A 72,089-nucleotide genomic window follows, 5' to 3' on the forward strand; every position below is an offset into this window, starting at 1 on the left:
AAGCAAACAAAAAGTGATACATATATAATGTGAAAGCCCAAAATGATGACCACAGGACTATCTTTGCAGTTGAGTGCTTGGAGTGCCTTCCAATGAGCACAGAGACTACATCTGAATGGCAGTCAATGAGGGTATGATCTCCTGTTTGGTTACAGAGTAGTTAGCCCTAAAATCATCTGAAGTGACAACATAATTTCACTTGTAATGTACACATAAATGAAGGTGAAATTATTTCTTCTTTTGTTTTGCTTTTCTGCTTTGAATCCATGGTGGTCCAATAGTTATTCAATAGTCACTATTGAAAAATGAATCACAGCAGATGTATAGTTCATCTTTGATGAGCTTTGTTATATTTCTTAACCACCTAATCCATGCTTTGACTTTTACACATGCCTGTTTCATATTTATGACCCACATATACCAGATTTCCCACTTGCATATGTACCACCCCCATTCCTTCCCTGTCAATGTTTTCATCTGCAGGCATGTCATCAGACAGTATGTTTTAGAATATAAAGACAGGTATGTTATGCCAGTGCAGCACTAAAGTTAAGCTACAGATAATCTATCTAGCCATGCTGTCAGTTTGACAACCCAAGATTTCACTCATTGGTCCCCTCTCTCTGCTTGAAAGTGAGGTAACCAGTGAAATCACCTGGTGTGGTTTTTGGTTGGAATGAAAACCTGCATAGTAGAGTGTAATGCATATTGGTCAATGATTTGGCTTAGAGGGAGCATTTAATTAGAGAAGACCAGTGGGCCCAGGACAGAACCCTGAGGAACACCATGGATGAGGGAAGACGATGTAGACCCTCCAGTGCAAACAAGCTTACATTACCAGAGACAGCAACAGCTAGCAGACCATAAATATCTCTGACAAGTGCAGAGTTTGTATTACGTTTAGGCCAAACCCCTGATTAAATAAGGTAGTCTGAGGCCATGTAGTGTTTAGGCTGGCAGGCCACAGTTCAGTCCATTGTGAATGCTGGGAGTTTTGTGACGCCAATGCAAAGGCTTTGTCAGAAATTAATGTTCTTCCCCATCCCTAGATGAGTCAGATTCACTAAATGCCAACTGACAGCCTGAGCCCAAAGTCAGCCAGCTGATCTTCGAGAATTCCTCAACGCTTGACATTTTACCAATGCAGTGTGTTTTACTCTGGCTCTCATTTCTGATGCTGCCTCAGACTCTTGTCTCTGCCCCTGCCGACCTTCAGAGCCTGTTGGAGGCTGCCTTCACAGTTTGAAATCCACCTGCTCCATCAATAACACACACACACAGACACACACACACACTGCAAAAATATCCATCAAAGTAAGTCTTTTTATCTGTTGAGCTACATAATCATACTTTTCTGAGCCACAAAATCTGCCACTTGAGTGAAATAATTCCACTTCAAGAACATTCTTCAGCGAGGTGTCATTTTTCTTGTAATAGTGCAGTATTCTGCCTTTGTTTCAATGCATTTTTACCATATGACTTGCTAAGATGGCCATTTTTTGCAGTGCAAATACATATCAACGTGCACATACACACACACAAATACACACACACACACACACACACACACACGCACATACACGTCACACATGCACTCATGACCAAATTGATACATGCACAGCCAGCTCACACACCCACCCACCAACACACAGTCAGGCATGTTGGACTATGTCTGTGGTTCCTGTATAAGGAGTGTGCTGGAGTAACAGGCCTGCCTATAGACAGAATGTTGACATCAAAGGCCTGCTGTGCTGGGAAACAGGATCGCTACAAGAATGTCAGGATGACACACTGATTCAGGAATACAACACTGAAAATGAAAAACTGATGGGGTGAAAAAACATCAAAGTTTTCCTCTCAAAAGCTCTTCAGCTTCGGTCCAAACAGATAATCAACATGTTGACCTCATTCAAGGCTCTCTACAGTGAGCAAGAATAGTCCTAAACCACTGGGCTGGACTCAAGTGATATGGGTTTTTGAGGGCTAATACTAACGGTTTTGGAATGAAATTACAGATGGCTGATATTTAGTGATAATACTATGTGTCTTTTATTTGACAATTTTAATGGCGAAAATCCCAGATATTTGAATCAGTTGTCATTAAATGTATTATCAGCTAAACTGCATCATATCCATCATATCAGAAGTGGACAGCACAGACTGGACCAGACCTGATCTTTAATAAAAGAACAGTACTGGCCACATTAGTCTAACCTTAACTCATGTTTTCCTCACACACATTAGTGCTGCACCCCACACTGCCCTCTTAGCCCTCGCCCTACCCACTAACCCTCAATTTTGCACGTTCCTGTGAACCGTTGTTATGACGAGGGCAGCCCATATTATGAGCGAGCCAAGCTGAGTGAGGGCTAGCGGCTGCTCAGCCCTCTGACTGAGCCCTCGAAAGGCAGCCAATTAAGGTGCAGACTAAAAAGCCAGTGTTTACCCAGAGGGCATTGTGAGAGGATCGCACGCCAATCATAACAATCACCAGAGAACACAGATGACGTCCAAATGTGAGAGCTTTGTTTTATTGCTGCTGTGCTCGACTTTACAATGTAGAGACGTACTACATTTGTGTGGATCTGGGTATCCTGTCATAGCAACTGACATGCTGAATTATAACCGTATTTTTCCTTTTTAGGTGTTTGACTATTGCTTGTATTGTAGAACTTTTGTTTTATCTTATTTAAAAACATTTTATTCATTTTTTAAAAAATTCTATAATTTATTTTCCATTTCCTTATTTTACTTTATCAATCCTTAGCATTTTCCTATTTCCTTTTCCACTATTTATTATTACTGTTGTTGTTGTTGTTGTGTTGTTGTTGTTTAATTGATTTAGAGAAAACAAAGGCAAAGGCTCTGAATCCCCCTTCATTTTCCAAACTCAGTTAATTTCTCGGTGGTTCCAGATGGTTGGCCTCCCTGCAGAGGCTGCTGGAGAAATGTGATCAGTGTAGCCTGGGCTGTCTGTCCAGTCACACCACCCGTACAGCTCCTCCCTTACTAAACTAACGCATCAATAAAGTCAACATTAAGAGCACTAATGAGTTTCAGTGAGTTTGTCCAAGTCTATCAGTCCACCACGGGACACTGGTATCTATAATGCAAACAGGACAGACAGCCAGAAAGACGCCAGTATACATAATGAAACAGTTAAACCAGCCAAAGCTGCCACGGTCCAACCAGTTTGCTCACTGGCACCGGCTCCTCTCCTGAGAGCAGAGATAGCCTTTTATCCTCTCTGCATTATTTAATCGCCTCCACCTTTCAAATGGGAGTCAGCCCGTTGGTTTGCTGCATAATTACAGGAGCTGAGGTAATCTCTTACTGGTGATGGTGTATAGATTCTTCAGGAACACACAGTGTTTCTCATGATATAACATTAATGTAGATTGGAACCACAGGTTTCTGGCTGAGTAGGCTGGAACTCTTGATTATGAGTGCATGAAAGAACATTAGGGCCACAAAAAAGAGTTCAGAGATTAATCTCAGAATTCTATGACAAAAGCTTGAATTCTGAGATTAAAGTCAGAATTCTAAGAATAAAAATAAAGTAACAATCTCAAAACTTGGTAGCGCACACACATACGCACACGCGTGTGTATGTGTGTGTGTGTGTGTGTGTGTGTGTGTGTGTGTTTGAGTGTGTGGGCCTAGTCCTCTTCTGCATGAATGTCATGGCCATAAATGAATAAAAAAAACTCATTTCCATTTATATTTTTTTCATTGTGATGTCCACTCGAGTTCCCTCTTTGTCACTCAGGTTTGCCAGTTGCTCTAAAACGCTGTGGTTGTTTGGATTCAGCCACTGAGGTTTGCAGATTATTTCAGTCCCCATGCAGAGTAGTTCTGCCTTCCATGTTTGGACAGAGCTAAAACTTCTTTGACTACTTGATCCACCAAGAGGAAGATAATATTCTAAAGGTTACCTGACAGTTATTACCAGTTATGTGTTTAAAACTGTATTTAGACTATTTTAGGTTACAGACAACAATGTGAACAATTGTTATATTATCAAAAAAGACTGCCTAAACCAAATATCCTAAAAGAGTCAAAAATGTAACAGCCTTTAATACCTTGTGTTTCCAGCAAGTTATTTCATCATTACATTCACCCGTAATCAATAAATTATTATTCATAAATTTTGAAGCAATTGATTATTGTAAAACTTTATTACATTTGACCCATTTAAAAGGACATTTGGCAAGATTTTGACAATTTATTACATTATCTGACAATTACTGCATTCCTCTAACATGTTAATGAGATATCCAACAAGTAACAAGTATTCTGATTACTCTGAGGAGTGATTCATGTTTGACATTAACTATTGTGGATTGCAGTTTCCTTTTTGGTAAAAAGATTACTGCAGTCCCGTTTGATATAACCCAAGCTCCTCAACCTTGTAAGGAAGAAATATGTAGCTTGTGAAAAAATAATGAAGCCAACCAGTGGGTTAGCCAAAAGGAAAACAAAAGACACAAACACTGAAGTGATTAAAAATGTATGATTTCATTATAAATCAGCAGCCAGGGCACATAAAACATCAAGAAACACTGGTATTGGCAGTAACAGACTGTCCTCCAGCCAAAAACGACCCCATAGGTCAGGGGTGTCCAACCAAAAACTCCACCAGGTGACTTCACTGATCACCTCACCTTGTATCAGAAAGGAGGAACTAATCAGTGAAATCACCTGGTGGAGGTCTTGGTTGGAATGAAAACGTGCAGCCTCTTGGCCCTCCATGGCACATGACTGGACACCCCTGCCATAGGTCATGTGTACAACATATACCTACGCTTTAAAATGAAGCGACCTCTAGTGGTCCTGTACAGAACAACACTGTGGTGTAGTGATGAGGGAGCAACAGATTTTGGGTAAAGAGGCCTGACCTTTTCCTAACCTTAACCATTTTACAAACCATTCCCTCACCTTTACAGTGACCTTTTCCTAACCTTAACCAGGTGTTTTTAGTGCCTAGCGAGCTCAGGGTCATATCAAAGGGTAGGAACAACAACCTATGTGGTGGTATGATATGGAGGACATGTTGTAACAGTTTGACCTGAAGGAGGAGGAGGATCCTCTGACAGTAGAATATTTCAGTAACAAGGTCACCTTAAAACTCCAAACCCTCACGACCAATATCTAATGAATCTGAGAAATGGTCATCAATTATTAACTAAAATTGATAAGACATCAGTGAAAATAGGTTTGTGTGTGTGTGTGTGTGTGTGTGTGTGTGTGTGTGTAAGTATTTGAGTGCGTGGGTCATATTTTGGCAGTAGTCCTCGTCCATCCTCTCGATGGTGAAGGTCAAAGAAAAGCAGAGATGTTATGGAGGGTGAGATAAGTGTGTGTGTGTGTGTGTGTGTGTGTCAGTGTTGAAGGGCAGGAAGAATGGTTCCCGTGCAGGCTCCAAAGCCAACCCTGTATCCAGCTCCTTCACAGTAACCTGCACAGATGGGGAGAGGCAAGACATCACTGCGTTATTATGATTATAAATATTACAATGATATTCATAGTAATGAATAACTCCCATTACGGTAACTGAGTAAATCTACTTCCACCCAATGACATTCTTTTTTTGTTGTTTTTTGTTTGATAGTAACTCATTTTTAATTTGAATACATTTTAAATTGTCCACTTTTTCGTTTTACTGAATTTAATTTATTACAGCAGTGATTTCACTTCTGGTTTAAGTATTAGGTCATGGTTCTGGCATATTGTCCTGTTGGTCAACTTAATAGATGAGAATGTGATGAGACTCATACCTCTGCCAGCACTATGCAAGTACATTTTACCTATTTGTTGAGAGTCACTTGATCTTTACAAGTGTGATGAGCGGTGTTGATATTTTACAGTGAGTCCCTGTCAAGAAATTATACAGAAAAACCTACTGGACAGCATCAGTATTTTTATATTTTGTGATGTAAAATTGGTTATATTTTCTTTGAAACCACAGGACCTGAAACAACATACATGTGACAGAACAAATATTGCATTATTCAGCGTCATATTCAGTGTCATGTATATGTATATACATAACACTGTCGACTGCAGACAGAAAGCAGCTCTGCAGGACGGCCCTCTGCCATCCAGAAAGAAAGGACGTCGATTTTTGAAAGTGTTATAAAAAGTATGTTAGCAAAAGTATGTGAAAATGCATTCAAAGTACATTTAAAAGTACAGGTGATTAAAACAGGCTCTGCAAATTAGTTTCTACCATTATTGGAATTTCAATTTTTTCTTATATTGAAGCTCAGCTTTGATCAAAAGAGCACTGCTCAGAGATTTTAGAGATCAAAAATCCCAATCCCAATACACATGAAAAATTAAATAAAATACAAGGTCAAAGGAGTCAATATTTGTAAAAAATGCCAATATGTCTATAGAATGGGGGTAAAAGTATAAATTGGGTGGAGTGTGTTTGTGTGTGTATGTGTGTGTGTGTGTATGTGTGTGTGTGTGTGTGTGTGTGTGTGTGTGTGTTTCTTGTAGTGTTCAAGTAGAAAAATTCAATTTTTGAGGGGAAGACAGTGAAACAGTGAGCGAGAACAGCCAGATAAAACCAAAGCAGTGGGATGAATGAATTATTAATATTACACTGTACTGAGACAGAGGCCTCTGATGCTGCCGCTGGCTGTGTGCTCAGCTTGTGCAGCAGCTTTGACTGCAACAAGTTGGGAAACCTGAGGGTCTGCAAAGGCGGCTGACGTGACAGAGCTTGAACTAGCTGATTTGCTGTTTATTTGCTGACTCCACCAGCTTTCAACAACTTGCCATAGGGTTAGTGTTTGGACACAACGTAAAAAAATCGAATGCCAACTTTTTTTCATGTACTGGGTAAAACCCAACACTGACCTTTGTCTAGCCAACTGTTATTTCTGATAGCACCAAATCCAGCTCACTTGAAGTTAGTAAGGGAGTTCCACATGGAGCTATTTTAGGGCCTTTATTATTCACTTTGGCTGGGTTGTACCAACAAGGATTAATTTTTTAAATCAAGGACAAGATACTTTAAACTCCAATTTAAACTACGATCTGGTTTTAACTTTAAACTTACACTTTTGAACAGGTTTGAGCCAGTTGCTGCATTTTTGAGCAAAATGATCATGTTGTCCATTATCCCCACTGATCCATTATCAGAGGCTGCCAGTTTCCAGTTTAAAACAATGCTGCTGTCCTCATATGGCACCTTATTGTCTCCTATATAATTTGGACATACTGTTCCATTTATTCAATCAAACATAATTCATTTAACTTGATTATTAAACTTAATTTATTATTTAAGTTAAGTTTAAACCACTAAACTTGTATTACTAAACTAGCCTTAGATGTTGCAGCAGAGCCAATTTTAAATCTGGATTTACTGATTTTAAACCTTGCTCTGCTAAACTCTGATTAGAACTAAGATTAAAATTATACATAAAAAGAATTACATGACATTATCTGCCCGTTGCTGCTCTTTAAAGTTCATTTAGATGCAGATCATAATAATTTGTATGCCTCCAGATTCACATTTCAACAAGCCATCTCCAATGTACAATCTGCTTTTGACACTTTCCAGGTGTCACTCATTGATCACATTGTCTTAACCGTGAAAAACCAAAATGCCTTTTATTTTCAAGATTCCAAGGATATGATCCTTAAGGTGTTGGGATTTTCACATTTCAGAGTTGATTAATTGAGAAGATTGATAAACACTGATCCAAGCACATAAGAAATGTGCCTCATCTTAATCAGCAACTGGCCATTTTCATCAGTGCAAAGTAAAAAAAAAAAAAAAAAAAAAATCATTGAGAGACTCTTTTTAGCCCAGTTTTAGTGCTCCATGTTGCCCCCTGGAAGTGGCCTGACATATTCTTGTAGGTGGAATACTTCCCTATGTACACTATCTCTGATTATAGTTTGATGACCATTTCACAAAGCTACAGTAAACATGCAGCCGCCCATGAATAATGCAATCTCCCTCTGGACAGTTTAGTAATATCTAATACACATTAAATGTAATGTAACAAATATGCAAATATTGCGATGGAGATGCCTCTGTGGGGCTTGTTAGTATCATTTTGAAAATACCAGCCCACTGACATGATGTGCATCAATCCCCAAACTTTCCTCAAAATCCATCCTCAGTGTCTTGAGATATCAAGCGTGTCCTGAAAGACAACAGTGCTGAGGATGATGAGTGGAATCTAACCTGTGATGGAGACGTCATCTCCGTCCTTCAGGAAGGTTCTGGTTTCTCCTGCGCCCAGATCGATGCTCTTAGATCCCCTCCATGACAGCTCCAGCATGGAGCCGAAACTCTCTGGGTCCTTGAAACACACAGTGGAGTTATACATACAGTACACACAGACAGGTTATCCACATGGAAATATATTGTACATATCAAAACACATGGCTCAGCAGTGAGCCAGCTGGCCTAAATGACAGACAGGGAGACAAACATTCTCTCTCTCATATATTACAGTATACATCCCCCTCCACACACACATATGCCTGCAAAAAATATCACGTCATGACATCATGGGATTTCTGTGTTCTGTGTTCAGAGCTCTGTTTACGAGCTGGTGTGCCAGCAGATGGGGGGGGGGGTTCGAGCTGAGACTATTTACATATTCATAGATCTGCACATTTTTAATGAGGGCAAGATTTAGAGTTACATTTAAGCGGTTTTAAGGGACTAAGGGGTGTTTTTTCATGGACAAAACTTCTAAATATGTAATATTGTGTAATAGAGATAATTTTTTAGGGACTTAATAAATGAATGGAGTCGAACTTTAAGATTTTGTATTATGGTAAAATGGTGAATTCCAAAAGCCACTTTAACTATACTTGTGAGGATGCTTTATTGATTACATTCTGTCTGCAGCTGTCTTTCACCTTCACTCTCTATAGCACATCCTTATCCTTAACCCTTACATGAACATGATTTCAAAATCTAATCCTTCCTTTAACCTTAAAACCAAATATAGATATGAGGACTGGCAAAAGGAGGATTTTTAAAAATCTGCTATGCCTGTGAGTATGGTAATAAAAGAACACACAAACACACTCACAGGTCCACTGATGGTACCCGAGGCCAGCAGGTCTCCTGGTCTCACGTTGCAGCCATTGACTGTGTGATGGGCAAGCTGCTGCTTCATAGTCCAGTACATGTACTGAGGACAGATGCATACATGGAGATTGAAAGAGAGAGAGAGAGAGAGAGAGAGAGAGAGAGAGAGAGAGAGAGACTCTGTCAACAAAGTATCGGTTCTCCACTGCTATCGACTGTATATGTGCCCATCAGGGAAGCTGCAGACAGAGACTGCATCCCTGCAGTCTAAAGACCACTGCAGGCCTTCTCTGCTAGAGTTAGCCTGATAAACTGTTTTTACATATGCATCTTGCCTCATGCAGGTTTAAAAATTATACCATGAAAATGGAGAAAAGCTCACTGAAAGAGTGCTTGAAATCCTCGATTTTCACCTAGCAGTTTGCTGAGGACCAATCATCGCATATGCCTAACATAGACTTAAAGTCCTTTACCTCAGTTGAATGAAATAAAAAATGAATGACAAACTGAATGATATCACTTTATAGATGGCCAAGCAGTTACAGAGACCATCCTTCAACCAGATAACCTGGATTTAACCCTCACCCTGCTTAAGTGTCCATGAGCAAGACAATAAATCCCTACCGACTCCAGAGCTTGTTGGTATTGTGCTAACCCTCTGCTCTCTGTGCAGCAGCGCAAAAGACAAGGGACTATGGGCCTCATTTTCTTTTTATTAAAATTTAATGACCAGAGACGCTGGCTCAATCGGTATCGCGTGGATTCTGCTTTAAGCATCACAACATTATCATATCATTTACTATAAACCAGTGGTTCTCAACTGGTGAACTGTGGTCCAACAGTGGACCGCAGGCACGTAGGCCCACTTCATCAGAAAGGGCACAAAAACAAACAGAACAAAACAATAAAAATAAAAATAAATGCAGATCACCAGCACTGCATTTTTATTGTGAGCTTCAATTCCCCCAAGCCCTGATCCTCAGCTAAGATTAAACAAATAATAAAATATCTGTTTATAGGAGAGTTTGAATATTATGTTTTTACCTTAGTCTAGCTTTGGACCGTGACTTTAGGACTTGGCCAGATGTGGAGCCCACGGCAACACCAGCTGAGAACCACCGCTACAGACAGAGAGGTGTCTATGGCTCAGTATAGCAGGCTCTTACCTTGAAATTAGACTTGCATATGGTTGCTGCCTCTGCCATGCCTTCCCCTTAAGACAAATCACAGAGCACAAGTCACTTATGTTGGAACAGAAAATTCTTTACAACATACAGCAGCGAGTAGTCAGTAGTTGGTTATGTAGTAGTAAATTGAAAGATGAGCAAACTACGGCTTCCAGTCATCTGATCATCATAAACAGGGCCGGGGGATATTAATATTATATGGACTTGCATGTAACTTGCATCAGTGATGTACGACTTTTGATGATGTATGCTCTGAATTTGGGTCACAGAGACTGATGTCAGCTTAAACAGGAGGACAGCCGAGTTTGGGTGGCTTTACTCTCCACTACATCCCTGCTTACAACACTGTATGTATCTGTGTGTGAGTGCTCCATGAAAACATAATGGAGTGGTGTGTGTGGGAGGCATGGCAACCACTCTGCTTAAAGTGTAGGTAGAAAGTATAGGCGGTAAAATATTAAGCAACAGAATGAGAGGCAGAGAGGGAGAGAGAGAGATTAGATGGAGCTCTCAGACATAAAAAGCATTTAATGGTAACTCATTACCATGAACGGCCTCAGGGCTTTCACTATCAAGCACGGTGTATATGTGTATGCGTGTGTGTGTGCACGCGCGTGCGTGTGTGTGCATGTGTGTGTGTGTGTGTGGGTGGGTGTCTGTGTGTGAGGAAGCATGTTTAACTACAAAACGACATAGAGAAACCATTACAATTTATTTGATTATAGTCGCCTCATGTGCAGCTACTATAAATATGTACAGTACCTTTTAGCGACACGAACAGATTAATGTTGAAGGTGTAAGCATCGTCGTGCCGCAAGTAGGGGAGGGGCTCAGGCTCCTGCGGCGAGAGCAGGACAAGAGGAATAACAGGAATAAAATGAACAAAAATCATTAACTCTCAGATGCAGCAATACCATTTTTTCACTGCCTATATAAAGCTTCCATCTGTATGGGATTCTGAAGGCTGGCACCGCAACCAGTTCCAGTATTTCATGTTGAAATTCAATATCTTTAAATTTGACATTTAACATGCAAATTGGAAAAATATTGACATCGACATTTTTCAGTATTTCTCCAATCATTTTATTCTTGCCAGAGTAGAATAGTTTCTGAAACAGCGTTTAAACCAGCGTGTTGCACTGAAACTCTCAAATAAAGTCCAGGATGATATTTGCTGGCCTTTTAGTGTCATAATTAATCAATGACAAAATAAAGAGAAACATCCAATCTTGGATACTTTTATACTGCAATATACAGAGCCAGAAAAAATAGTAAAAATGAGTCAAAAGTGACAAGACAATGAGACAATGAAAAAAAAAAAAAACATTACCATAAACTATATTTATATATAAAATAATATTATATTATATTTTTATATAATATTTAATATAATTTTATGCTTATATTCAAAATGATATTATAAGACAAATTGCCAGTGGATTACCCCCAACAAATAGTAAAAGAAAAAGAAAAAAAAAATCACCAAAAACTTCCCCCCAAAATTGAAAAATTGAGGCTGAAATAAAAGTTTTAAGGGTAAAATACAAGGGTCCCTGCCTTGGGCCCCCAAATGCCTATGGAAAGCACTGGCTAGGTATAACTTTCCACTTCTGCTCACCCTGCCTCTCCCAGAATAACCTTAGACATCCCCATGGGCTTGTTTCTTTCAGTGCATGGAGGTAGAATTAACAATACATAGTGAAACTGACTGCACAGTAACAGCAAGAGTGAGGGGTTTTTCCATCTGAGAAAAGGTTGCAACCCTGAGTCCAAGCACAACATGTCTTGTGGCTCCATTGCACTGTGGTCTTAGAAGTAGGTATCTCTGCCTCTGCAATGACGGATTTCTCCCTGTATGATTGTTGATGTTGGTGAAAAATGCTGAGTCTAGCAAGAAGTGCTCAGGGACTGACCGCAAAACCTAATGGTTACGGTTTTGATGGTTTTAAGAATGGATTTTTAAAAAAAATAAATTATCAGTTCACTTTTTTATGTGAACTGATAATATGTCATGACATATTTTCAAAAAATATGTCATGACATTTTGATCCACACAAGCATCCACCAACATATCAAAGTCTACAGGGAGAGAAAGGCGAATAATGATCACTGACTGCTGCGAAAGAAGACGTTCTAATACAGTCCTTTGGCCATCGGGGGGCAGTGCTGGGCACTTGCTAAACAGAGGCGAATGTAAGGCGTCTATTGTCTGTGAGGCTAACTGATAGAGAATGATCACTGCATTTGATTCCAGATATTTACCAGTAACTGGACTGTTATCATCATTGTTCCACTGCCCTATTTGTAATGAGGACATAAATATAAGCTGATGTGAAATTCATAGTTGAAATATGATATCAGTTTCAGAAGATGTCCACTAGCACTGAAGCTACATGCTGGTGACTGGTTGCATAACCAAATAGAAAAAAAAAAAAATCTTTTTTTTTTCTTAAATGGTTCCAGATGTTATTCATCTAAGCACACAGAAATATGAATCTTCTTACCTAGCCTCTGGCATGATAACTAAATAAGTAAATAAATAAATAAATAAATAAATAATATAGATTTGAGAGCTGATTTCCTAGAATAGTCCCACTGAGGGCTCCTCATTTTACTCTGTTTATCCCAGTTTTAGTGCTCTACGTTGCCCCCTGGAGGTTGAAATACATATTCTTGTAGGTGGATTAAGTACCCATGGGCTATCTCTAAATCTATCTTATCATTTGTTTATTTATTTATTCATTTATTCACCTTACCACAGAAGTCATTCCAGTGTGGTGTGCGAGGATTTTAACAGAACAGCTTCAGGGGTGTCAATCTGTAAAACCTGACATGCAGCCTGCCTCACTCTGCATACACGAGCTGCTGACACTAAAACAGTTGCATTAAATGCTGTTTCATGGGCTTTGTCCACCCTGTGTATAACACTGACAGACTTGTAACATATTGATTTTTTGGTATGGAATCATGGAATCACATGGCACAAAAAGATCAGTTTCCACTCTCCCAAATATCAGAGGCTTAACTGTGAACCTTGTACTGACCTGGACGATGTTGGGCTCAACAAAAGGCAGCAGGGCCTCCATGGGCACGACCCAGGGTGAGATGGTTGTCCCAAAGTTTTTCCCCAGGAAAGGACCCAGAGGAACGTATTCCCAAGCCTGGATGTCCCGTGCTGCAAGTAAACACAAATATGATGTAAACAAAGCAACAATGGCATGATAATTACCAATATTAGTAAAACTCTCTCTGGATAAACACCAGACTTGCTTGTCAGCAGTGGGACTCCATTTGGACACATAAGACCACCATTCTATGTAAGGGCAAAATAAGGACAATGTAACATACCTCTACATTACGCTACATACCTCTACCTTATATGCCAAATGATAACTTTAATAGGTTTAATAAAAAAAAAAAAATAAATAAAAAAAAAACTGGCATGGGTTAAATATTGGACCTGAGTAAGAATTTGCACACTTTCAAAAATATGCACAAACACACACATATGAGGAACAGATAAGGACTATCTCATGGATAACTGGATTAAGATGGGTAATTCTCGTCTGGGTTTTAATTGAAAATATTCTATCTGGGGTTCAAATCATATGCGCTACAGTCAGCCGACGCTCTCGTTTCTACTCTCACTGTTCTCACAGTCTGATAACCACTCTGCTGCCACTGCAAAATCTCCTTGCATCTGCATTTCTCTGAAATGTCATTTGTCAGTCCAAAGGACTAACCCATCTGTCAGCCAAAGTGACTTCTGGTCAATGAGCCATCCAGGCAGCGTCTGCGCTGTGATGGACCGGCCGGGACTTCTGTAATAGTCACAATAACGCTATTGAAGTAATCATTTTATTTTAATAATACCAAAATTATGAAAGCTTTTAGATTGCTTTTCTAATTACTTAGAGAGAGGTAGATTTCTCCAAGGAAAAATGGTTGAACATATTAAGAAAATAACAGAAAATCCAAGATGTCGCAGTGCTGGGTACCCTGTTTGACTGACAGGTGATTGTTGTGCTTACCAGTCTGAGTGGATTTTGCCAATAAATTCAAATTCTGACTCAGAACTCCCCAACTCACTCTAAGACTGAGATCACTCAGATCACCTGAGAGTGGATTTGACAGCAGTGTGATAAACGCAGCCTTGAAATACACATCTCTCTACAAAACCTCTCTCCCCGTGCGGTCTTTCTCATTCCCTTCCACTGTGAAACTAATGAAGCAACGGTGAGATTATGCTCTACTATAAGTGTCTTAATCACACTCTATCAGTCTCTTCCTGCATCCCAACACACAGAGATGGCTCATTGGCCAAACCATTCCCTCACCCACTGGGAGAATCCAAGAATTGCTTCTCAATTAAAACGGTGTCATGAGAGGAAGGCAGAGTTGCGGAGGAAGAACGGGGCCATCTGAGTCAGTGCACAGTTCTGTGTTAGAAACTGCGGAGAGGAAACCTAGGGAAAGTGTGGTCGGCTAAGCGAATGACGAATGGCTTCAGCAGTCAAGCACAAAATGAAAGCAATGTCACTTCTTTCTCCCAAGCTGCATATTCAGCATTATCACACTGCGCTGTGCTGAATATATTGAGGCCTACTGCACAGAAGCATCTGTGCACTATTACGATGGGTGCGCCTTAAAATAAACAGGTCTTGTCTGGAGAGCGGTCAAAAAAGGGGAAAGACGACTCATGCATTTCTCTTAAGTAATGCTGTACTTCAAAGAACACGACCTCAGTTGGAAGGTATATCTTACATTTACTTTAATGCCATGTATTAAGCCAGAGTTACCTCTTTTTTTATTTTTTGCACAAGAGGACACTATTCTGCATTCGCCGATCAAGGCCATAGTCTCAAATCAGAATTTCCGTTACGTTTGAACAAGTGAACATTTCAAGTTACTGCCATCACTTCATAAAAAAACACTCAGGTAAACAGGAGGGCACTTGCTCTGCGTCTGTGACTCTCCTGTGTGTATTCTGCACGGAGCTCCAGCCACATAAGCTGTATCAGTGCTCTCATGTGGCCTAGTCCTTTATGAGAATGGCACTGTGCTCCTATTCTTCCTCACACCTCCCTCTGCCAAGGGCCATAAAAAAGTAATAGCCGCTGCTACGCTTCAAAGAAGGCCATTGCAGGATCTGGCAAAGGAAGAATAAAAAGGAAAAAAAAAAAGAAAAAAGAAAATAAAGGCCAGTTGCTGTGCTGAAATGCCACTTGCTTTACACCCTAAAAGTCTCCCTAAATCACAAGCAGTCCGGCTCTGGCGTGGCATGAGAGGTGCAGGCAGTTTAGCAGATTAGAGATTGCTTCAATATTTAACCAAGCAACAGGAAGGCAGGGCTGGGAACGGCATTCCAGCAGCAGGCAACACAACAGGCTGAAGCCAGCAGGGCTGCAAGGGACGAACTGGATGTATTCTCTACTGTGACTGAAAACAAACTTGACTGTAGCAAAGATGAAAACATATTGAGACTGAATGCACATAATGCACATACTTTTGATACAACTTACACAAAATGTACAGGTGTTTTAAATAATTTGATTTTGTATTTTTCTTTTTTTTTTTTTTTTCAATTTCCTGCCATTTAATTATTTTCTTGAGAATTTGGGCAACTGCAGCTGGCTCAATTTCCCTCGGGGATCAAATAAGTATTTCTGATTCTGATTCTGATTCTGATGGACATTACTTTACTATGAAATACTGAAATTGAAATGCTGAGTAATTTGATGGTAATTTCATAGAAATTAAAATGGCTGTGCAAAAAAATACACAAGAAATCTATAACTCAAGTAAATCTCTTTTTTAACATCAAAATCAACAAAGAGAATATTACCAATGCAAAATGGAAACAGTAGCTACTACCAAATAATTTCAAAGAGGAACCAGAGAATAACCACTTTGATATGGAGGGGGGAACACATGGACACGCAGATATTTGATATTTTAAAAGGCAGATATTGGTAGTGTGCAGTATGGCATATTGAACTGTCCTGTGTAACATATACTCTCAGTCTATTTTGAATGAGCCATGCTTTTCTTTTACTCAAACTGTTTTGTGTCCCCGTCATTTTTACTTCTACTTCAGAAAAATCTCAGCCAAAGTAAGAGCCCTTCAGCTGCACGTTGCTGTAGTTTGCTGCTCCCTGCACTCCTGCGGCTCAGTCGCCCCTCTCTGCTCCCTGGCCGTGAGCCAGCGCTGCTCTCAGACATCAACACGTCCAACCTTCAGGTCAGTCCACATCTGACCTCATATTACACTCATCGTTCTCCATTTGTACACACACTGATGATGAATCACACAGGTGGCTCTCAAAATGCAGCTGTGCAGGGCCCTCATTTGAGAGGAAGAAACTCACAAATTCATGATAAACTCTGAAAATCTAAGATTATTTATGAGAGTATGAGAAAGATAGATAAGAAAAAGTATCTTCTGAGTTTTTTTCTTGTAAATTTGTGACGTTATAATCACTGAATTTTCTATTTTTTTTTCTCATGAAAAAAACTGGCCCTGCTACTCTGTTGTACATTTGCAGCAAAAAAAGACTTTCATTCTGGTTGTCTGCTACATGAACAGTCAGCACTGCTCCTTCCACAAGGGGAGAATAAACTCTCCAAGGGGGCGGGTGGGGTTAGAGGAGTGACACAGCCCCCTGGTGTGGGACAGCGAGCCAGCCAGCCAGCCAGCCAGCCAGCCAGCCAGCTGATACAAGGTGTTGTATTAAAAATCTGATTTGCTTGAGACAGTATTGAACTGATTAGTTAGTTATTGTACTGCACCGGTTGTCTATGGGAAGCTCTTCTCCTAACATAACAAAACATCTGGATCAGATTTCACACAAGAATACATGGATATGATCAGCTTGGTATTATGATTATGGCTTATGAGAAGGAATGGGAAGCCCCAAGAAGCCCTAAGATTCACTGCAAGAGCGATGCTTCAGATCCAAACAAAGCTATAGCATGTAGCGAAGAGCCGGCTGTCCTGTTCAAGACAACATGGAAAGAAATTTCTTACACAAAAACACAAGTTTCAAACTGGCATTCTTGGATTTATGTCTTGTCTAAAACTGTTTCAGAAGCTCTTCCATTCTGAGATAAATATCATTTTAGGGAAACTTTGAATACTTGGATATTTTGGATGAGATGGATAAAATCAAATATCATGATATTTCTGACCAAACACCCCGATATCAATATGTGACAATAATGTAGGAATGATAACTGGTGCTTTCATAAGATATCTATAATCAAGACATTAGTGATAAACAGTCACTAGTAATGTGAATAAGATGGCCAAGCAGGTATTGGTAAATTATAGGACAGCCACACCAGTTTAATAATTTCATATAATAATAGCTACATCCCTTTGCTGTAATGCAGCCTTTAAAACCAGGAAAAGACAGCACTTATTACCACCGCATCAAAGCATTAGACAAGCCAGGGTTCGATGGGGCAAGAAAAGAGAGGGTATATTAGAGAGAGCAAGAGAGTGACAGCAGCATGCACGCCCTGGAGATTTCCCAGTTGAATAAATAATACATATTCCCAGTCATGTTCTGATGGGAAGCTTACTCTGCCATTTAATCTGAGGCCAGCTTCCATATGACTAAAGATGAAGTGGCTGCATCAGCATCTATAATGCAGAGCCAAATTAAGGAACAAGTGCACTTCTAAGTGAAGAGTCACTGCTAATTAATCGTGTTGGTATGGCAGGCAGACCGTCAGCTTTCATCTAATAACTAGTTTAAAACCATGCTCACATCATTTTGTGAAATAAGCATGAATTCTGAAGAGCAGACTGTGTTGGGGACACAAATGAGAGGGTTAAAATAAAAAATATTAACATAATAATAATAAAATGATAATAAAATAAAAAATATATATATAAAGGGTTAAAATGGTTCCAAGATTAAAACAAACAACAATGACAAAAAAAATAATAATAATAATAATAATAATAATAACTTTGCCTAATATTAGGGTTGAGGTTTCTTGACTTGATGGATTTCCTGTGCTGACTCATTTCCTAAATTCATGATGCAAAAAAAAAAGTCATTTTTTCTTGGTCAGAAGTTTGTATTTACAGAAAATATGATATCATGTTTGCATGGTTTACTTGCAGTTGGCTTGTTAATATAACAAATCTAACAGCAAAAAAAAAAAAAAAAAATGTTCAAGTTTGAGGCGATGGATAATTGGCTATTGGATGTTGGCAGGTCCGTGTGTTATTGTGTTGAACGGATGTGTTTGACTGCTCAGCTGTCAGAGTGTGTGTTTGCCCTCTGGCTGTGTGTACTGGACACCAGTGCTCCAGGCAAACTGAAGCTAAGTCAAACTCTGCAGTGAAGCAAGTGATGAAATTTTGATTGCCATGTCGGCAAAAGCGAGGAAAATAAGGCCAAGCCTGAGAATAACCACAATTCGGAGTAAGATTTTGGTGATGGCTTAAGATGAAATCCAGGTTTTATCCAATGTCTCTGATTTGTCTCCTCCCCTGGTATGGAAAAGTATTTAAAATCATATGTTCAGACTGATGTTTAGTGTTGCTTGTTTGCTATTATTTAACCAGTCAACAGATTTCAGAGAAGCTTTGAAACAAGCTGAAGCAGGAAGTGAAGTGAAGGGCAGAGGAGGAGCTTGTAGAAATTTACAAAGCTCAGGCCAGGAACTAACGATAGACTGGCTGTAAATTGTATGGTGGAAAGAAGACCCACAGTGACAACTCTGAACATTGTCATTTTACTGGAAGAAAATGTATGTGATATTGCTTAATGTAGCTTTAATGTAGCTTTAACATTTTGTGCTCATTACTCAAACCTTTGTGAGGCTATGCATCAAAATCTATATTTTGCAAACACATACAACAAGGATGATATTTGTGTGATGGTGCTTTGAGTCAAGGCCCTTACCACTCCAGTCATTCATGAGCACCATGCCAAAGATGTGTTCATGGGCTCTCTCTATGGGGATTGGCTCTCCTAAGCGATTCCCTCCTCCGACAAAGAAGGCCTGATAACAAGTAGAGAGGCAACAGATTAAATATGATACCAAAAAATATTGCTATATTGCTGCACATATACATGTGGTATCCCTGAGAAGGACAACTCAGTGCTGGGATCTATCTTCCTCAGTCATTCCAACATCTGTTTAGACATTAGACATGAAGTCAAAGTGGTGAAGAGATCAAGTAAACTCTAATCACCATTTCCAGCTCAATGTCCAACTGCTTTGACGGTCCGAACACTGGAGGGTTGGCTAAGAGAAAAGAAAAGCACATGGTTATCCGTTTAAGAGGTTAAACTGCTGGCTGGTCACAACTTGTCCCAGCAACAATGTGACAAATTGTTATTTTAACTTGGGCACAATGCAGTCAAACAGTAAGTTACTTTTGTTTTCACTGCCTCTCATTGTAAAACTGAAGGTGAATTATCCAATTACTGTTTCCTGCCACTATTCTTGATTTGTTTTCATCAAACTTAATCAACAGCCACATACACTAAGAGGCTTAATTAACTAAGCGAATGCAGGGCAAACATGATTTTTTTTTTTTTTTTTTTTTTAATTCTAGTATAGTATAATGTGTTTTGGGGAGTGTTTTTTTTTTCCTGCCATTGTTTAATGTGAGCCCTTCTTCCATCTAGTTGTCTCTACTTTGATAACAAATGGTAGAAAAGTTGACTTTCTCTGGACACTGCCACGATATTTGACTGATCATTCACAGGGTGGGACACTGACTTATCCTTGTTTTTAAAGGTAAGGAAGAAAGCCAGTTTGGAGGGTGCAGCCTCAGTGGAAACAAAACTCTGCCAGACAATGAGCAAAGTAATAACATGACCTTTGAAATGAATAAAAAGAAATGAGTAATGAGCAAATTTGCTGAGCAATACAGAGCTCTAATAAATAGTGTTATTTAAACAGGTGAGTGTTCTTACTTGGGTCAGGCCTCATCTGTCCTGAGGGCCGGCGGATGGGAGTCCCAGAAACCACAACTGATGATGCTCTGCCGTGGTACCCGACCGGAAGCCTCAACCTGCACAAGTCCACCACAACGTCAACACCATAAGGATCACAGTGGGAAGACGCATATTTAGTTTGGACGTGGACCGCTGTGCTCAGAACGGCCGATGCATTAACCTTGTATAAAATGATGGGGTCGCACTAGTGAGAGCATACACTCAGTGGCCACCTTATTAGCTCCACCTGCACAATCTAATCCAGTCCAACTGTTTTGCCATAAAGTTTCCTCTCCTGCTGCCTATAATGATCGGCTTGTGTTGTTGTCATAGTAATAGAGGTGTTCATTCACTTCTATGTTTGGCATTGAGCTCATAGTTAGTGCTGCTGTTGGACTGGACTGCATTTTACTGACAGCTGTTTCTACTATTCTGTCCCCCTTATGTATATAAATAGGGAGGACAAAAACTTAGAAACACCTCTCAATATAATGCAGTCCAGTACAAGACCTCTGCAAACTACAACCTTAATAATAAACATAGAATTAAACTGACACATTCTCTACAATGTCCACATTTGTTTGTTTGTTTTACTAATTTTCAGGTCATTTTCTGCTGATTTTCTTGTAAAGATTTGCAGTTTTTTGGGGAATGCTTGGGTCATTTCTGGCTAATTTGCTCATCACCTTTTTCACCATGTTTCTGAAAGTGAATTTGCTCAGATTTCAAAGGGCTAAATGCTTAAGAAAGGCATCTGGATGCAGCCTTCCCCAAGCATTTAAGAAGAATTCAGCATCACTGATCTGACATCTAAATATAAAAAATTAATAACTTTAAATGTAGTTTTCTAGTTACTCATGTTTTGTTGCTAATTTTCTGTTTCACCCTTTATTTCTTTCTTTCTTGCATTTTTTTCATTAATGTTCAGATACTTTATTGCTGATTTTCCCATTGCCTTTTTTCCTGTGTTTTTGAAAGAAATCAAGTGAATTTGATCTGTTAATTGAGCCTTCAAGAAATGTATTGGTTGTATAGGTCCTATATTTGGGAGGGCAATTTGCCTAGTGGGCCTGATGGCTCTGGGAGAAAGATGCGGATAATTCAAATGAGTTTGTTGATGATATGGGTTAAGAGATGCTTCATTAATGCTGGTTCAAGCAGCTGACCAAATAGACCAGTATCTGTCGTACATGAAGTGTTTGTGGGCCATTCAGTTCAGGTGCTCTATATGCATTTTCAAGTGATGATCTGCAACATTTTCCTAGAAATAAATGTCCATTCTCTTGCAAAGGCATGGAAAAAGACACCTTGCCAGTCATCTTTATAACCAATCCGGATTGTCAGTCTCTGAGAGACAAAGACAAGATAGAGATGCACTGGCAGTCTTTGCATTCCTCCCAGGAGAGCCAGAGAATAAATGAAGGCTGGCTGTAATGTATGACTGAGGCATGCTGCAGGGATGCTCCAAGAGCCATGCTGCAGTGTTTAAATGCAGACTAATGCACTGAGGCCCAAATCAATTAGAGAAACCTTGTAGTGTCCCTACACCAATCACTGCTCCCCGAAAGCCTTGAACAATTTGTTCCAGCCTGCCTCTCAATATCAATCTGAACAAAGGGAATAAATAAAGGCTTTTCAACAAGCCCTTTAGGTCACTGACTGTTAATTCTATAGGAAATGCTCCTGTATGTTTGTGTGGTAGTGTACCAGTTGGGCATCAGGGCATTCTCCTTCCCCCTGAACATGATGCCGACATTGGTGGCATGATCTCTGGAGGAGTAGAAGTCAGTGTAATCCCCTGTGGAAAAACAGATAGGATAGTTGATAGGAGACACAGACTACTTTGCTGGATGATTCACTCAAAGTAACAACTTGATTTCCTGTGCCATGCCTTTGTCTTACTGAAGCCACTCAGAATAAAACCAAAATAATGTCATGTAAATGTAATGCATATATTGTCAGACAGTGCCCCCTTGTGCTGAACCACCCAAAATCCATTTCCTCTGTTGCAGCTGACTCGCCACACAGTGTCATGAAACAAAAGCCACATTAACCTAGCTTTCCATAATGTCAAAGGTCAGATACAGCAGGTCTTGAGATGCCGCATCGACAGAATTAAATGCATTATTCAAAAAGTGTGGCGTGACATCAGCTGCGGAGGTGTCCCGTTTTCGCTGACTGATGCTGGAAGAGGAATTTAACACAGGAGGAGCTCACCGATTTCTGCAGGAAGATACATAGTGGCTGTGCTCTGATGGACAAACGCCCTGCAGACACAAACAGAGAGAAACAAACTTTGGAAATCAAAGCTCTCTCTCAAGAAAATGACTAGACATAGACAAGCCTTTTGGAGATCCTAAATACAAGAATTTGACCACTATGACTTTTTGAAAGCTGATAACAACACTTTTTTTATGCAGATGGCAATTTTTTCATACCAACAATATATATATATATATATATATATATATATATATATATATTACATATATTATATTTGTCCATTTACTTTCTTTCTTTCACCGTAAAGGACTTGGAATGGACTTGAACCCAGACCACCATGGCCCTAGCCCAGCACCATGTGGTAGTCAGAATTCAAAAAGTATTCACTCTTAAGCTCACAATTTCATTTTTGTTAGCATAGAAAAAACCTCTGAGGCAGATTAAACCATGGAAGACTGAAACTCCCCACTGAAAGCCAGGATCATAATCACAATAATAATGAAACACATTCACGCATACCTTTTTTTGTAATGCCATCAAAATAGAACACCAGTGTAGTAATAAATACGTGATCAATCAAAGTGCATCGACACAGATCAACACAGACATGGATGGCAATAATAAACATGCAATATCAGACTTATACCGTATGTCAGTGTAATTAAGACACCAAATGTAGACTGACCTGGTCCGGAGGCTGACATCGTCTCTCAGAGTGCCCTCACTGGCTGACAGCAGGACCTGCAGGGTCCTCCTGGCTTCCCTCCAGGCCTCATAACCCAAACCCATGAATGCATTGAGCGTGGGCTGGCAGGAAGGCAAGCAGAGCATGTCAGTCCACGCTCTAAATTGATTCATGTAGCACACCATTTCTCTTGTGGATCAATACAGCTAATATGTGTGTGTGTCTATGTCCATCCATTGAGTAGTTTACTCTGTACACCGGTTCTGAGAAGTCTCTAATGTGGAGGCAGGCTGGAGGGAATTTTTATGTTTCTTGTCTTGGCTGTCTGCTTCTTTCTATTGTTATAATTTGCTTCAGTTTCACCTGCTTTTGTTTTTTTTTTTTAAGACCATTGTGAACTGCTGTGTTTTGAAAAGTGTAGCACAAGTAAACGTCAATAATAATAATAATAATAATAATAATAATAATAATAATAATAATAATAATACTCATGTTGGTGAGCATTCACCCTGCTCAACTGTCATTGAGTAAGACACTGCATAAACCCACTGGAAGCTGGCTTAACATACCAAGAAGTACAGAGCACTAACACACTTGTCAATAATAATAAAGCTCTGATTATTCTTTTCTATGAACTTGCCCTATATGAATTGCTGTGAGGCTCTGAGCTTTGGATATGAGGGGAGAGAGAAAAGGAGACAATAAAACACATGACTCTCAGGCTAGTAACTCTCTTTTGTATATTACATCTATATCTATCTATCTATCTATCTATCTATTGAAAGAAAATGCATTCAACCACATCAAGCTCAAGGTAAAACTATCCCCCCAGCTATTACCCTGATTGAGTATTATTCAGTAAGCACACTTTATTGGTTACTAAATGTGAAATTTGTATTATTGCACTTTTAAAGGGTTCATTCCTCATGTATTATTAGTTTGGCACTATTTACTGATGTGGTCACCTTAACATTTTGGATTCACCTCCTCTATCTCTTCTGTTTTATAAATGATTAACATGGTAACACAGCACAGAGAGGATTATGCCATTACCTGGTCAAAGACATGCTGATATTTGGACAGGATGGGTCCTCTGAACAAAGGCTTCATCACACTAAGGTCCAATATCTGATCTCCAATTGCAACCCCAATGCGATGTCTGGGCTGAGGAAGTAAAAAACATACTTTAACATCACTTGAGCCAGTCCACAAAGCCATTTAGCCTCCATCCATTGAGTCGCTTAGTCCATAGAGGCTAATTATTTCCAATTCTTGTTTCTGTCAGTGTTGAGCTGTGTCAAGCTAGCCAGGGTTAACCAAAATAACTGCAAGTAAGGCAATTTTGTATTTCATAAAAGCATAAATTTGTTGCTTAAAAGCACAAAAAATTAAATGTCTTCCAGTGTCCTGCGGAAAAAAAAAAAAAAATCATGTATAATCATGTGAGTGATATTAGTCTAACCAACTGACTATAGTGTTACACTACACATAGTTCACATATGAGTAATATGTTGAACCTCTACTTGCTCCATAGCTACCAGACCCTGCAACCCCTTTCCTTCTTGATTACGTTATCAATAAGGCTTTTACTTTTAAAGTGACCGGAAGTGTTGTATTTGTAGCCTGGCTAACTTGACACTGATCTGCTGCTGAGTTCCATTCAACAGTGTGTGGTAAGTGTTTGGAAACATTTCCTCCTTTATATAAGAACAGTGTACTTACGTTATCTGGTGTAGAGAACACTCCATAAGGCAGGTTGTGGAAGGAGAAATCAGACTTGGCATCTACTTTTATGAAGGACATCTTCCAGTTTGCAGTGGTATTCCGGTCTGTTCTACTGAGTGAATGAGTAGGGGCAGAGTAAGCTCTTCCAGATGTTAAAAATGCAGCCTTTGGACAGGCCCACCTCCTTCGGCAGGGCCAATCACACACTGACTTTAACATCCACCCTAACCCAGACTTCTGGAGATAATGCAAACCAGCTTGTACCATGACTAAGCAAACTTGTTCTCTTTAGGACTGAGGAACCCTTTCGATTCCGATTGAGAAAAAAATATTTCAAAAAAAAAAAGAAAAAAGAAAAAGCTGAGCTGCAGCCCCTACATTTATTTGCCACTGTCCAAATAACATATCGTCAGCCATCAGTCATTGCTCCAGCTTGTCCCTATAAATTTAGCAGATATTAGCAGGTTTGGGCATTCTGATGGCAAATGACCGCCTGCAGTGTTCAGTCAGATGACGCCCCCTGCCCTGCCCCTTCTCTTTGCTAGTTCCTGTAGCCATTATTATCATTACATAATCCTCAGATCCCCTTCACTTTTGGTCCAGAATCTTACAATGCACAAACTTGTCACAACTGTAAATAAGAGATTTTTTTTTTTTTTTTTTAATTTTAATTCAGAGCAAAGTCAAAACAGTGAATAAACAAACATAAATACAGTGGGATAAAATCCTGGTCATTCTTTTGTGCACTCATAAATGAACTATATTCTCATACATAAACTCACAATCAGCAACAATGTGCATACAAGCTATTCTTAGTCACTCATGGTAGACGTAGACATACACACAGTTCTCTATGGAAGATCACACATATTAAATGACTTAATTATACAAAACAGTGAGGAAGCAAACAAGCACATGTATAACAGATGCTGTTTTCTTATTGATGGTATAAAAACAAAGGCTACATACCATACAGTACAAATTATTCAGGAAATATTGCTGATGGGTCAACATGCATGGTGTTTTAACATCATGAAAGAAAATCACAGCCCTTCAAGTAGCCCCAACTTACTTTTTTAAAAAACTTTTTTTATTAATAGGGCTTGATTATTTTTTTTTTCATCTATTGCATAATCCAGAAACCAAAACATTCAGAGTTAAAAACAAGAAGGTGACTGAAAGCAATTAAGATACAATTAAATTTGGAAAAAAAAAAAAAAAAAGTGTCCAGAGATGAGTTTTTGAGTGGCATGCATGATTTAATGATGAGAAAGTAGACAGGTGGGTTGGCCTACGGGACACCAACTAATCAGAAAGAGACTGGAAACACAAACATGGTTGAGTTTAAGTTGTAGGCTTCTGGTAAGATCCACTGTGAATGTTCTTAGATCTTCTGGATCTTCTCTCCAACAATGACGGGATTCTCTTTCCTGATCTTCTCTGCAGCGTCAGCTTTGTAGTCGAAGGAACAATTGTGAGTGTCAGAGTAACGGTGCATGCTGCAGAACACATTGCCACATCTGCAATCAAAGCCTGCAACATAAAAAACAAGTGTTCAAATACTCTTCAGTTAGGTTCAGAGCCATGGCACCTGCATGTCTTCATCTCATAGTGTGGTTGGACAAAGGACCCGTTCATGTAAATTTACCCATAATATTATAAATGTAAGTGTTACAGAAATTTGAGAAACTCTCGATCTGGCTGTCACCAGAATCAAACCATTTGACACTCAGTTTACTTCCTGATATAACTGCATCAAATATAGACAGATTTTAATGACTTATCTGACTAACTGACAGTGTACATGACTGATGAGGTGCCCCATAGTTCACCAAAATGTTCAACTATGGATTATTGATGGCTGTCAAAGCTTTGATGCTAAGTATTTGTTTGCCAGTGATTAAAGTAGTGGTTTGCACTGGGCAACACAATTACACTCACTCTCCTATAATCTTTGTCTTCATCTGGAATAATATTTAACAAAATATTTAATAAAAAAAAAAATTATGTGGGTGTGGCCCAATCAGTGTGAGTTAAGTAAATCCTTTGCAAAATTATGCGACTTTTGATGCGCCCCCTTTTGACTGACTAGCCTGAACAGCTGATCAGGTCTTCTGTGGTCCAAACCTGCTTTAAGTGTTGTGATGATGTGTGAATCCAGTCAGAGGCTATGAGCCTTATTGTGATAGGCCACACCCACTACCACTCCCCCGTGTGACCAAGGGCTGTGAAGGGTGAAGGCCTTCTTCCTTGGTCCATGACCAGCACTCCCACCCAATTGGATGGAAATCCAAGCATCCGGATGTTATACGACTGTGACAGACGCACAGCGATTCATAGTCCCTGAACTTCAATTTCATCAGGTGGGTGATGAGGACAGACTTTTCCTGAATGAACTGTTGCACTGGATCCATATATGCTTTATGTGAAAGGCTGGGTTTTGTATTTGTGTGAACTATATTGTACCTGTGAGGCCAATCTTCTTGCGGCAGGTGAAGCAGCGATTTTTCTTGGTTTTGGGTTTCTCCGTGATCTCAGTGGATGTCTGGGCCGAGTCTTCAGACACTGCTGCTGAGGGTAGACCACCACATTGACAATTTACTACTCACATCAGGAACAGACAAAGGGAATCACTGTTTGAAGGCAACCACTAGAGGACAGTGACACAATGACTTTCCTTTCTGACATCAAAACATTAGCAGAACTCTTGAGTCTTTATTGGTCAGGGTGCCAGTAACTCACCTCCATTTGCACCTATATTTTCAACTGTGTTATCCCGCTTCCTCTTGCCATTATTGGAGCACTTTTCCAGAGAGATGCCCTTCCTCAGCTCTGTCCTCTGGATGGCAGAAACTGTCCCTGAGCTACCTGATGCTGAACTCTGACCTTCCTGCCCACTGCCTACTGCTGCTGCTCTGAATGAACCTAGGATCCATGAGAACAGAGTCCAAGCTCATTCAGTCAAAAGATGTCACTGAAATTCACTCAGTTTTTTTGCCCTCTTCCTTGAAGGTATACAAACCACAGGCATGGGAAAACCCACTCTATACCTTGATTTTTTTTCCAAATCAAGTTGTGCGTCAGAAACAGACCATTCCATATCCATGTCCACCATAGGACTGGAGAAACACTGCACTATACCCTGACCAAACAAACCTGACAAAGTATATTTTAGCCTCGCATGTACAGCATTATGGCCTTGCATTTTAGGATTTGCATGCTTGGTCCGAGTATCACTTCATTCTGAAATGTTATCTTGGCACTATAAGGGCAGCTCAGACTGCTAGGTTGCAGAGAACAGGTTTTGTGAAGCAGGGTGATTGGTGGATTTGAACATGAATTTTTCCATTTCTGAAGTGTTCCACATTGATTTTAGCAGTACTTTTAGCTCTGCATTGCATCTTTAGGCCATTCAGGCTAAGACAGCCCCTGCCATTAGACTGTGGTAATAAGGGAATGTTAAGTATCTGTAGTAATTACCATACAAATAGCATATTGTGGTCATCACTGCTGCTGACTGGGCAGCAGAGCCATCACCACAAATTACCCATTTTAATTTGTCTTAGAATTAATGTCTTTTTGGTTTAATCTGATTTCTCTCAAGGGATTATGCAACATGTTGCCTCCTTTGACTACCATTCAATCAGCAGCAGCTTAATGTGAAAAAACAGGAAGTGACACAAAGTATGACAATGTGTGATTGGGACAGTAATGGCAACAGAGAGAGTTTCCTTTCAACACCAACAACAACAAATGTGACGGTTAGATTGATATATGGAACCAATACTGTCCTTTTACTAAAAATGGAGGTTCCTCTCTGACCACAGCTAGTGAATATGCTTTTGTTGTTTTTAACTCAAATGTGTGACAAGAGAATTCATTCCAGTGTGGTGTGGGAGGATTTTACTCAGCAGCTTTAGAGGTGTCAGATGGAAAAGCCTCACATGAAACCTGCTTCACCCTGCCTTAAGGGGCTGAATACTTCTGTTTTGGAACTGAAAATGGGTGAATACAAGGATGCAGCTTAATTTTTTCCCAATTGGTTAAAAGAGCAGAGGAAGAAGTGCAGCAGTGAACAGAAAGAAACAGGGAAGAGATATGAGAGAAACAAACCGTACTTTGTAAATCGTCAGCCTTTAGGCTGGCCTTCACTCCAGAGGCGCTCTCTTCTGTTGGAGAGGTTGCTGAGGCTGTTGTCACACCACTGAAAAACACAGCAAAAAATGAAGCTATTATGTGTGAATAAAATGCTTTCGGCAAGGGTACAAAATAATAGGGAAACTTGTTTTTTTTTCATGAACAGACGAGCTATGAATCTGTTGTTGGTTTTACAAATCAAATTCACAAACTTGCTGATAGATAGTCTCCAAAATCACAGCACCACCCTGCAGACCAGCTACAGCTGAAAGATTAACAAACTACTGAACACCAGGTTCAACCAGGCTAAAACAGGGAAACATTATTTATTAATTTCCCCAGAACTGAAATCTTCCACCAAGTTCCATAATAATTCCATAATAATTTTAAGAATCATAGCAAAGTGACTTTATTTTAAGTACACTCACACCTGCAGCCTTTGGCATGACAAGTTTACTTTCTTGCACATGGATACTAAAAGAGCTGGTTTACTTGTTTACTGCACAGGTTAGTAAGTGTTAGTGTGCGGCAGAGTTTAGTAGTCCATCATCCTGCCAGGTTGGAGATTTTACTGGAGAGGACAGTCAAAACAAAACCAATTCCACTCCCTATCACTAGCAGAGCATGATGGATTTGTCTGTCTCTGCTCTAATTTCCCTGGTGTTCAGTTAGAAAGACAGAGACAAACAGCTAAATATGAATATCAGCCCATACTGCGGTTTATCCTCACTTCATTTTGTTATTCTAGGCTTTCCATGCATGAGTAAGTTTTGGCGATCAAATGTCAACATTCATCTCCCTGTGCCAATATATCCTTGTGTTTTGGGACTGTCTCCTACAGTTAGTTTGGATTGCGTTCTCACCTCTAACAAACTGCACCGTGGTTCACTTGAAAAAAGACTGAAACTCGCATTTTCAGGTATCTCGGTCATGTTATTTGGTACCACTTGTGATCAGAGGCATTGTTCTCAGCTGGTCCAAACATACTGAAAACACTCTTGAATGTTAGATCTCTCTAACAGAGAAACTGGTTGATTCTCAATTATCTTGAGCCCTGTGATCCCACAGAAAAGCAAACAAAAAAAAAGCAAACTGTTCATCAAACTTAAATGTCTAAGACTGATACTCAGTAATAGCCTATATTGCAAGCTTACTTCTCTGAAAGTCAACTATTGTGTAAGAGTCCCTTTTTCTAACATTACTGCTTGTGCAGCCTCTGTATCAAGTCTGAATCCATCATTTTTAGTAACAGCCACCTTTAAGTTCACTAACAGCTTTAAAGAGAACAGGAAGACCTGGCTATGCCAGCAGGGACTCTTTATGAGTCTAAAGATCGTCTTATTGTCATCTTGGCTGTTAGCCCTGCTTGCCTCTGAAATACAATTGAGTTAACAACACACGTTGTGTCACTGGCTCATAGAAAGGCCTCAGGCCATATGACATCACACCACAATGATAAAATACACAGTACTCTCTAGGAAAAAGGGGGAAAAAGAGGAGAAAAAGGACGTGGTTTCCTCAGATACTTCTGTGAATCTGATGTACATTTCTCATGGCAGAGTAAGGTTAAGTGGCAATATAATCACTGCAAGGTGTCCCCGTATTTAGAGGTCAATGCAGGCATTCAACCAGCATCTAAAATTAACTCCATGCAGATATGATGTGTCTGGCAGATAAATCTGTATAAGGCACACATCACACAAGCTGGTCACAAATTAAGAAAATACATACTAACTTAAAGTTAAGGTTACATAAAGTGTTTGGTCTTCCCTTGCTCTCAGGAGCTCTGAAATGGTGTCCACTTGTTGTAGGCAGAAGAGAAACACCAGCCTAATGTTACTTGAGGATGTTAGTTATTCTTTAAGGATTTATGCCAGATGTAAAGCTTTCCAAATGCAAATTCTCAAGAGAAGAATTAAATTAAAAATCATAGAAAAAAATACGAAATATATAAATATGTGCCTTAGATGGTAAGGCTGTAGTACCTGCTGTGTCCAGACGTGTCTGTATGCGTTATGGCTGTTGATACGGGTACAGTAGCAGTGTCAGAACACTGTGCTAGGAAGGACTCTCCGATACTGCTGTCGGTGGAGGATGAACCTGCAAATGTTAGTTAGTTAGTTAGATACTTTATTCATCCCGAAGGAAATTCACAACAAAGCACATTTCAACCATGTTTTCACTCAAGTCACTTCCATGGAGCGTGTTTTCAGACATCTGCCAATTTATTTCGGGACACATCTTGGTATGTAAGCTAATTCCAGTCAGAGGTAAGTCCTGATAATGAGAACAGTGCGCATTGTCATTTTTTTTTTTTAACCATGCTTTGATTCCTGCATCTGGTGTTTTCTATCAGGTGGAAAGCCATTAATTTCCATACTCAACGTGCATTTTCTGCACTTGATCAAGTCACATTTGGTACACCTTGTAAATACGCTAAATGTTCTTTATTGCTTCACATTCATATTTTTTCCTCATCTCACACATCTTGCATATAATCGATATGAGTATACTGTAATTTTCCATCGAATATGATTCTGCATTTTTAATCTTTTTTTCAGCACTCTTAAGTATTTTCCATTTCTGTTTTGCACTCTGCATAGATATGTCATACCTTTCTTTCTTTTTCTTTTTTTACTTAACATGCTCTATTGCTTGTCCACTGTATTATGTTTAATCATTCCTAATTTTGATTTCTTTCAGTGTATTTCTCCCTGATGTATCATTTTTAATATTTGCTGCTGCAACAACTCCATTTTCTCTCTTTTTTTAAAATTTCATCTTATACAGTTAATGTCAAGAGTCAGTTCAGCTGGTTAAGGAGACTACTGCTGGCATTCATTAGTAATAGTAGCTACCAAACAGTAGTTGGTCTAATTAACTGTTGATAAAGGTGTCTTAAAAGCATTGCTCACAGTGGCTGAAGTATGGCCTCTTCTGACATCATTAGTTTGTCCGTGGCTCTGCCGCTACAGATTGCTACTGCGATTGGAGAAAGAGCAGTTCCACCAGGTGACATGCAATATGCATCTAACATTCCTTATTTACATGCCACATGCCCTTTAAAGCTGTTCCAGGCATATTTTTAGGTAAAAATCCATCCATCTTAACCTAAGTCACAAAATGGTAAAGCAACAGACAAAGTTCCCAGTAACAGGTCGGTTCTTGAAGTAAGATATGATGAAACTTGAGTGGTGCCCATGGGTAAATTTGGGTTGTTGCAGCAGCAGCAAAGAATGATGGGTTAAAGAAGAGAAAAACAGAACCCAAGACAGAAGTGACCCAAGGTGAGCAACTAAAGATAACAAAACTGATAACTATCACACAATGTAGAACCGAAATCTAAGGATGCAAAGTATGACAATATAATAATGTTGAAGTGTGGCCATAAATAACAGGAGTAGAACATGAAACACATAAAAAAAATGAATGAATAAATTTCTTATAAAAATATATTTTTTTAAAATACAAGTTATGTACAGTACGCAATAAGTGAAAAAACACACCTTTATGCATATAACATATAAGCAATAGTAAGGATTATAAAAATCAAACATAAATTTTATAACAAAACCTAACGAAAAAAGAGAATTTACAGCTTACTAAACAGTTACTGCACTTTTGACAAGGTGTAACATGTGCATCATGTTCACGTTAACAAAAGGTCATTGATGCACTGTACTGAAAGTGTCTCAGTGTGAAGACGAAGATGCTTTGTGAAATACTAGAAAGACAAGTCAGTGTAGTGAATAATGCCACTGTAGGTATTCTGCACTGCTCTTGAACTCCCACCTGGTGGACTGATCCTTCCATTGCTGTTTTGTCTCTGAAGGAAATCTTTGTAGCACACCGAACACATGCCATTATTCCTGGGGCTTCCATAGAAACCACAGCCGGTTGTACAGAGCAGAGGAGCCTGGCTCTGGTTGGTCTCTTGGGCCATGTCCCTCCTGTGGAAGACAAGTGTCAAGGTGGACAGGTCAATATCTGCATCGCAAGACTAGTAGCTGTACTACCCCACTGAAGGCAGAAGCAACTATTGATGAAGTTCAAGTACAAGCTGGAGAAAAGTAAATTTGTTTACTTAATAAAAAAGACTGCTCTCAATTCAGCTGGATTTTAACACATTCTGGAAACTTAGCCTATTTATTAGGTCACAGAATTTAAATTTTATTCAAGCTATGTGAGATTAGAATTTCAGACCTACAGTAGGCTAAATGTAATGAACATGGTGCAGCAATAACTTTCTTGCATCTTTGGGTAATAGGCCTAACGCTCATATCATCCACAAGCCAACAGAATAGGCTATGGAAGTTAGGTATTGCTCCTTTAAACCACAAAAATTTGACTCAGTTCTATGGATTGTTCTTACTTTTTTTTTTTTAAAGGTTACACTAAAGGTTTTGAACAGTCAGTGCTAATATGCTGAGTTAAAATGTTTCACTAATGTGCTTAGGATCTTGTAGTAAATTTTTGAATGCTAAAACTTCTTGACATCACCCTTGTCAAACAACGTTTATTTAAATACCCGTTACCTATTACCTACTAGTTAACTCCTGACGGCGCCTGATCGAAAAACATGTGTTTTCTGTTCCTGTTTTATAAATACTAGAGATAAATAAATAAAAAAAAAAAACAGGTTGGAAGCCTTTTGGTGTGTGGAAGAAGACTTTGGTTCCTATGTAAATTTTCCTGACAGTATTGAAGACTGCCAGTATTACAACAGACGTCATGTGTCTTGTTTGGTCATTCATACCCCTGGTGTAGAGTCTGTTCTCACTTCTGCTTAGAAAACACAAAATACCGGCTCATGAATCCTGGCCTTGTCTGGTTCCTTCTTAACATGTCTAACAAAATGATGTCAGTCTGTAAAGGGGCTGAGTGCCACAGAACTTGACCCTGGAAAATTCATATAACAACTTAATCTAGAACTGGTCTTCAGTCTGTTAACATGTAGTAAGGTTCCTTTAATGTTTGAGGGCTGATACTGATAGTTAAGGCTGGGTTGCGCCAACAAGGATTAAATTTTAAACCAGGTTAAATCATGGTATGCCTTTAAATTCGGTCGTGCCAAACCTTAGAAGTGGTTAAAAAAAAAAAAAAACAGATTAAATTTAAAGGGTTCATTGAATCTTACTTTAGTTTTTACTCTAAACCTAGATTAAACTTAATCCTGGGGCACAAAACTTTAAACTCAAGTTCTAGATTCTCCTTTACTCCTTATCTATTATCAGAGGCTGCCAGTGTCTGCCACAGGGTCTCTGTTTTCTAACCAACCCGTAACATTATTTTGATTGAAGATGCCATTTGCTGTTATTTTGTGCCAATGTTCAATATGAATTCTATTTTTAATGAGATCAATAATCAGCCCACATATTGGCCTAACCTTATGTAGTGGTTACCATGTAGATGCCACAACCAAAGCAGCCAAAGACAGAATGTGCAGCTAATGTGTCACACTGCTGATCCTCCTACGATCATAATGCTGGTGTGTGGTGATGTAACACTACATTTGCTCTGCAGGACATCTGGTGCTGCTTTCACTGCCATTTTCTCCATGAGAATCTACTGGAGATCTGGTTCACCCAGCTATCACATGGGCTTCTCTTGGTTTCTCTACTGGGAGCAGGCATGGAGACAGTTTTGGAGCACAAAATCTTGGGTTCGCTTAAAGTCCTGCTCATACCAGTTCAACTGTCTTTAAGTTACACTGTCCTACTAGAGTTGAGGAAGAGGGGCTATATTCTGGACTGCATCTTCCACATTAGCAGAGGGAGCCTAATCCAGTGTTAATCTGGAATAGGCCTATCTCTAATCTGTGGGAGGGCCTATCCGATATCACACAGAGTGACAAGAAACCCAGCTACAGCTCAAAAGTTGCAAACAATAAGTAGAAGGTCTGGGCAGTGAAATCTGTTGTTTTGGTCTGCTCTCTAGCCAAAGTTTGACACTGTTGTTTTTTGACTAGCTCAGAACTGCCACTGAAATACACCCCCTCCCTGCCTCTCCTTCACATCCCACAGAGGAGCACCCACAAGCCAAGTATTAGACTACCAAGTAATTAATTACCACAATGGATTCCTGGCCTGTGGGCCGTGTGTGAGGTGCACTCACACCCTGACTACTCCTCCTATAATGACACATTAAACCTTGGCAAATCGAGGGCAGGGTGCTAGGGATGCCTCTTCATCCTCCAGCTGGACTGAACTGGTTTACACTCAATCTCAAGGCTGCTGGGTAACTGCTTCACAGCAAGCATTTGGTCTGCTTCCCTTGAACTGAAGTGTTTAAGTTTGCTATCAGTGGTATAACACTATTGGATAATGAAGTACCACAGGTTTTATTTTGACTGTTTCAGTCCACAGCAAAGAAAACACTGTCGGTCCAGTCTAGCAAATGAGATCAGAGTTTGCATGGTAGCAGGCCCCAACAAGTTCTTGAACTATGCCCCTCACCTGACTAACCTCTGGGCTGTTGGTGACCTACTGATCCCTTTCAGCTCGCCTGACCTACTTGTAATCAAAACAGGGTGAGGTCTTACCACGACACCAAGAACTCAAGGACTTTTCTAGTATAAACTCAACCAAAATTAGATGTTAAGGTACTGGCAAACACATTTTTTATAATATGTTATAGATATATATATAGAGAGAAATTATACAGTACTGACAGTGTATTGGGTTACTTTGTTGTTTTGCTAAAACAAGCCAAAAGATGCAGAGTTGCTATGGTTAAGTTAAACTAGGCACATAAATTCCAAACAGATGTTAGACTATACACCATTTGTGAGACCTCGCATAGTAAAAGTCAGGGGAACAAGGTAAGGTGGATACTTTACCAACAAGCTTCATATTCTGAATAACCTTACAAAGAGTAGTCACTGTATATCAGCAAGCTAAACTTTAACCAGTACACCCGACTGAGGATACACTGGACTAGCATCAATAAAGTACATTTGGAGCTGACTGAAGTGGATTTCGTGGTTTTCTTTAGTGAAATTCCCAGGCCAACTACATAGTGATCCTTTCATTTCCTGCCTCAACAGCCCTCTTTTGTTCCGACAAAAACATCAATATATCATACACGCTCGACACATAAGCGACAGACAGCCCTGCATTTCTTTAGGAAAAACGCCTAAAAAGGTTTCCAGTTTGTTGCAATGAAACTTTGAATTCGACCAACCTCAATAATTGTCCCAAATCCCCTCTCTGCTCCTCTTTTTCTTCGTTTCAACACAGATAACGTCCGACATCATATGCATAGATCCACAACGCAATAATACTCAGCTCGTGGCTATTGGCTAGCCGCTGCACTAGCCACGCCCATATCTGCGTGCTCATTGGCTCGACGGCACGTCAGTCATTTGTATTGTCTTTAGTAAACAGCTGGTTGTAGGAAGGGGGAAAGTCCTAGCTCACTGACAGCGGAAAACAGGTCTTGACAAATATTGCAAAATACGCATTTGACATCGAAATGCTGTGAGCATCACCTAGGTACACATACTCTGCTACGTGAGGGAGAGAAAATGAACACAGTGAGCTACGACTCTGAATAGAGGGCGAAACAAGTGGGAAACTAACTTAGCGTTAGTTCACTCAGTTTCCCAGACATCAGCAGTTTCACTCGGTGTATGGAGAGAGCATCGAGCAGAAGTTCATTCAAAAATTTAACAATTTACATAACTTGTCATGATCTTTTTTCAGACGAATAGTGGATTGTTTGTTCATTGGTGAAGGCGGCATATATAAAGTCCGATTATGCTACTGATAAATTTAGATAAACTGGTTGCAGTCGCCCTCGATGGCGTAAAGAAAAAACAAAAACAGGAAGATGATGAAAATGAAGGGTCAATTAACAGTTGAAATATAATAAAAATACAAACTGGCTGGTGAGTTAAAAGTACGCCGCTTTGTCAAGTGGCTTATGGCAATTTGATTAAGGTGTTGATATTCTATAAAATATGTACTGTACTATTAAAAAAAATGAAAATTAGTTAAATTGCCGGATTTTTTTAGTTGAGTTTGGCATATTGCTCTCTTGGTCTTGTAGCAAACATACGTGGAGCTTTCTTGCTAGCATAGTTGAGTAGAATATGCGACCTTACCCCTTTCTTTCGGACATCCCTGGCCGTGGTTTAAAAGTTGGGTATCTAACGTTAGACAGCTAAATTAAAGAAAAACATTGCACATTTGCTTCTCAACACAGTATGCCTATGGAACCTCTTCAGAACAGTTCTAAACACCATAGAAACCATACCAAAGCATTCACAGTGTCACAGCAACAGTTATTCTTTAGCATGTTGAGGATATTGAATACCAGTGCATTTAGGAGGTAGGCTCCAGTAGGTTGCAAAGTGGCTCCTCAGCCATGTAATAATTTCACTATAATTCACTAAAAATTGTAAAAACTCTACTCTGCTTTTCTTTAACATTATGTTTTAATCTCATCAGTCTGTCTGTTCAAATACCTTAACAATTCTGTAAGCCTAAATTTATTGTCATATCAGGTCCCTAACAGGCAAAATCACTTACCCATGGGGTAGACTTCCTATATTGGACTATTCCAAATGGAAACTTTTTAGAGCTGTGTATTTTGGGTTCTAATTAAAGAAATTTGAAGAAGTTTGAGATTCTGTTGAAACCACTGTAGAAGCTGAAACAGTCATATAACTTGTCATTCATTTTGTCAGTACTGTAACAAAGACTAAAAAAGACAAAATGTATAATCTCACAGATCTCTCATAAGACATCCACAACCAAGTAATATTCTAAAATTGAATTTTGCATTCAAATGATATGCTCAATGAAAAATATTAGTAGCCTACATACCTTTAGTTATCACTAGGCTTACACCTTCTTCATTTGTCTTACACTTCACTATGTACAGTCTGCACCTGCCTGTTACAGAGGACCAGGATAGACAAAAATATATTCATAACAGGTAAAAGGGCTACCAGCCATGAAAAATAACCATTTTAATGGAGCTGTCTTACAAAAGCCATCTTCCAAACAAGAAAGCTCACCTTTGGCTCAGTGTTATGATTTGTGACTGAATAATTTAGCAAGTAGTGTTTGGATCTGTGAGTGGCCTATAGTTGATGCAGCTAGTGTTTTGCAAAAAGGGTGAATTAACACTGCAACCTGAGTACATTTTCGCAAAACTGTTTTGCATGAGGGTGAAGATTTGGTCTCTGCCTCTCATGCTCCAGTGTGTGGAAACCATACAAATCGTATTGTTATGGTGTAAACAAATGAGAAAAACTGTGCAAAATACTTGTAACAAGTGCCATAACATATCCATAACGCACAGTCAGCGTTTGAGATTGTTTGAATACAACCCGGTTTGTCATAGCTACCGTATTAACATAGGGATATGACCAGAGAATGTCGTAGACGGGCTCTGATATGACTTTCCCACGCTACTTCCGGTTCGCCTCTGTGAGCAGTACAGCCTCATGACAAACATGTAGCATACTGAAACAGTGTCATGGTCTTCACCGTTAACTTGACAGCGCTGTGTGCATTTCACTTGTCCAAAACACACTGTTAAATATGTGTTTTGGCATGTTGCTGTGTCTATTAATGTTTAACTGCTGCTGGAAAGTTGCGAGAAAGCAGATAACGTCAGTCGTGCAAGTTGCTTCGTCTCTGCACTAACCACGATTATTAACCAATTCAAAGTTTTCAAGATTTCGAGGTTGCAGTGGCAGAATGGCCGCCCTGCGTGCAGCCAAGCAAGCTCTGAGGAAAGAGATAAAGCGACGTGTTGCAGCGCTGAGTGACCAGGAGAAGCTCCGACAGTCTCACGTTGTTTCACAGAAGGTAGGTGACCTCTCTCTCTCTGTCACTGAGCTTTTTCGGATCTGACAGGCGTCCAAAGGACCAGGTCAAGAGAGCTCATTGAAAATCAGGCAATTCACCATTGCCCTGCATACCGATATAGTTACATCCACGTTAGAATGTGGTTGTGTCTGCCTAAAATAACAGGTTCCACTAATTAATTCGGCACGCATCCAATGTATGAAGCAGCTGTCATTCGAATACAATTTCGCCTTTCCTATGTGGTTCACATATTATTCCCAAATCATCTTCCACCAAAATACACCACCAGTGAGCGGTAAGGAGCAGTGTGAACCAGCTCCAAAAGTTATGATTTGATTGAAATAAAGTGACCATATGCATGCCGAATTGAAGGGTGTCTGCTAATGATTTCGAATAAGTTTAAATTATGTTCCCTAGGTTATGTAAGCTTGCGGCTAAGGAAGGTAACATTACAGTGACACATTCTTTCAATCGACCATCGGCTACAGGCTGCATTTCTGCTTCGTTAGGGTTTGTTCTATATTGTATCTGCAGCCATATACCATACACGCACAGCTCACTATTTCCATCTACTGCTTGGAGGCTATGAACTGCAACTTAAAAATTACAGAAGCTGGAAAGTATCTATCTATCTATCTATCTATCTATCTATCTATCTATCTAAATCATTTAAATAATTTTCAAACATCCCAAAAATTTCATTTGATTTCATTAATTTGATTAATTGTAGGTAAAATGCCCATGCCCTTTTTTTTTTTTTTTTTTTTTTTTTTTTGAAGAGGCAGCACATTAATTTTGATAAAGATGTCTACAAGTTGGGTAAAAGTGTCTAACATACAAGATCAGATTTTTTTTTTAAGTATTTCTGTAAAAAATTTGTGCTCAGCATCCTTGATCCAACAGGTATATCATAAATACATAAAAATTAACTTTTTACTGTTGTATCGATGATTGCTTTGTATATGAAACTGCAGTAGAAGCAAAATAATATCTCATGCTTACTAATACATCCAAAATTGTAATTGTCACCTGAGGTACCTTAATCATTAACTGGCACTTCAGCATATGTCTGGTGCACATTTCCATCCTCTCAGTTCAGGCTTGGGACAAAACTTTATTCCCCTCATTTACCTCAATTACCTTTCTATATCACAGAGGACTAAAATTTCCCACTTTTCCATTTTTTTTTTTTTTTATTAAACATAGTCAGCAAATGTGCCATAACAGTGCCTTCATTTTCCTGTGTCTTGTTGCATTAAAGTGTGACAGTACTCCCAGTTCAGGACAGAGCAATGATGGCAGGGGAGGAGGAGGGGGAGGTGAAGTAAACTACAACACTCTGAAACATCCAGTGTTCATCTGCTTTTCTTTAACCCCGGGAGGAGAAAAAAATATAAGTGCATGCATGCATTTATATGTGGAGGTAATGCCTAGTGACTGTTTTTTTTTTTTTTTCAAACAGCCTCTAGATGTCAGTGAACACCTCAAAAAATAAGTTTTAGTGTCTCTTATTCCCTTTGAAGTAGCAACCTAACTCTCAAAATCCCCTTTTAAGGTTTGTTTAAAATTTTGTCTTCAACAGTAAAAAGCAATATAGAATATCAAGACAGCAAAAGACAAAAAAAAAACAAACAAACAAACAAACAAACAAAAAAAACTATTAACAGTTGTGGGCCCTAGTAAACATGCTGTAAATTTCAAAATGTTAAGGAGACAAAGCAGTCAAAATGGGATGTATGGGGAAAAAATGGATCACTAACATTTGTTCTTTTCTCACAAACAACTTACTGTTATATTGAATAAACATGGGTAGTGAAAAGTAACATTGCTGCCATAGCTAGAGAGCACTGATGACAGAAAATTGCAGATATTGCATAAGTACATAGACTTATCACTGCCCCATTATTAAGGCACAATGAGTCGGAATGGAGCCAGAGATTGAGGAAGCCTTTGTTGTTGGAGCTGGTAGGGCTGAAACCCTGTTGTTTGGCTTGTTATTCCTCTTCTGATTGACTGACAGTTGAACACAAACTTCTAATTTTGTATAAAGGCAGACAGTTCACCATTAAATTACTATCTAATACCATCACCATAGTAACACATCGTTCTTTTTTCTGCCCAGCCTGAGGTTTGCCCAGCCAGAGGCTTGCTCTGTAAGTCTGCAGCTGGTTGGTATTGCAAAATGCTGCTACACAGCTGACTTAAGACAAGAGTGTCCCCAATTTCAGTTTGGCCAGAGTCCAGCTTGTCTCATACTACTGGTAAAGAGTATATTTCAGCTGGGCACCCTGGCAGTGTGATAACCCAATTTAAAAAATGACTAATCTTTTATTTGCCAAAGAGAGAAGATGATTCTGAATGTAATTTATTAGGTACAGTATTAAACCACAGCTGAAGTCACAGACTGCACGATCTGTATTGAAAACTTCATGCGTTAAACTTTGGTTGCATCTCTATAAAAAGGAGTGATTTTTATCTCTCTTTTCAAAGAGAGTGCTAAAAATCATTCCTTTTATAATCACCAAACACATAGTCTTCACTAGAGTTAAACTGAGGCCAAGACAGACTGCCAGGGGAATATACACTATATGGACAAAAGTATTGGACCACCTCCACGTTACACCTACAGGAGCTTTTCTGACATCCCATTCTAAATCCATAGACATTAATATGGAGTTGCTCCTTTGCAGCCAGAACAGTTTCCACTCTTCTGGGAGGCTTTCTACAAGATTTTGGAGTGTGTCTGTGGGAATTTTGGCCCGTTCATCCAGAAGAGCATTTGTGAGGTCAGACACTGATGTTGGACCAGAGGGTCTGGCCTAAAGGTGTTGGATGGGGTTGAGGTTGGGGCTCTCTGTGGGCCACTCAAGTTCTTCCACACCAAACTCAGCCAGCCACGCCTTTATGGAGCTGCTCTGTGTACTGGGGCTCAGTCATGCTGGGACACAAAAGGGCCTTCCCCAGACTGGTCCCACAAAGCTGGAAGCAGAGAATTGTCCAAAATGTCTCTGAGCTGAAGCGTTAAGATTTCCCTTCACTGGAACTAAGGAGCCGAGGCCGAGCCCAGAAAAACCAGCTCATAGCGTTATCCCTCCTCCACCAAACTGCACAGTCAGCACAATGCAGTCAGACAGGGAACGTTCTCCTGGCGTTCACCAAACCCAGTGGCTGTAGGTCCATAATTCCATAATGTTTTAAGTCAATACTGTCACACCCAAAAGTGGACTGCGGTGATACAAACTGTTATATCTTTGGGCCAAGTATCTTCTCCAAAGCAGCTGTAGCTTGTGATTTCTAGTGTGACAACAGTTACCTCTGTGAACCTAAACAAAGTGTTTGGGCTGCATCCCAAAGCTCCAAATAGTCCTCCTCCACCACCTGGAAATGGTTGGCTCTGCTGTGCTGCTTGTCACCTGAATAATGAAAAAGACATGAGAAGCTGCTCTTAAAAGCCTTTTTGATGGAGGAAAAGACTTCCCAAGAACTTAAAAAAAAAAAAAAAAAAAAAAATCTGAAATTTGAATTTGACATTGATATTTTGTGCAGGGTGCACTGTGGGCTTGGGCTCCATCAGTTACAGTGGGGCAGCTTAGTCCAGCAGATGTCCACTTTATATTTGTAAACTGTCTCCCCTCCCTCCCTGTTCTCCTCATCTGCACAGTTAAAAAAATGTAATTCAACAGATTCTTCAGTTTATTTTTGATTTTCATTAATTTCTCATTTTACTGTTGCCTCCTGAGTAGCTCCTTCCTTTCCGCAATGCATTACATTGTGGGACAGTACTGTGCAATAAGCCAAAATACTCAGCCAATAGACTCTTTTCACAGCAGCCATACACTGCAAAAATGCAAAATCTTACCAAGATTATTTGTCTTATTTCAAGTCAAAATGTCTTATTTCTAGTCAGAATATCTCATTACACTTAAAATAAGACATGATCACCGCAGAAGTAAATTGTTTTTAGACAATTTTCACTTGTTTCAAGTGAAAATTGCTTGTTTCATTGGCAAAATTTGCCAGTGGAAAAAGTGAAAATTCACTTGAAATAAGTGAAACTTAGCTAGAAACAAGAAACAAATTTTGCCAATGAAACAAGCAAATTTTCACTTGTTTCAAGCAAATTTTCACTTGAAACAAGAGACAATTGTCTAAAAACAAGTAACTTCTGAGGTGATCATGTCTTACTTTAAGTGTAATGAGATATTTTGACTAGTAATAAGACATTTTTGACTTGAAATAAGACAAATAATCTTGGTGAGATTTTGAGTTTTTGCAGTGTAGCAGCACTGATGTTCCTAATGACATTAATGAAGGTTCTGTTCCATTTCCCTCAAGAGGGCCAGGCTCCTGGACTTGTGGTATTACATGCTGGCTCACTGATAAGACCCTGCTACACTTAAATGGATGAATCTTAATTAATGTCATTAGTAACATCTGTGTTTACCTGCTATTTATGTCAGAATGGCTGCTGAAAAAGGTCTATTGAGTATGTACGTTGACATTCTTGAGTGTACTGCATTTTCATTATTGTCATTTTCCTTTACATACTCAAACCTGGTTAGAATGAGTATGTAGTCTGGTCTGCTATTTAGACATGGCTATTTTGACATGAAGTAGGATAAACACAGGCGCATTAAATAAAGTTCCTTTCCATTGAGATCTAACGGAGCAAGGGCTCCTCTATTGTTCAAATTTAGTAGGACTGAATGACCGTTAAGTTTCCACTCCATTATTCAGTCTGAAATTGCCTCTGTGTTAGCCAATTTCTGTAGGCAGAGGGATTTGATCCCGCTAACTAAAAACAAGAGGCTGACGTGTCTGCCTGCTGGGACCTAGTTCTCAGTTGACACAGTGCAGGTTACAGCACCACTGCAAATTAGTCTAGCTTAGCAGCTTTAGCCGCCCACAAAAAATTCAGTCAGTCTGTGGAGTTTTATGTTGGAAACTGTAATCTGCAGATTTCCTCATTCTACTTTATCTTCTCTCAGTGCAGTTTGCACCTTGGCATTTGCTGAAAGGTGTTTCTCACTATCACCACATTTAGAGCACATAACAGGCTTGTAATAAGGGTATAAATGTTGCTGTGGCCAGTGTTCTACTTTTTTCCTCTAATTTGCATTTGTAACAGCTGCTGGAGGTCTAGAAAACCACCCTAAAACCTGTGAGAGGGGAAAAGGCACAGCCACTCACTGCTCATTTCCCCCTCTCCCGGTCACAGGATGAAATTCCGCTGTGAACTGGAAATAAGCAATATTGATGGTAGCTGTCCTTCTAAGTTGGTACTGTCATTTCAATTAGGAGCGATCAAGATCTACAGTTTCTACTGAGAGACAAAACGAAAGAAACGTGACATTAGAAAAGCTCAGGATGTGATGCATTCAGGCACCCTTGAACAGTATCGTTTGGGAAATACTCTGATTCTCCAGCACCCGCAGCACTGCTAGCATCTGCACCCAACTCTGCACTTAAAATTCATTTTCTCGCCATGTTTTGGCCTGGCAGGGGGCCAGGTTAGGCCTGGCGGCCCACCGGCCTGGTAACACACTAAAGAAACCCTTATGCCACTTTAAAGTCCTCTATAGGCTGAATCTCTATTGTATCATCTCATCTCATCTCATCATATCATTTGGCAGTAGAGTTTGCAAAACAGTCATTTATATGACAGGTACTGCAGATTATTCCATTAACTATCACCACCCTCTTTATCTGCCATGTCTTTCAGTTGTTCAAACACCCCAAGTATGCAGGCTGTGAGCGGATTGCAGTGTTTCTCAGCATGCATGATGAGGTGCGCACCGAGGAAATAATACGGGACGTGTTCAAACAGGGAAAAACCTGCTTCATCCCCAAATACCAGACCAACAGCAGCCACATGGACATGCTGAAGCTGACCAGCCTGCAGGACATGGAGATGCTGCCCCTCACTTCGTGGAACATCCGACAGCCTGCTGACGATGACAACACCAGAGAGGAGGCACTGGCTACCGGTCAGCGCACACACACACACACACTGTCTCTGACAGTATTTCAGTGTATTGAATTTTTAAAGAGGTTTATTAAGTAACAGGTAAATTCTCTCCCATGACCATAATGTAGACTGAAAATACCAAGATGTGTTCCTGTTTCCCAAGTTTAATTTAATTTATCAGCTGGGAATTTGAGGATATGAATTACTGTTTGATCAGTTGTCCACATGCTCTTATGCCAAACCTAGTACTGACCTTATCAGGGCTGCCAAGTGTCATTTACCTCTGATTTCTGACATGATGGAAGTTCCTCCCTTATCCCAGCTGCTTAGTAAGTTTCTGTTTTTGTTACTTTAATGTCACCTGTTTGACAAGAGGAATGTGGAGGGATTTTAATGGGGCATCTTCAGGTGTATCAGTCTGTAAAACCGGACATGAAACCTTTCAGTGAGGAGTTGTGGTGTCCATGGTAATCTAAATGCTTTTTAAGATGCTTTTCCACCAGTCTGCTGAGGAAACATCACAGACCGAATTAAAAATATATAAATATGAATCTAATTATGTTTATCTTATGCCTGTTGTGTGAGCCTATCAAAGACACTTTGATTCACCAGCAGAGAGAGCTGTTGTGCCTCTAAAGATGTGTGCCTCATATCAGTGAAATAGTCTTCTGCTTGGTTACACAACCATATATTAATCTCAGTCTTAAGATTTGATTTGCCAAAAGATCAGTATTCATGTTTTTAGCATATTTTTTTCCTGGAGGGATTTGCAATTATTGTGATCAGCGAAAATAAATGCCAGCTGCTGGTCAGTTTATGCCACCTGGGAAATATCTGAAATACCCCCCTGATGCTATTCTAGATGTTAGATGGCAGACTGCATATCATTCAGTTCCCTTATACATTACACTTTAATCTATCATTCACAGGCAGATGCAGCTGTACTAAAAGTTACAGTAATAGTTAAAGTAAAAGTGTTTTTCTAAATCCCTTCTTCTGTATCTCTCCGTAGCTCTTTTTCTGATCCTTTTCTACACACTTCAGTGTTAAATCACAGTAACCTTATAAGGCCACTAAATCTTTGTCTTTTGTCACACTTAATTTTGGTTTCTCCTTATATTTGGTGATTTTGGTGATCTAGGAACTGTAGGTTTTTTTCAGCATCAGCTTTCTGGATAAAAGCATCAGCTACTGTATGTGACTAAAATATGAATGTTATGTTTTTCCTTTTCCTGCTAAGGTTTCCTAAATTAGGTGCACACTTCTTCATGTTTTTAGGAGTGATAAATTAAATGTTTTAGTCGACTACTTTCTAATGAGTTTGTGGGGCTGAAAATGTTCCATTGTGGAAACAGAAATGCTGGTAAAACCATGACATTGACTGAAATCCTGTAACCTGCAGCTAAAACTGTACACCAAGGATTTTCTTAGGCTGCAAACCTGCTGATTTCTTAGAACAACCTTGAGGCCACTGAGGATTTACCTCAGGAAAAAAAAAAAACCTTATTCATACAAACTCACACTCTTTGTGTTGCTCTTTCACTCATACAGTTCTTGCAGTAAACCAATAGGACCATATTCAGTAGTCCAAATTATGCTTATTATATTTGATCAATAAGGATTTTTGGCATGTTTTCAGTATCTTGTTTGATATTTTCCCTGCCAAAAAAGTGAAAAAATCTGATAAACATATTTCTTTAGAATCAGCTCTGGTTAAGGCCTTCCTATAGACAAATGGTCTAGTATAGATCCATTTTTCAATTAATATGGAATCTGTCAAACTGCATCAAATCCATCACATCAGAGGTGATGATACTGACTAGTTAACTAGATAACTAGATAATTGATTTTTAATATGAGGCTGGTATCAACCCTATATGTCAGTCTAACCCTAATTGTGACATGAAATGTTAATTTCATTCAGTATATGTAGGATTCATAATTTATACTGTTGAGAGGCTTAGAACTTGTGAACTTGAGTAAAGGTACAAGTTATATTTTGTATCATAAAGGCCTGCTCAGACTGTGGAGTGTTTCCTACCTGAAATCTGCCATCTGCCTTGCAACAACTTATTTTTGCAGTGGGAGCAGAGATGTGTGCTGGGACCTGAGGCTTGACATGCGGAATGTATCCGCTCAAGATGACTTTTTTCAGCTCGTTCCACACACACAAAAAAGTGAGCTACCTTGCAGACAGTGCTGCAGGCGGAATTTGCCCCTTTCCTGGTGTTTTTGTAGAAAAGGCCCTGCAGTCTGACTGGGTCTTAAACATGTAGACAAAATCTGTATAAAACTTAGGGTTTTGCTGTCACATGGCCCCTTGTACAAAAATCGTGATGCAATGGATTTCAGGGTGAAATCAGGTCTTTCCATTTCTCTGTCTGAGCAGTAATATGAAGATTGCTTTCTTTTGAAATGGAGAGCAAAACAACTTGTAAACTTTGCGGTAATGAGGGATCCATTCCCACCTGCTGTGTGTGTGTGTGTGTGTGTGTGTGTGTGTGTGTGTGTGTGTGTGTGTGTGTGTGTGTGTGTGTGTGTGTGTGTGTGTGTGTGTGTGTGTGTGTGTGTGTGTGCTGTGTACTTAGTTGTCCTCAGTGGTTTCTCCCCTACTGGGTAAGTGATTTACATCTTCAAAGCTCTCTTTGTGCATGCCTTTATGCACCTGTATTAGCTGTAGGTTGGTATGGAGAGTTCAGAATGAATGGCGAATAACTTTCATGTACTTATCTTTGACTAAACATAAAATTGGTAGATCTAGAACTTTAACATCAATAAATCATTATCAAATAAGTCAATTTGAGTAGAAGTGCTGCAAATGGGATGCAAAGTGACAAGAAAATTGGCATCATGTGTACACTATATTGCACCACAGGGTTTAGTGGAAAAGTGGTGGGATTGCTTAACAGCTTTAAAGGGACTGTTCACCCACTGTGAAAAATGTAATATTATTTCACTTAACTTCCTAGCTGTTCTGTTGGACAGTAGTGGTGCTATCTTCCTCTCATTGTTGCTCCAAATGCTAACCGTTAGCCTCCTGCCATTGAGGTGGACTTCCCCCCCAGCTAACATTCTGAAAAATAATCACCTATATATAACTACCAACTGTACACAGATGAATACTCACATTAATGTTTATGACTCTATTTTTCCTGTTATCAACATCTGGCAGATCTGGCAACTTTTACACTTCATGTGTTACTCTGTGCCAGAGGAGCAGTTACCACCACAGAGACAGAAGTAGATTCATGAGTTTACTATTGTTTGTTTTCTTCATTTAACATATGAACACCTGGAGGACAAAAATATCACACACATTTCATGTACCTTCCAGGCGCCTGACAGCCACCATTGTAACTGAGGACCAGCACAGAGATCTTATACAACACACGGAAATACTTGCTTTTGCATTTTTAGAGATTATTTTTTTTTGGGCAAATCTGCTTTATTAGTAGGGTTGGGAATCTCTGGCATGAGGCCGATTCGATACATATCTAGATACACGGGTTACGATTCGATTCAAAAACGATATATTTTTAATACAGAACGATTTGATACGATTCGATACAGTTTAAGAACGATACGATTCGATACAATTCGATATGGTTTAAGAACGATACGATTCGATACGGTTTAAGAACGATACAATTCGATACAGTGTAAAAACAATACGATAGTTAACATTTGTTGATGTAGACCGGGCATCACCAAATGATGGACCGCGGTCCGGGCATGGAACCAGTGGCGGTTCTGTCCAGACCCATGACAACAAGAGAGCACTGTTTACTTCTGATCTTTTGTAGCACAGAGGAAATATGCTTCTCAAACACTCGGTATTAAGTGATAGTGTATGTTTATGAGTTGTAGAACATAATAAATTATCTTGAAGGAGTAGATGTTTACCAGTAAGTTTGACTCCAATAATTTAACATGTTAAATAATTTAACAATATGTTAAATTATTATTTGTTTTAAAAATGTAAATTACTTATCAAACAGACCTAACAATTCAACTACCAATGAATGAGCAGGAGTATGCCTGTGATAACATAGATTGAATATAAAAAAAGCCAAAGTGATACCTCTTCTCTGAATAGACAAGCTAAGACAGTGTGCTCCTGTTAGCCAGGGAAAATACATCGGAGTAGCAACTCTTTGCTTTATTACACAATCTATGTCAGTGCGCTGCTGTAGCTGGAAAGTTTCTCTGCCTTTTGGACTCGTACGGTGCCGGTGCAGTTGTTGTAAATTTTTTTCTTGGTGGTGCAGGTGCAGATGAAACGACTGGAGGGGTTGTGCCACCCAGATTTGACCTCACAGGGCACCAACCAGCTCCGCGCTGCGCCCTTCTCAGCGCAGACCGGTGTACCCTCGCGTCCTGCGATCACATACACAATGAACGGCTGTGGTAGCCGAGGTCTGCGCTGAGCACGCGCTATGTGAAAGCCCCTTAACGTTACGGACCATGCGGGAGAGTCCCTTTCGTGAGCTCTCGCGTTGTTTAGAGATGAAAACTGTAAAGCCTCAGGCAACCGATTCATAGTCTCGCGATATCCGATCCACAACTCTACAATCGATTCATCTAAGGATTCATGGCTGATTCGTATCGATTGAGGAGTCTGCTACCGATACAGCCGTATCTCTCGCCTGTAAAATCTTTTATCCGGTTGTATCAGTTTTTCATTCCCAACCCTATTTATTAGACAGGGCAGAGAGACGGAATGACATGCAGCCACTGTGGCAAAGTTAGCCTAGTACTTGGTATGCACTCTACACAGTGAGCAAACAGGAAAACAGGAGGCAGAGAGGCAGAAAAATCATTCCAACATCCTTTTCGATGAAATTAACAGATTTGTCGTTGAGTCACCATACTTTGTAACCGAGTCGAGTCTTAAGGTACCAGTGCTCAAGTCCAAGTCTGAGCCATTGCTGTCCAAGTCACAAGGGTTCAGGTCCAAGTCTACCTTGTACTTTAACAACTTAATTATTACTTCTTTAGTCCTTCACATATGGTTGTTGGTACATTTGAGTAAGGGCATTAATTCATAGTCTGGACGGAATAGGCTATTGACATCTATCTTTGGTGGTTAAAATACATGTTCAAAAAGACTCTAGAGTCTAGGTCGAGCTCATTAATCATTATTTCATAGAAGACTGGATAATTATGTAACACTTGGCACACTTGACAGGTTTCCACCATGGGGCTGTGCGTATCTATCAATAATGTATTATTTATGGTGATCACAAATCTGGAGATGGCTGGATGGCCCGAACCTGCTGCTGTTTTGAGTTTGAGTAATGGATATAATGTCACTTTTAATCAGCATTAATCATTTCTGCGTGTCAAACAAGTGTCTGTGAGAGAAGGTTGTGATTTTTGAAGTGCTCTCGTAGGGGTAATGTTGGGGGGTAAGGGGAGGGGGGTTCAGATGTTCTTAGAAGCCATGAATAATCCATGACAGTAGCTGTGTATATTTCCAAAAGCATTTCCAATTGATGGCTCAGTCCACGTTGGCATCACAGAAGTGTCTTACGTGCAGTTGCTGTGACAGTCACAGCACAATGAATGGCACTATTGCAAGGCATTTTTAATGTTATGCAAATGCTCTGGCTCCCCAAAGTTCTCAAGGACATGGTCATTTATTTCCTTTGAAAAGTGAATTAAACGACTCTACATTTTAGACAAACCAGCCTTGTCATTGAAGGCGTCAAAAGGAAATTGTACAGCTCAACGGGGTTTGAAAGAATTTATCCTTGGAGGAATTGTAGTTGATGGCAGGGTCTTTAAAAAGTGCTGCATTGTTAATTAATTTAAAGCAACTACCTGGAGTTTTTAACTGGTTATGAAACAGTCTCAGTTTAATTCTTATACCTCTATATGACCTACATAAGCAAACGAAACCATCAAGATTGGCTGTTTCTATATAGTTACTCTGAATGCCGGTCAGTGGGTTGCTGTCCCTGTGGACTAAGACAAAGGATTTACACCGACTGGCAGCCGTGTTAACTGTCACTTCCCAGTTCAGAGGTAACCAGGCTGGGCTGTATTCATCTTCGCCATGCCTCCGGCTCTTGATTGGAGAATTTTTATTTATTAGAGGATCATACCAGTGATTTTGCATGATGGGGCATAATTTCTATAAATTGTGTATACTTCACACAGTAATTTTGAAGATTTGGTCCATGAATATTTACCCACATTTTACATTGCAACAAACCATTTTGCAACTTCACAACATGGAAACAAAATCCCATGATGTTCAAAATTCAATTTTTGGTTGAATCACCCAACTTATAATGCTCTGCTTCTGTGGTTAACAAAGTAATTGCCATTTATAAACCACAGAACTGATAATTCACTGTGAAGGCAGCCATTCTCAAAGTGTGGCCTATGGGCCTGTTGCAGCCCTCAGGAGTGTTTCTGGTGGCCCGCAATGAAGGTTAAGGTGACATGTTGAAATGCATGTGGTATATTTGGTCTGGTTTGAGTACAGTTTTAAACGAATCTACATCACATAGTACTTTGCCTTAAAAAAGAATGCTAAAACTGTGCTCCCTGTACTAAGCTGTTAAGCTCGAAATGGTTGCATCTTATGGTTGCATGGGAAGGAATGGAAGGCATCTCACCAGTCTTGTATGGCTCGCAAGATGTCATGAGACAGATTATGCCATCATTGCAGGTATGTTAGCCGGTATGCAAGGTGGAAGTTTCAGGAGAAAAGGAGCAACATTTTACTTGGTTGTACCTCTTGGGTCGGATAAAGTGATGTGCCTAATCTGCAAGCAGGTGAATGCAATGTACAAGGAGTTTAACATAAAACACCATTATAATGCCAATCATAAAATGTACGACAAGTTCATGAGTGAGGAGCGCACCAATGACTTTGAACAATTTGAAAGAGACAAATCTGGCAAAATCCAGTAAAGCTGGAACAAAATTTGTTTTGGAATTATTTTGTGTTCTGTTTTTTCTTGGGCGGCCCTCAATCTAGTCTTAGATCCTAAACTGGCCCTCAGTCATCAAAACTTTAAGAACCCCTGCTGTAAAGCAAATGCTTCCCTGGGAACTTTTTCCAACAGAGTCAGTTGATGGAATACTGGTGAGAGGAAAGTTTGAAGTCTCTGAAAATTCATTTTCATATCGTAGTGGAATGAATGGAAACCAATAGCTGGATAAAAGGTAGAAAAATCAGAGTTCTAAAATGTGACTGGTGGGTTTGGGAAAAGATAAGCAGAAATGTGAAGTACATACATTTTGTGGAGATACTAAATATGCAAAGTCACTGGTTTGATCCTTTTTAATAGTTATTTAGAAGGTTCGCAGACAACATGATCTTACTCAGAATGTGCAAGAGATTATAAGGCTTACCCAGAAAAGGCTTGTTCCAGATAGCTGAAGAACGGTGCAAGTTAATTCAGTATTGCATCTTGAAGAAGGTATTGATAAGAGACAGCTTAATTTGCTTTTGAAGGACCTGGGAGTTGGATCAGTAGTGCACCTCCATCACACATCGTCACATCCTCTGCAAACCAGGAGACGTTTGACTAACAGCTGGTTAATATTCCTGACTGTAGATCAAAATCTTCCATAGCTCTGTCTTTGATTCCACTCTCCTCCTTTTATCCAGGAGGCCTGGACCTGATCCTGATGCCTGGCCTGGGTTTTGACCGTTCCGGGAAGCGTCTTGGACGAGGGAAGGGCTTCTACGACACTTACCTGGAGCGCTGCATCAGACACCCGAGAGGGAAGCCCTACACCATTGCCCTGGCCTTCAAAGAGCAGCTATGTCCCGAAATCCCTGTAGACGACAATGATGTGCTCATAGATGAAATCCTGTACGAGGACCAGGAGTAGCCAGGCGATCATAAGTGTTGGTCTGTGATGAGACTCTCAGTATGTTTACATGCCTGCTAAAATGCGAGTATTTCATCTTGACATACTCTGGTAAAGGTTTAATTCAGAAGAAGCTATTTACATTGGGGCTTGATGCGTTTTTAAGATGCGAGATGCAAATAATGATATTTTTGTATTGAAGGTGTTAATTGTTAATATATTGTGCCAATATTAATATCTTTCAACTGTATCATTTCAAAGCTAAAGAATCAGCTGCTCAGTGTCTCCACCAGAATTTTATTCTTGTCAAGGTAAAAAAGTTTCTGAAGTAACATTTAGACCATCTTGGAACTCAGATGCTAAAAAACTCAGATGCTAAAACCTGGACTAATGAAAATCTTTTACATGGGAAAACCCACCCCACTCATTTAATGGTAGGAGTAACATTACTGCCTTAACATGAATAATTCATTCACAAGTAACATCACTGGACTAATAAAGGAATGAATAAAATGTGCAAAAAAAATGAAATATATTTAGGTAATATGCTGACTGATTTTGAATAATGGGAAGCACGGAGGAACCTCCACCAGTGGTTGATATTGACTGACATTGGCTGATATGCAATATTTAATAATGCACCAATAACGACATTGTGATGATACAGGGATGACAATAAGTGTTTTCAGAAAATATTTACACAATGAGATTTATGAGAAATGGGTCATCTACTAAATTCACAAAACTGTATCCCTTTACTGTGATGAAGTCCTTTAAATATATCACGATATTATGATATCCAAAATTTCATACGCTATCTAGTCTTATACCACAATATCGATATATATATATATACCAATATACTTCCATGCCTCTGTTTGCTCAGTTTTCACAACACAGCACTTGTGCCTTGGGAAAGCTTAATAGCTGAAAAACACCTTTTCCCTCACCTTGGTTCCTACCCAAATGGGTGATAATGGATTGCCTTTAAATAGCTTTCTAGCAGCTTATTACTTTCAAATTGTTGAGCATCTTTACACCACACATGGTCGCCACTAGATTTTCACAGCAACTGCATCATTTCAAGGGCTTTACCTGGTCCCAGAGGACTGAGTCATCATGGTCATATTTTATGACTTTCAACTCTTTCAGACCTCACTTACATCATCCAGTCTGCTCTTACTACTACCACCAGCTTTCATGATCTTAATAGAAAACATCAAACCTCCAACCTTCAATTGTGTGTGTGTGTGTGTGTGTGAGTGAACAACAGAGCATGTGATTGAACACACTGGAAACTTCTTCCAGCAGCCGTCAAACTTAGGGCAAAAAGTCCTTCATACTTTGAGAAAAGCATTGATTTGTGTCTTGGCATCCTTTGTAAGACCTTTCATGTAAGTTCCATCAGTTTGATATTGCTCACTGTTACAGTCCTGCCCTAGCCTAGGCTCGCTATTCCCCAGCCCCTTACTAAAGCTAGCACAGTACCTAACATTTACCTTGGTTTTCCTCTTTCCCTGCGTGGTGCGGTTGACGTGAGGATGAGACCTGGGCTTTCCTGAGTGAGTGTATCTCACCTAACTAAAAGGGGTTGGTGTTTTTTGCTGGATTCCTCACCCCAGCCAGGTTGCCAACTCTCAGAAGTCCGCATACGGCATGGCCAGCTCAGTCCGCCGGCATCCTCTTGCCGCCCGGCTATGTGCCTCGCCAGCCCGCGCTGCTTCCTTTCGGCGTTCAGTTTTAAAAGGTGTTAAAAGACAAAGTGCACAGTTCGGGGTGGTGTGGAAGATGGGTGAAAAATGGGTGGTCAGTCTCAGCAGGAAGCCACCGTGGCTTCTGTCCTCAAGCATCCGCTCAGTGTGGCATCTCTCACAGCATGGCGTCTCAGGTGTGTGTGTGGCCTCTGACAGCATGGCGTCTCAGGTGTATGTGTGTGGCCTCTCATAGCATCCCCTGTCGGCTGTGGCTCATCGGCTAATAAAGCCCGGCTGAGGCTACGTGCCAACCAAAACCACGCCCCTTAAATGTCGTCATCAGTGAAATCCCTAAGCACTTGCTAAAATACATTCCACCCCCAAAAGCCTATCATAACCCTCACCATAATGTACACAATATATTGACTTCTTACCAGAATTAGTGTGACTTGTAACTTGGCTCATGTGTTGCTCTAACTGGCCACAAATCCTCTTTCTGTGGTCCTTCTCAAGATTTCTTCCATTTTCTCTTCCATCTGTGGTTGTTTCTTGCCCTCTATGAGGATTAAGTCAGGGGTGTTGTCCTGTTTTGTGTGTTGTAAACCTGTGGGCCTGTAAAGCCCTTTGAGACTGGATTTGGGGCTCTAAATAAACTTCAACTTGAAACACTGAATCTGTTCAGTGGCCTACCAGAGCAAGGTTTTGACACGAAGATTTTCTGTTTTTCAGCATCTTGGCATTGCTTTTTTATTATGTGACAAACTTCTCGGTTCACACATTTGGGCACATTGAATAGAGCTCAGACATGACTCTGTGTTGGTGGCATTGCATTGGACACTATTAAAGCATAAGAATTTGTTCTATTGAGCACCATAAAGGCTTGCTTTTTCACTCGCACAGCTCCCCAGCTTTTTGTTATGACTGCTCAAATTTGACATTGACTCCTGAATTTGACATTATCGATCCTTCACAGCCTGATGAAAGCATTTTGGTGCCACCATCAAACTCACCACTTATCCAGCAGCTCACCACTATTACTCTGACATGGTGCAGCAAATACCACCGTATAAACTGAACCTTCATTTTAAATCTGCCACAGCACTCTTGTGTTAAATTGTTAAACATATGAATCTCAAGTCTACGGTTCCACTTAACATTTTGTGCTAAATGACTAGTTAACATTGCCAAATATAGTAGCTTTGCATTTGATGTTATGGAGAGAACATCTCCAGGGTCACCAGGTTTTTCCAAGTTGCTGGGATGCACAATGGTTGTAACTCCAATCTGCAAGGTTAGAATTTCAGACTTTCCACTGTCAATGCAGCATCAATACATTATTCTCTAAAACTAATGAAGTGGAATGGAATGGAATGCAAAGTCCAATGCAGGTTGAGCATGACCATGACCGTTTTTCGAAAAAGACCCAGTCCTTATCTACAGTAACTTGAGTCACTTTGACTGTATGACTCAGCCTTATTAAAATTCCACCAGCCCAAAAAAGTGGAAAAATCTGCTTCTGCAAATATGGAGGGGTGTAAACTGCTCCACTATATCTTAACCACCATAACAGATAATAGCTTGCAACATTATCTGCTGATATGTTATGGTTTCTCCCACAGTTTACCCATGACACGGTGGGATATGTGTGTTTTTCATTTGTCTTTATTTTTATTGTGTCCTTTTATCCCTTGTCTTTCTCACTCTGCTCGCTCTTCCCCCCTCTGGCTGCTTCATCACAGACAGTGGCAGCCTGGAGACGATTAATTAAAGAAATGAAATCTGTGGGGATGCCAGGTCTGCCAGAAACCCAGCACGGACACTCATTACTCAGACATACACACAGCTAATCCTCTGCACTCTGGGTTTGCCAGCCTACAGATCTGGCAACGTGTGACGCAGGTAGCTGTGATGTCGCTGTCACAGGGCTGTAAGCTGGGGTTTACTGTTTTGCAAGTGACCCTGCAGATAAAACACATCCACACACATTCAGCCCTGGCATCTAATGTCACTTTGCATTGAAGCTGCAGTTAGAGCAGATGGTGAGAAGGGTATGGAAACATATTGGATTCGTTTGAAAAACCTGCCAGGTTTTCTTTTTTCTCCATCTTGCCGCTAATACAACTGATGCAAGTCTCATATATTTTCAAAACTAGCCCAATCCAAGATGGATTTGGATTGAAACCTGGTGATCCAACAGAAGAAAAGACTTCCATTAGCCCAGCATTTTGGAGGTAGTTTTCATTCATTCATTCATTCATCTTCTTTAGCTGCTCATTCCCCTTCAGGGTCATGAGGGGGCTGGAACCTATCCCAGCATGCACTGGGTGGAAGACTGGAATACGCCAGTCCCTCACAGAACACAAAGACAGTAACTCGTCCTCCCATTCCTACTTAATTTCCGAGTCCTTGGGCTATGGCACGAAACTCAAAATCAATAGAGAGAGCACCAGGAATTGAACCCTTCTGGCTGTGAGGCAACAATGTTAAACACCATATCTATCTATCTATCTATCTATCTATCTATCTATCTATCCATCTAGATGTGGATTTACTCAGAAATATTCCAAGATAGTGTGCTTTATATATTTGTCTTTAACTTAAATTTCATTTTTCATAGTTGCTCATTCATCATCGATGGCCTCATGTACGAATGATTCCCTCTGCTGTCAAACACAGGCTTCCAGTTTTGCAGGAATTGCTCCAATTTGTTTTTACATGAATATGAAAGCCTTTCAAGTGGTATAATATTCAGAAATTATTTTACACCACAGTGACACATCTGAAGGATTCATAATCTTACAACAAACAATATATGTTTATATTTAACACGATGTTTTGCAGTATCATCTAATCCTAAAATAAATGATTTGATTTAGTGTTGTACATCCCAGCAAGCCATCAGCCTTCATTTTAACATTATGCCAAAAAACTGAATTTTTTACGCATGAAAACATGTAGCTGTGTGAAACTTGAGACAAACTGTGCTACACTCACATATCTGGATCGTATAATTTGAGTCATATGCAATTTATTAATGGTCTTATATTGTGCGTCATGGAACAACGTTGAATAACAGCTCTTTTTTCATTCAGTAATCCTGTTTTCCACTCCTCTATGCTTATTGAAGTCCCAAGATCTAATTAACGTGTGCACTTGCTGCCACTGGTATCAACTTAATATGGCATTTTAAACTAAGACATAACCGTTGTGCCCTCAATTTCAAGCATCGAATCATAAATTGTTTTTGGCAGCAAATATGGTAAATGCCCTATAACAGAATAAGGAAGATAGCACTGGTTCCAGCCTGGCCTGATAAGGGGCCAAAAATGGTTTAGGATTTGAAAGGGTTAAATGTTTTTAGGCCAGACAGACGACAGCTATTTTTGCTCAGGAGGGCTGTTGTGCTTGTGATTGCAAGATTGTGACCTGATGTCCAGGGTTGTATTTTTGGCCATCTGTATGACACAAATCACATGTTGCATCAGTGACGCAAATAATTACAGAGACACTGATTAGATTTTGGTATAAATAAATATATTTAAGTTAATATAAGGCGTTGTTATGAATCCCAGTATTGTTCGGGCAAGATACACGCTCAGGCGCCATGACTGCTGATTGCCCACAACTGCAATGGAATTCATTAGAGGCATGTTAACTGAATCTGCTGAACCATAAAATAGCTGACATAGTTTAAGTGGAAAAATCAGTGTACTGACATGTAGATTTGAGTGAAAGATTATGTTTTTATGAGAATACCTTGTGATTTTTGAGGGTTTTTTTTCTCAGTATGAATGCTTATGCTTCATACAGTTGGTTGGATTTAGTGAACAAAGATTTTATCATCTTAGACCAGGGGGTTTCAAACTTTCTGGACAGCCAGGTTGACTCTTGGACCCACTTGAAGTGATTTTGCTTCCCCAAAGATTATAGAAGGGTTAAAATAATCACTTAGTATATTGTAAAAAAAAAAAAAAAAAAATGAAATACCTGCACTTTAGTTAAACATTACACAAAAAAGAAAAAAAAAATGCTAGAAAATTTCTAATAAGCAAAAAAGACAAAAAGCTTAAAAAATAACAGAAAATTAGCAAAACAATACAAAACAACCCACTTGAAGTGATTTTGCTTCCCCAAAGACTATAGAAGGGTTAAAATAATCACTTAGTATATCGTAGTGTTAAAAAAAAAATGAAATACCTGCACTTTAGTTAAACATTACACAAAAAAAGAAAAAAAATGCTAGAAAATTTCTAATAAGCAAAAAAGACAAAAAGCTTATAACTGAAAATTAGCAAAACAAATATTTAAACAAAAACAATATTTAAAGGAACAGCAAGAAAACTTGTATGTAGAATGATTATATACAGATTTTTCTCATGTTTGCATGCCTTTAATGAACCTAATGTGGTGTAACTAATATGGCACTAGACTCTTATTAGGGTGACATGCTGCTTTTGTAACTTCCCCTGAGCAGCTGTGTTGCTGCCCCAGATCATTCAGTCGTGCCGTCTCATGTCCTCTCTCCCTTGTAGTTCCTGTTTTGAACTTGTTGATCTTTCTTCTCGCTCTCTCTCTCTCTCTCTCTGTGTGTGTGTGTGTGTCTATGTCTGCTCACCCCCACATGCATCTCTACCCAGTGATCCACAGCAGCAGGGGGCCTATTCAATATTTCATAGGATGTAAGGGTAGAAGAGTTTTCTCGCATGTAGACCAAATGAGAGACGGGCTTCATGCATGTTCCCATTTCCTTCTTCAGGAAGGTTTCTGAAGGTCGAAGCACAATTTCCACACGGATTCCTCTCTGAGTGTGATCAGACAGCAACATGAAGCTGTTGTGTCTCCTGCTGTGGACGTGCTTTTCTTTCCCATCACATCCCTGACTGAAAAGAAATGTGTTCCAAATGATAATCACAGACTTGTGCTGCGCAGCTGTGTTGCAGATGAATAAGCTGCTTGATTGAGGAGAAACATTTTATTGGGAATAGCAAAATTCATGCATGAACTAGATTCTCAGGAACTGAGCTTGGCCTACTAATTTTTCTTTCTTTTTCTTTTCTTTCTTTTTTTTTTTTTATCTCACTGTCTTATTTACAGGATGTGCTTCCCCAGGCAGTCCAACCCTGTTCTGTCTCTGGTGCTGTGATCTCTGAGCTCAAATTATAATCCAGACCATGGGACAGGTGTAAACCCAGATCCCCCAAACAGAGCAATCCAAGGATAACTGAACGGATAATAGCAGCGCTGTCTCTCACATTATGCCAATGTTGACTCCTCTGCTTTCCATTATACCTGCAGGTGTCTGCGCACAGCATAGGTGAAGATATCAAGGCTCATTTTCCTTCCCTCAGAGGAAGTCATTTTCTGCCATTCGTTCTTGTACAGAATGTAAAATAACTTCCACAAAACTTCTTTTTTAACTGTAACGCAGGAAGCTGTACAGATAAAAATGATCAGTGACACCCAGGGTTTCAGCCAAAATTAAGATACTAAATAAAAACCAATAAAGATGCACTACAGATACACCAACAGCGCATGCACTTTGCCTTGTTAATCTCAATGATAAACATTTTCATTTTTATTAATAGGCCTATGATCACTGGAACTAAAGTAAACATGTAAATTCATGCTTTGTCACACCGCTAAATGAAGCTGGACAGTCTGCCTGCTGCGGGACAGGCCAGTTCAGCAGGATATGTTAGCTTGCTCACTGAGCAGGGACTCCTATTAGAGTTCTCATATTCTGCCTGAACCCGACCCGACCCGACATTTTCGGGTCGGGTTGGGCCTAAAATTTACGTGAATTGGGCGGGTCAGGTCGGGTCGGGCTTCGGGTTCTGTGGGGGATTTTTTTTTTAAATAAATAAATAGAAGTTCCGCTGGCCCTGGAGGACAAGAGGTGAGTCGGAAACTCAGAATGATGTTATGTAGGCTCAGGGGTTAGAATAAAATCTCTAATTTATACAGCGCTTTTCTGAGTACCCAAAGACACTTTACAACAGAGAAGTAGAGAACGGAGAAATGAATAGCCTACTTTTATGTTATATGAACAACTGAACATATTTGTCGGGTCGGGCCTCGGGCTGGCCCAGTCGGGTCTTAATTTTCAGGCCCGATGAGAACTCTAACTCCTATAAGCCACAGTACTGGAACAGAACTCTCACTTAAATTATACACTTCTCAAAATAAACCAGGATTTTCTTTTTCTGCCTTCATGGAATACCCACCTGATATGAAATCATCTTGCTGAGTCATCATACTTGATATGATATGCGCAATATTATATATATGATATGCACGGAAGCTTCAGAAGCAAGCAGTTGTATTTTAGAACTCCAATATCTATCCAGCCATTGGTTCCCATTCATTCCACTACAATATGAAAATGAACTTTCAGAGACTTCAGACTTTCTTCACACCAGAATTCATCACCAGAATAAAGTCATCCACATTAGTTTTCCTAAAAGGATCAGCACTGTTGTGTTTTGATGACTGGAAATTGGGTGGAGTGAAACGCTCCCTCCGCCAGAAAATAGTTTCCAGGGAAATGTTTGCTTTCCACAGAGAATTATCAGTTGTGTGGTTTATGAATGGCGATGACTTTGCTAGATGCAGAAGCAGAACATTATAAGGTGGCTGTTTAAACCAAAAATTCATATTTTAAATTTTGACTACATGCGATATCTTTAGGGTAAAATGATTTGCTGCACTGTAAAATGTGGCTAAATTGTAGGAAAAGGGCCAAACATTCAAAGTTACTGATTTGACCCTTTAAGGCTTAAGCAGAACCAAATATCAAGCTGATATATCTACTTGTACTAAACATACAACTAAAGACAGAGAGACCAAAAAAGTGCATGGAAAGTGAACAAGTGCTTGAGGCTATGCTACACTTGCATGCCATTTGAAGGGGTTTTACAGACACACACATTTGTTTCAGGCCTCATGACGGGAGTAGAGTTTCTCCACTGCCATAAACGCCGGAGAAAAATGGCACCGACACACTCGATGGCCTGAGAAGTCATTAAACAATCCATCAGACAGCTCCCCTCTCCAACCTGAACGCCAGCGGAGGAAATATCAGTTTGTATTTCATATATAACGTGGTAGTGAGTTATTTCCATCATTGAATAATTTAATCAGTGTAATTTCAGCCTGAACCTAAGCTGCAGTGATATAGCTCAGAGTGTCGGTCAAGTTGTAGGCTAATAAATCTGTCTTAAGTGAATTCATAGCTGCAGGGGCTAACTTTGCGCTATGAATATTCATGATACATCACAGATTACGTTAATTTCTCATTTTGTAACCGCACCAGCTGGGACTAAAACCTGCTGCGAATGAGTAAGAGACCACGATTATGCGTCTAATCAGCATCCACCAGTCAGCTTTCACCGTGATCATATCAGGTTCTTTACACGTTTTTGAAGGAGAGAATAGAGCCTGATTATGTCATAGTGCTGACTTCAGCTTTTTAGCTCTTATCAAGTGTCGGGTAGTGTGTGCAACCGTGGAAAGAAACCTTGTTTCTCACCTCACCGAAAATGACAAGCAACCAGTCATAAGGAATATTGTAGGTGTCGGTACATAGGTACATTTTTTTGGTTTTGTTATGCTATGTTTTTTATTGTCATCACTGGGTGAAGAAAACATCATGAAATTGAGAATATGAAGTTTGTTTTTATGCAGAGAGAGGCCTTTTGGGTGATCTCTCCAGAGTCACAGGGTCAGCTTTGCTTTGGATTGAAAAGTTACTTTCACATGTCAGCGTGCCAGAACACCGCATCAGTTTTTATTCCTCCTGCCTTTGTTTGATATATTTTTTGTTTGGCGGTTGTCATTTGATCACATGGCATTAAAATGCCCTTCTCAGGATAGTTCACAGAACGTTGACGGAAACCCTCACTGATTCCGATTTTCTTTCACCAGAATGTTCGACACATGGTTGAACTATATCCTAAACATTTTGGATAGAAACATATCTAATGTTACCCATGAAGACATTTGCTAACATATTGCTGCAGTAAGAGCTGTAGCTATTTCAGTTCCAACAAGTGGGATATTTTCACCTTGCTGGACAGTTGGTTGGTCTACCAGGGTCCAGACAATGTTGTTACTCTACAATGGGAGATAAAGCTGACCCAGGCCTGCTGGTATGGGTTACGGTGGAAACTGGAGACCCTAAAACTCCATTTTACTACAGATAATGACTTTTAGGAACTTTCAAATCTTGGTGGATGATGAGTATAAACCTTTTTAGGTCTCCCTGTACAATCTAATAACTTTAATTCTATGTTTATTATTGAGGTTGTAGTTTGCAGAGGTCTTGTACTGGACTACATTAGATTGAGAGGTGTTTCTAATTTTTGTACTCCCTATTTATATACATAAGAGGGACAGAATAGTAGAAACAGCTGTCAATAAAATGCAGTCCAGTCCAACAGCACCACTAACTATGAGCTCAATGCCAAACATACACTGCAAAAACGCAAAATCTTACCAAGATTATTTGTCTTATTTCAAGTCAAAAATGTCGTATTTCTAGTCAAAATATCTCATTACACTTAAAATAAGACATGATACGTGAAAATTCACTTGAAACAAGTGAAAATTTGCTTGTTTCATTGGCAAAATTTGCCAGTGGAAAAAGTGAAAATTCACTTGAAATAAGTGAAAATTAGCTAGAAACAAGAAACAAATTTTGCCAATGAAACAAGCAAATTTTCTCTTGTTTCAAGCAAATTTTCACTTGAAACAAGAGACAGTTGTCTAAAAACAAGTTACTTCTGAGGTGATCATGTCTTATTTTAAGTGTAATGAGATATTTTGACTAGGAATAAGACATTTTTGACTTGAAATAAGACAAATAATCTTGGTAAGATTTTGAGTTTTTGCAGTGTGGAAGTGAATGAACACCTCTATTACTGTGACAACAAGACAAGCTGAGCATTATAGGCAGCAGGAGAGGAAACTTTATGGCACAACAGATTTGTTGGAGTGTATTAGATTGTACAGGGAGGCTGATAAAGTGGCCACTGAGTGTATTACTGAAGAAGAACAGTGAATATGACATTTTATCTAGGTTTAAAATACATTTAACCCTGATTTGGAATTTGTGACACCATACACTGTTATACCATACACTGGTGCAGAATAAACCAGAGCTCAGATTATGAGTGTGTTAACTGCTTCAAAATAAGCCTGCAAGTTCCAAATCATTTTGCTCTCACATGCTACGAGTGCATCAGTGGCTCAGTCTAACATTACGTTTCCCATGCCCCATTTGTTATACTTTTGTGTATTCCATTTTCTATTTTGCCGTATCCAATTTAAATTTTTGCAGCGGTAAGCAACCTAATTTCAAATTTTCATTCAGTCCTTAAAAGTTTCATCTTATCCGTTTGTATAACAGAGCCAGGAGCAGACGGCTGACTTGGTGGCGTCAGCACAGAGGAACAGCTTCGAGCCTGGAGGAGACTTCCGCGGGGCTCTGGGAGAGATGCTCTTGTCAGCCGCACAACTAGGAAATAGCTTGTGTGTTCGTGTGTGGGCAGCTAGTTACCAATGTAGACTTTAATGCAGGAGAAGGCTGACCAATGACAGTTAAATGACAACTTCCCAAACTGGTGTGTAATTACAGAGTATGTGTGTGTGCGTGTGTGTGTGTGTAGGGGGGGAGTTCCCAGAAAACAGCGAGAAACATCCATTTGAATAAAATTGCAAAATACAAAATAACAGTTATTCAAATAGAGGCGGAGAGAAAAGGGCAGAAGAAATCATCTTGTCCTTTTCTGTCACCAGGCATGCGGTATATTCAAAGCACAGTCATTATGTGAGTCATTCAGCCTCAGCAGACAACAGAAAAAAAAAAAAAAAAATTATAAGAAATGCACCCCCACCCATGTGGATTTTTATATATGCTGTGATTTATAGATTTATTCCTGACATAAGCTGACTCAGTGAAATCAGCCATCCTTCACTGTGTGTGTGATAAAGCCGGGTTGTTTTGCCAGAATTGCTCTCTCACTTTCTCTTCCACTTCATTAGTTTTTTGTTCTCTCATTATCAACATCCCTGCTGTTTTCCATCTTAATCTCAAGTGTAGATTTATTTTTGGTGTGAGTCAGTCACTCATTCTCTGTTTCTGTGTGTGTGTGTGTGTGTGTGTGTTTGCGCACTGTTGTGTGGCCACAAGGTTTACAAGGCCACAAGGACGATTGGAGTTTGATGTTCAAGGTCTTTTGTAGCATATTTCCCCAGAGAAACCCAACTTTTGTTTTCCATTATGTACGCATGAGTGTGCGTGTGTGTGTTGGTGCACACATGGTGTGGGTGTGTGTGTTTTCACCCCAGATAGGACTGTGTAGAAACATGACAGAGTCCATGCTCATTTCACTAAAATTGATGAGACTGTGTTGAATTACCAGAGATGAAAGGCAACAAAATACATTTACAAAAATACAGTTTTGAGGACCTGGGGCCGGATTCTCCAAAGGTTCTTAAGATTAAATTTCTTCTTAAGTTCCACTTTTTTTCTTAAGTTTGGGTTTAAGAAGAATCTTAAGATATTTTCGAATTCACAAACAAAATATCTTAAGAATCCAAACAAAAGATCTTAAGAATGTTCTCAACTTTATTCTTAAGATTTTTCTTAAGAATAAATGGAATTCTTGAAAGAAATTATCTTGCTATTTTTCAAACATCTTTGATTAATTTAGAGCCAAATTTGATTATATAACATATATTAATGTAGTAGGCTAATACCTTAATAATTTTACATTGTATATGTTAACATAGTGATAATCGTTATCTAAACTGTAATTCAGCCTAATATCTAAACCAGTATTTAGACACATAGAGGCACATATATTGTTTCTGAGTCTATATGAGGACATTTTGTTTGGCCACCAGTCACCATTCATGTGTCAATTATATTTAGATTCCATTATCTAATAGGTTAGTAATATCATCGCTGTCCAATACAAAGTATGTATCTCAATTTTTGAGAAAACACTTTTATAACATCAAATCAATGTTGAGACTATAATGAATATTGTTTTGTTGGATTTTAGATGGAGCTGCTGTGGGTTGCTGCTAGAGGCTGTTTGTTTACATAAAGGTAGATAGTTGAGAAGTTTGTAAGTGGAAAAAATTAATAAGTTCTTAAGATAATGTGCAGTTCTTAAGAAAATAATGGGGAATAGCACTTGAGAACATTCTTATGAACTTCTCATTTTTTCCTCTTACAAAACGTCTTAAGATTATTAGTAAGAACTTTTTGGAGAATCTGGCCCCAGGTGCTTTACATGAGGCTTTAGACTTTTACTCCACTACATTAAAGGGGACATACAAAAGCTTACAAAATAAAATGTATTGTTAGAGTTGAAACTAGCCAATAGTATATGACTTAAAATTACTTGTTGCAAGTTATTGCATCAATATCCAGATGGAGTGTATATAAAGAGATATACCATGGTCTGAGTGAATACTCCTTCGTGATTGGCCGGCAGGTGTGTGTTAAAACTGTGTATTGCACGCACAGTTCGGCTGAACTTTAATCACCGTTCTCAATTCATCTACTCCCAACGTGTAACCATGGCAACATTAAAAAGCACAGCTGTCAAAGCTTTCTGGTTATCAACTGCAGCAGCACCGCTGAGTTACTGACTTGATAAACTAACAACCAGGGAGGAAAACACACCAGTGGAATTTTTTCTATTGTTTCCTCCTCTTTCCTTTATATTGTTGGCACATGGCCTTGGTGTAAGGGATAATCAGCTCGCAGGTGTGTGTTAAACAGTTCACATCGCTTCAAGTCGAGTGGTTCTTTGCCTCCATGTCGCGCTGTAAAACAGTTAAACACACACCTACAAATTTATTATGGCTTTCGTACTCCACCACAGAGTCAAATGATTTTGTTTTCATTCTGGTTATGCAATCAGTCACCACCATAGAGCCTCAATAGCAGTGGAAACCTCACCACTGCCCCCCAAGGCCAAAAGACTGTGCTGCACTCTTCTCTCTGTTTCAGCAGTCAGTGGCTATGGTTTGGTTTTCTCTCTCTATAGGCTTTGGTTTAGTGAACCTATTAACAATCCTGGAACTAACCTCTGCTTTATGGATACTTTAGTACCTTTAATTATATAAATCAATGCCAAGCCACTGGGCCCAGTTATTTTACTGTTTTTCACCTCCTTTTTCTCTTTGTTGTCAGATTCCTGTATGGAATGTAGCTCTGTCCACCTCACCCTCTCATTGCTGCAACTTAATTCAAAGTGTCTCTGAAACATCACATTCTGCAGATTAACATATCCAAATGTCAGATCACTTGTGTGAGGTCCTCTGTCGCGGCAATCAGCGCTGCAGCAACAGAAAAAGTTCATTCAGAATAGCTTACCTTGTAGCTGAAAGTCTGCAGCTTCACCACGTTGGGGCTGAGAGACAAAATAATCAAAGTAATCCAACCTTTCTCATTTCAATCCACAAAAAAAAAAAAAAAAAAACTTACTCAACACCCTTTAGTAGTCAGCAATCACTTACTGAATGCATGGATGGAGTATTTCTACCACTATTCCTGAGCTTCACCTTGATTAGATGTGTTTGCTGGTATGCTAATCAGATGTGTTCACAGCAGTTATGATGAGCTGACTATATGCTGTGGTTAGCTGGTTAACAAGCTGACATTACAATAAACATCCAAATGAAATACAAAACTTTACCAGGTCTGTTCCGTTCTGTTGAGAAGTTGTACATGTGGGGTGTGAACACATGGAGCTGAATGAATTCTGGAGAAAGGGGGACCTATGTATTTGGTGTAGTAGTAATTCTGGGCCCCCTGGAAGTGTGGGCCCCTCTACCCCATTCACTGCCACTTTTTTAACTGTGTGTGGGCCCTAGTGGGCCGTGGGCCCTTAGAATTGTCATCACCTTTCCCCCTATACGACGGCACTGGGTACGTGACCACAGGGACGTGTATTTGACACTAGGGGCTCTAGTTTCGCAGACCGGGCGAGGCGGGGGCGCAGCGCACCTGCGCTTCACCAACTGGGTGTGGCCAGGTGGATTTTGCAATTTTGGCACACGCGCAAGTACTCTGCCGTCCCTCAGACTTTTATTTAACCCTCTGAATAAATTCCCCTCATTTATTTTCAAAACCATTTTTTAAAAAACCATTACATCAGTCTATCAGTTTTTGTTTGGACAGTGCAGAGTCATGATTAAAAAAAAAAAAAAATACAAGAAGAATTGTAAAATGTATTAATTTTAATTTTTTAAAAGAAGAAGAAAGGGAAAATGGGCAGGCCATTTTCCAAGAGAGCTGATTGGTCAGTAGGTGGGGCTTTTCTACCTGCTGAGCTCTTATCCTGAACTTAACCTGCTCTGGAGCAGGTTAGGTGTTCAGCATATGTTACCACAGCAACGTAGCCCGATAAAAAGTAAGCCACCTTTATGGTACAGAAAAGCCAGGGCTAAGCCTGAAGTTACCTTGCTAAGCCCAAATCCAGCTGCATGGTACAGGCCTCTGGTTTCAGATGGTGAGCTGTGGGCGCACCTCGGCGAAGCCTTTTGGCATGAAACTGTCACTGCGCCAAGCTGAATCTGTCGACACCTCCTCCTGCTGCGCTGCCACTCCCATCTCAGCGCACCTCGGTCTGCGAAACTACCAAACTGTGCGCCCCTTGGAGTTGCGCTGGTCCAAAATAGCTCTGCGCGGGGTTCACCTCACTGCGCCACCCTGCGCTGTGCCGGGAAAATAGAGCCCAAGGAGTCACGCCACTTCCCAGATTCAAATGCTTGATTGGTGTGTCACCCCTGGTGATTGACAATTGCTGTCTCCTATAATCACACAAACACTTCCTAGCTGCACCTGATTGGATGAACGCTTCACTAGTGGGCTGTCCTCTCGGATTTCAAACATGGATGAACATGGCGTCTCTTTCGGAAACTTTCTTTGAAATTACAAAACCAGTTCACCAAGATGTGTTTCTGAAAACGTGAGGTGACAAATAAACCATTCTGTTGCTGTAATTTGCACAAAGTAGCCTAGACCTCAACTTTATGCAAATGAAGACACGCCAGCAGGACGCACACACAACGCAACACAATGCAACCAGAATGCTTTGCACAGCTGCCTACATAGACAATGAATGGGAAGTGTGGAAATGACTGTGGACATGCACTATAACAGTGTCTTTCTTTATAACAGTGTCTTCCAACTGGGCTTGTTCATTTCCTAACAAAGTCCCTACCAGCATGTTCTGCTCCATCTCCACCTTATTTGTTTATAATGATGGTGTCAGCTCCCCTGACAGTCTTATAGTGCATTCTCTGAAAAAGTTCAACATCCAGAAGTGCTGGATCCAGTGCTTTTTACAGGAGTGGTTGCTTTGTTTAGGATTCTATGTAATAAAAAAAAAAAAAAAAAAAAAAAAAGTGGCAGTAGGAACAGGAAACAGGAAAAAAAGGTGTGTTCACACCCATAGGAAGAGCTGAGGACTGCTAATCTGGCCTTACGTCACCTGACACCAATCCATTGAACAGCTTTTTGTTTTGTTGTTGCAGATCAGCAGGGAGGGAAAGGTGTGGTTGATCTCTGTTGGATTTTCATTAACACTCCCTCCTCCCTGTCCCCCCCTACCTAAAGGTGGCATCTCACCCCCTAGGTCACCTTCTCGTCTCCCTGCTGCTCCACCCAGCTCAGCACGTCCCCGTTATCAAATGTTTTTTTTCCATCAAGCAAAGCAACATTCCCATTGTCACTAATTTTACTCCTTTCAAATGTTTTGCCAAACCACAGAATGTCCTCGCCACTCTTCACAATGCTACAGTCTCTCTCACAGTCCATTCAGGACGTTGGAAATTTGCTGCTTTGCTTTGAAAACATGTACAACAGAATATCAGCGTCTTATATCTTGTATCTGATATTATATCTAATATCACCGTACCACTAGGCTAAGGAGCAGCTTCTTCCCTCAGGCTGTTAGACTCCTGAATGCACCTGAACTCCTCCATGCTCAGTAATTCTTTTTTCTACATAATCAATCAATTAATTAACCAACCAAGAGGGAACCACATTTTAGTTTCGCTGTGCAACCTGTTGTATAGTGATAAATAAATTTCCTTGTATCCTTGTATCCTTATAATAACATAAAACAGTTACAAAACTGAGAGCATGCAGCCCTACAAATCATTCAAAAGGCACAAAACAGGTATTGCATTACACTGTGCAGTGTGTGTGTGTGTGTGTGTGTGTGTGTGTGTGGCGGTTATGTCTTTCGATCTTTTCCTCTCTCCTGATGAGATGGAGGGATTCCTGCTGATTGGCAATTTCAGCTCACCAGTGCTTCCTGTCAGCCACACCTCCTCTTTCCATCCCTCCTTCTCCTCCTCTGTCTCTCTATCCATCCATCCCTCCCCTTTCCTTTCACCAGTCCTCTGTTTTCTTTTCTATTTTCTTTCTTCCTTCCTTCCTTCCTTTTTTCTTTCCTTCTCCTGTTTTCTCCATTCTTATCTCTTCATCCGTGCCTCCCTCCCTTCCTCCCAACATGTCCGTCCATCCATCCAAGCCCTGCAGAAGGTACCTCTGTTGGCAGCCCTATATCACTACAACCCAGCTCGCCCCCTCGCAACACACACACACACACACACACATGCACACACACGCACACAGCAACTAGTCTCCTGGCAGTGTGTGTTGTCCATGTAGTCAGGATTGATAGCAGCATCAGCAGCGGCTGAGGCCACAGGATGAGCCCAGCGGTGCAGATCGTGTTTTATTCACATAAGCAGAGTCGGTGCTGTGCTTACATGCCAGAGTAACACAGCTAAGGACCCTGTTCAAGGTCCTCCTCAGGCTCAGCTGGACACCGCGGTGGACAGTAACAAAGCACATTCCCTTGAATACTGTTAAGTACATTTTTCCAGTATCTGCACTTGAGTTTTTTTTTTTTTTTTTTTTAAACTTGTGACTTTTACTCCATTTCTATGAAGGTTTTCATTACTTGTTACTTTTAAGCATAGCTATGAAGTCAGCTATATTTTTTCCTTTTATAAAATGCAATTGGCTGCGCACTGTGTTCCTCACAGCAGAAAAAACAATCACAGTAACCGTTCTTAACTGGGTTTGGTGTAAAAGTGGAAATACGTCATCCAGCTCCGTGAAACGAGTGCAAGCAAGACTTTGAAAGTAAAACACATCCATTTTGTTTGTAAAGCGCAAATGACTAACAAGGCAGTGGTAAAGGTGATGGCAGATGAACACAGTGATTCCGCAGAGTACTGATGCCCAACCACACACACCACCACCATGCTGTTTTGTGTGCATGTGTGAGTGTGTATGTGTATGCTAGGGTGGAGGGGGTGACATAAAAAAAAAAAAAGGAAATCAGCTGAATTTATTTTATTGTGTCGATGTATTCACAAGGACACTGATAGCTGATGAGCACTCCCCTCACCAGTGTGGGACTAGAGTGATGTTACCGCCTTTCTAAAATTTTGTTTTGATTTGTATTGTTCAATGCTGAGCGCTGTCTTTTTTGTAGCAGTTTATTCAAACTATTTTAGTTTCATGCATTTGGCACACTGTCACACTAAGAAAGCCTTGAAATATGAGTCTTTTTTGTTTTCTTAAGATTATATAGCGGTTTCCCATACGCAAATCTGATATATGGCCATATATGAACATATATTTTAAACAATGGGACATATAAGTTCACATATTTGGAAATAGAATAGAATTTAGAAGATGCATTTGACTATTATGATGTAAAACTTAACAGACATCAAAATATACAACCCCAGTCTATATTTACCTGTTCGTTTTAGGCTAGGTAAATTTGCTGACTTGTGCAAACTCCAAGTATGTGCAAACATTCAAGCAATAAAATAAAATAAAGTGAGGTAGTAAAGTTCACATACTTGAATGGTATTATAAAACAAAAATGTAAAATTGTAGTCTTAGAACATAAAATAACACATTTGACTTGAATTATAACATTTGAGAACCACAAAACAATCTGAGGGCGGCCCTTAGTACAGTCTCACAGCAAGTTATACAGTGTATGCCTACTTATCCTTGTGGCTAAGAAAGCATAGACAAATGGCGCTGAAAATAGCAGACATACAAGCCCACAAGGCACTGCGTGAGCGACGCGTTGAGTGTTTGTATGTCTGCTATTTTAACTAACATTTAGGCCATAGGTCGGCAAGCAAAAACATCTGGAGATTGTTTGAACTAGAGAATGAAAATTTAAAAAAAAAATAAATAAATTATACTTTTTAAAAATCAGACTGACAGTCTCAAAAAAGCTCTTTATTTGGAAACTTCATTTTTGGATACGAGGGTGAATAAGCGCATCAGCGAGGTGCAGCGTGGATGCTTAACATGCAAAAACAAATGACGTCAGCGGACAGCGCCTGGTGCTGAAATTCCAATAGTCTCTAAAACACAAGTTGTCACTCAAACAATGGACATAGGCTTCATATTATTGTGAAAATTAAAACACTTCTTTCAAACAGGCAAGACATCAAACATAGGTATATACGTAGGAACAGAGATGTGAGTAGCACGAGTTTCAAACATAGCGTGCGTGTTATTTAGGCCTTTATATGACTGTGATGGCACAACAAATATAAACTGAAAACAATGCATTGCACTGTCGGAAGCAAATCGGAGCAAATCAGAGCAAAAAGGCTGAATCCACTCAACCATGGGCTGCCAGGCTCGGCCCCTGAAACAACAGAGCGGACGTGCTTACAGTAAGTACGCCTGTTCTGTCATTTCACGAGCGC

At 39.8% G+C, this 72,089-nt stretch overlaps 3 protein-coding genes across 4 annotated transcripts; 1 reads left to right on the forward strand and 2 right to left on the reverse strand.

Annotated features, from left to right (window-relative positions):
- Positions 1-4,928: 4,928 nt before the first annotated feature.
- fah (fumarylacetoacetate hydrolase (fumarylacetoacetase)) lies at positions 4,929-24,968 on the reverse strand. Its single transcript, XM_030047591.1, has 14 exons — positions 24,850-24,968; positions 24,181-24,291; positions 23,128-23,249; positions 22,437-22,486; positions 21,927-22,017; positions 20,199-20,296; positions 19,469-19,521; positions 19,176-19,275; positions 13,299-13,429; positions 11,017-11,092; positions 10,234-10,280; positions 9,069-9,170; positions 8,207-8,324; positions 4,929-5,458 (listed from the first exon to the last, which is right to left on the reverse strand). The coding sequence occupies exons 1-14, from the start codon at positions 24,928-24,930 to the stop codon at positions 5,382-5,384; spliced, it is 1,257 nt and encodes a 418-aa protein (XP_029903451.1). The 5' UTR covers positions 24,931-24,968; the 3' UTR covers positions 4,929-5,381.
- Positions 24,969-25,516: 548 nt separating this feature from the next.
- Positions 25,517-36,263, reverse strand: zfand6 (zinc finger, AN1-type domain 6). 2 transcript variants are annotated; one of them, XM_030048195.1, is made up of 6 exons: positions 36,172-36,263; positions 32,782-32,939; positions 30,975-31,089; positions 28,971-29,056; positions 27,319-27,420; positions 25,517-26,385 (listed from the first exon to the last, which is right to left on the reverse strand). In XM_030048195.1, the coding sequence occupies exons 2-6, from the start codon at positions 32,930-32,932 to the stop codon at positions 26,237-26,239; spliced, it is 603 nt and encodes a 200-aa protein (XP_029904055.1). In that variant the 5' UTR covers positions 32,933-32,939; positions 36,172-36,263; the 3' UTR covers positions 25,517-26,236. The 2 variants fall into 2 exon arrangements, with proteins under 2 accessions (XP_029904055.1, XP_029904054.1); XM_030048194.1 differs by having other exon boundaries at positions 27,319-27,423.
- Positions 36,264-38,400: 2,137 nt separating this feature from the next.
- On the forward strand, positions 38,401-53,142 carry mthfs (5,10-methenyltetrahydrofolate synthetase (5-formyltetrahydrofolate cyclo-ligase)). Its single transcript, XM_030048619.1, has 3 exons — positions 38,401-38,810; positions 44,533-44,797; positions 52,406-53,142. The coding sequence occupies exons 1-3, from the start codon at positions 38,700-38,702 to the stop codon at positions 52,630-52,632; spliced, it is 603 nt and encodes a 200-aa protein (XP_029904479.1). The 5' UTR covers positions 38,401-38,699; the 3' UTR covers positions 52,633-53,142.
- Positions 53,143-72,089: the final 18,947 nt, after the last annotated feature.

The sequence above is a fragment of the Myripristis murdjan genome, chromosome 3 (genome assembly GCF_902150065.1).
Source record: "Myripristis murdjan chromosome 3, fMyrMur1.1, whole genome shotgun sequence".
Classification (NCBI taxonomy): Eukaryota; Metazoa; Chordata; class Actinopteri; order Holocentriformes; family Holocentridae; genus Myripristis; species Myripristis murdjan.

Coding starts and splice junctions, on each gene's coding strand:
- fah (XM_030047591.1), bottom strand. CDS start 24,930: ATGTCCTTCATAAAAGTAGATGCCAAGTCTGATTTCTCCTTCCACAAC. Junction 23,250..24,180: donor ATCAGCATGTCTTTGACCAG/GTAATGGCATAA, acceptor CCTTCCTGCCAG/CCCACGCTCAATGCATTCAT. Junction 19,522..20,198: donor ACAGATGAGGCCTGACCCAA/GTAAGAACACTC, acceptor CTTTTCTCTTAG/CCAACCCTCCAGTGTTCGGA.
- zfand6 (XM_030048194.1), bottom strand. CDS start 32,932: ATGGCCCAAGAGACCAACCAGAGCCAGGCTCCTCTGCTCTGTACAACC. Junction 31,090..32,781: donor TGGAAGGATCAGTCCACCAG/GTGGGAGTTCAA, acceptor TAACATTTGCAG/GTTCATCCTCCACCGACAGC. Junction 29,057..30,974: donor GACACGTCTGGACACAGCAG/GTACTACAGCCT, acceptor TGTGTTTTTCAG/TGGTGTGACAACAGCCTCAG.
- mthfs (XM_030048619.1), top strand. CDS start 38,700: ATGGCCGCCCTGCGTGCAGCCAAGCAAGCTCTGAGGAAAGAGATAAAG. Junction 38,811..44,532: donor CTCACGTTGTTTCACAGAAG/GTAGGTGACCTC, acceptor CATGTCTTTCAG/TTGTTCAAACACCCCAAGTA. Junction 44,798..52,405: donor AGAGGAGGCACTGGCTACCG/GTCAGCGCACAC, acceptor CCTTTTATCCAG/GAGGCCTGGACCTGATCCTG.